At 34.7% G+C, this 60,948-nt stretch overlaps 2 protein-coding genes and 4 pseudogenes across 4 annotated transcripts; 3 read left to right on the top strand and 3 right to left on the bottom strand.

The window, feature by feature from the left end:
• Positions 1–3,012: 3,012 nt before the first annotated feature.
• LOC120164957 (cation/calcium exchanger 2-like) lies at positions 3,013–12,797 on the top strand. The gene is made up of 2 exons (XM_039174577.1): positions 3,013–4,874; positions 12,675–12,797. The coding sequence occupies exon 1, from the start codon at positions 3,177–3,179 to the stop codon at positions 4,857–4,859; it is 1,683 nt and encodes a 560-aa protein (XP_039030508.1). The 5' UTR covers positions 3,013–3,176; the 3' UTR covers positions 4,860–4,874; positions 12,675–12,797.
• Positions 12,798–31,011: 18,214 nt separating this feature from the next.
• On the bottom strand, positions 31,012–34,748 carry LOC120164930 (annotated as a pseudogene).
• Positions 34,749–35,382: 634 nt separating this feature from the next.
• Positions 35,383–40,517, bottom strand: LOC120164901 (annotated as a pseudogene).
• Positions 40,518–46,146: 5,629 nt separating this feature from the next.
• On the bottom strand, positions 46,147–50,620 carry LOC120164913 (annotated as a pseudogene).
• LOC120164928 (dehydrin HIRD11-like) lies at positions 50,393–53,858 on the top strand. Of its 3 annotated transcripts, none has more exons than XM_039174553.1 (3): positions 50,393–50,425; positions 53,318–53,661; positions 53,787–53,858. In XM_039174553.1, the coding sequence occupies exon 2, from the start codon at positions 53,329–53,331 to the stop codon at positions 53,638–53,640; it is 312 nt and encodes a 103-aa protein (XP_039030484.1). In that variant the 5' UTR covers positions 50,393–50,425; positions 53,318–53,328; the 3' UTR covers positions 53,641–53,661; positions 53,787–53,858. The 3 variants fall into 3 exon arrangements, with proteins under 3 accessions (XP_039030484.1, XP_039030482.1, XP_039030483.1); XM_039174551.1 differs by lacking the exon at positions 50,393–50,425 and adding an exon at positions 50,504–50,550 and having other exon boundaries at positions 53,321–53,661; XM_039174552.1 differs by lacking the exon at positions 50,393–50,425 and adding an exon at positions 50,504–50,550 and having other exon boundaries at positions 53,321–53,658; positions 53,778–53,858.
• Positions 53,859–56,199: 2,341 nt separating this feature from the next.
• LOC120164937 lies at positions 56,200–58,047 on the top strand (annotated as a pseudogene).
• The last annotated feature ends 2,901 nt before the right edge of the window (positions 58,048–60,948 follow it).

Consider the following 60,948-nt stretch of genomic DNA (forward strand, 5'->3'; position numbering starts at 1 on the left):
TAATGAAATGAATCAAAATAACAATATGCATAAAATATAGAGAGAAATCTGGAGACAATAGTCACCAAAATATTTATACAAAAAAAATATTAAACCTAAATATACGAATAAAATTAAATCATTCCATAGAGAATGACGACTAACATCATAACTTAATAACCTTCATAAAAATTCACTGTCTGAGACGCTTTACAAAGTGATAAGGGAGTGGTGAGCGAACCAAACAATTTGGTAGGTTGTTTCGCTACACAATTTTGATTACATTGACAAACAACCTTTTTATCAAAAGAGGGGATGTGATTATACGTGACTACCGACAAACTAAACAGAAAATAAATGTCGTGATAATTTTTTTGCAAGAACCCGACGACTACACATGAATGCGAAAAACGTACAAAAACTATAAGGATTGTGTTACAAGAGTAGAGAAAACGCGTGTCGCAAGAATGTATATATAATATTTTTAATTATTCATAGTATAATTATACCGTAGTCCGTAGGTAGGCACAATATGCTGTGGAATATTCTATATTTATGGCCAAAAAAACCCTCTCAACCTACGCATTATTTATAATAATGATTCTTGGCGTCTTCCGCATTTTCTCTCATAAAACAAGCTGGCGGTCGTCCTTGTTTCCCTTTGCTGTTTGATTTATATGATATTTTAGTGGATGAGTATATGACGAATTATCTGTACATAATTTTTATATATTATTAATAAAAATAATAATATATAAATACATATAATTTAAATTTTTATAACGAATCATTATTTCATGTAGTGTTGAATTACGAAATTATATTTAGTTAATATATTAATTGTTAACCATATTTTAATACACGAGTCTAAATAACACATTTATATTTATGAATTAATTGGACTAAATTTTTAAAAAAAGTCAATTGATTTAGTTTTTTTGGGTAACCTAATGTTGAAAAAGTAGATTTTTTTTTTAATTTTTGAGGTACATTTTCAATGGAAAAAGGTGAAGGTTCAAATCATAAAATTATAATTTTATATTATATTTCATAAGATATTTTCAATAATATATTACGTGTTTAAAATGATTGATGATGAATAAGAGATTGGTGTTTAAATTAAATTACTTATGAATTATATCGAGAAAAATAGAAAATTTATATCCCACGTTAGGGATATTACGTAGTTTATCTTTTAAATATTAAACACGTAGTTTATCCTTATAAAAATTACGGATGCAGAAGAAAATTTGTCCGTTTGTCCAAACTTTAAATTTTCTAATATTTTAAGAAAAATATAAAAAAACATTAAAAAGGTTAAACTTAGTTATCAAGATCAATGTTAGGTAATTATTAAAATATCAATGTCAGAATGAAACTCTTGCAAGAATCATGCGTTTGAAATTGGTATCAACGAAAATAATTTTAAATATTGGATTTGGTATATACCGAGCAAATGGGTCGATTGGATAAATATTATTTTATTAATAAATTGATGAAAATTTGTTCTGATTCAATCGTGTGTATCCAATCTTATTTTAAACTGATCCGATTGGATTTGTATCCATCAGGCCAACGAATACGATGCGATGCTTATTATATTTGTTAACGTTCATGATATTTTGTTAGTCAGATTCACATGTAATCTGTCGGGTCATGACATGCCTAAGTAAGTCCCCCCCAATTTATGAAATTCGGTCCCATTTACTCTTTTGCTTATTTTCCACGTTGTGTTGTCATTATCCCAAACTGGGAAATCGGGTTAAAAAATTGAGGGTAAAATACATTCTAGATCAGTCAATTATATACTTGATAATATATGGATTACTTTATTTTTCAACAATTAAAAGTATATCATTCAACTAAAATAATACGATAAATTTATCATTAACAGTTAAAAATGAGATAAAATAATTATACTTTTCCTTAGTTACCGAAAAAAATGAGATAAAATAATGATGTGATATAATATAATGATAATTTTAATTTTTAAAATTTATATATTTGATTAATTTGATCTTAATTTAAAAAATTTAATTGATACTTTGATTCGAATTTCGATTGACTCTTTTAATTAGGTTGATGACATTTTAAATGCAAAAAGTTAAATTTAATTTATTTTTATTAATTTAGAATGATTAAAAATATTATTATATCAATCAAATTAGATGCTTATTTTATTTTAATCACTCAATATTACAATAAAATTTTAATTAAACAATCTATTTGTAACTTTTAAAAAAGGGTAAATTACACTAATCATTAATTAACTTTACTCTCTCTCCTATTCTACTCAATGTACTTTAAATCCGTTCGATTTCTTCTTTGAACTTAATACATTTGATTTTTTTAGTCACTCCGTCGTTTTCTCACTAAAGGCATTAAAATTTAGCTATTATATAAATGCAAAACGATGTTATTTTAGTGAAAATTTTGTTTTTAAAAGCAACGTCATTTTAACGCCGTTAAATATTTAATGACGGGTGACAAAAAAATCAAATGTGTTAAGTTCAGTGAAGAAATTGAACGAATATAAAATATAGTGAGTGAAATAGAAGAGAATTAAATGTCAGTGATGATTAGTGTAATTTACCCTTTAAAAAATGACTCGTTTATTATGAAAAATATAATCGAATAACTTAAAAAAGAATATTTTATTCAAAATTTAAAAGATTATATGATTTTTTTAAATTATTAAAAGTATAGAATATTCTGAAAATAGTTATAATAATATAAAATATCATACGACCGACAACCCTATCAGATAAACAGTATTATTACATTTTCGTTTTTTCTTCTTCTACCAAGTCATCAAACTCCAGCAATTTGTGTGCAAGAGACAACCATAGCCTAAAACCGAGTGCCACTTGTCTCCGATCCATTAATTTTGCCGTATGTCAGAATCAAATTTCGAATTTCCTTTGCTGGTATTGGTGCAACCTTGAACACACACTGAGCTTTTAATTAATGGAATCTTTTTCGATAATTTCCTTAACCCGGTTATCATCCATATCCTATATAGAAACCCACATTTTCTCTTCATTTGCACCTCTCCAAATCCAAACTACTGTTTATCCTTTGCAGAAAAAGGAATCCCAGAAATAATTTCCTCACAAAGGCTTATGTTGGGTTCCTTAATCATGGTTTAGTTCAATATTTTCTCTCTTTTTATCGTGCTTTTGGTTTGAGTTTCTGGTATGGGTACTCGGGTTTTCAAATACCAAAACAAGAGATCCATAGTCATTTTCTTGAACGTTTCATTTCTCTTGGCGGCGTCTGTTTTTCTTTCTATTCGTTTCAGTTCTTCAGAATCTGTTGTTTTAAGAAGCTATGGTTCTAAATTCGACAATAGTCAGCTAGATTGTAAGAGTCTGGGGAATTCAGATGATTATGAAGCCAAGTGTTCTTATCTCAAATCCAGTAATCCGTGTGTTTATCAAGGCTATATTGATTATCTTCACCTTTTTTATTGCAATTTCGGACAATTTCCCTTGTTGGGTCATTTCCTTCTTGTTGTTTGGCTTGTTGTCTTGTTTTATCTTTTGGGAAACACTGCCTCCGAATACTTTTGTTATTCTCTTGAAAGCTTGTCTAGCCTTTTAAAATTGTCCCCTACACTTGCTGGTGTTACACTCTTGTCCCTCGGCAATGGTGCCCCTGATGTCTTTTCTAGCATAGTGTCTTTCATGGACAGTGGAACACAGGATGTTGGAATAAACACAGTTCTCGGTGGTGTTTTCTTTGTGACTTGTGTCGTCGTCGGGATGATCGGAACTTTCGTGCACCGGAAACGAGTTCCGGTTAACAAACCGGCCTTTGTAAGAGATGTTTGTTATCTCCTGTTGGTTCTTGCAACCTTAATTTTGATACTGAGTATTGGAGAAGTCAGTGTATGGGCAGCAATGGCCTTTTCTTCAATGTATATTGTTTATGTTATCCTTGTGTACATCATGTATATTGTTTGGAATTCTGATTCGAGCTGTAACAGCGATTTGAACATACCGATTTTGAATGGAATTGTGAAAGCAGATATCGATAACTTAGAGGCAGGGGAGTTGGAAGATGAGAAAGGAGATGGATTCAGGAGATGTTGTTTGTGTTTAAGAATATCAGATGCTTGTAGTATGTTGCTTTGGATACTTGAGATGCCTCTTTATTTACCTAGGAGATTGACAATCCCAGTTGTTTGTCAAGAAAGATGGTCTAAACCAGTTGTGGTTGGTTCGGTGACCTTGGCACCGATTCTCTTATCAGTACTCTGGGATCTCCAAGACGACAATCTAACCTTCGAAACCGGCTTGGTGGTCTACGTAATCGGGGTCCTGGTCGGAACCGGCTTCGGGGTTCTTGCGTATTTTAAAACCGAAAAATCTAGGCCGCCGAAGACGTGGTTGTTCCTGTGGCTAGCCGGAGGGTTCGTGATGAGCGTGGTTTGGAGTTACATCATTGCTCAAGAATTGGTTGGCTTACTGATTTCAATAGGCTACATACTCGGAATCAGTCAATCGATCCTCGGGTTCACGGTCCTTGCTTGGGGCAACTCACTTGGAGACCTGGTCACCAACTTGTCCATGGCATTGAATGGTGGTCCAGAAGGGGTTCAAGTGGCTATATCAGGCTGCTACGCTGGTCCTATCTTCAACACACTATTTGGATTAGGGATGTCTTTGATTGGGGCAGCCTGGCATGGATACCCTTCACCAGTTCAGATCCCTAAAGACCCTTATCTCCTAGAAACAACGGGATTCCTTGTAGCTGCCTTGGTTTGGGCACTCTTGGTCCTACCGATGAGGGATATGAAGCTTGATGGGGTCCTTGGAGGAGGACTTTTCTTAATCTACTTCACTTCCATGTCTTTAAAGCTCATTCAAACCCTCTAACTTTGTACCAAGTGGGTAATTCTGCGGTGCGGCGCCTAAAAAACGGCTAATATACGGCGTGACCGGTTAAACAAGTGACCGGTTAAAATTTAGACCGGTTATGTTATATTATTTAACCGGAAATATTATAAAGTACAATAACATACTAGGTAGCGCTTATATAATGTAATAGGTAGCGCTTATATTTACCTATTTTATAAGTAAACCGGTATATTTATACCGATAGCATTACAAATTTACCTATTACATTATATTATATTGAAAGTGTTCATACTTTTTAAAAAAATGATCGATACTTTAACAGTGTTTCATGTTTTCCACCTACAATATTAATTTAATAATTTCATTTGCACAAAAAATTATTTGATTGTTTTGATATTTTATAAATAATATTTAGAATTTTTAATTTAATAATATATATCGTAACGTAAAAAATAAATCATTAGACGCCTATAATTACTAAATTAATATCTTAAAACTCACTCAAAAGATAACCTTAAATTAATGTTTTCCACAGTGAAAAAAGTATGGACACTTTTATAAAAAGGATAGACACTTTACAATATAACCACTACCTATTACATTATATAAACGATACCTATTACATTATATAAGGGCTACCTATTACATCATATGTTTACCTATTATATTGAAAGTGTCCATACTTTTTATAAAAAGGATCGATACTTTTTTTAAAAGTTATGTAATTTATATTTCAATTTTTTTAACAGTGTTTCATGTTTTCTACCTACAATATTGATTTAATAATTTCATTTGCACAAAAAATTATTTGATTGTTTTGATATTTTATAAAATATTATTTAGAATTTTTAATTTAATAATAATATATATCGTAACGTAAAAAATAAATCATTAGACGCCCATAATTACTAAATTAATATCTTAAAACTCACTCAAAAGATGTATATACCTAAATATGTAGTTAACAAACATACCTAAATATGTAGTTATTGTACATACCTAAATTTAATGATAATATACTTGTAGTTATTATACATACCTAAATATGTACTGCGAATTTAATGTTGTACCCACCCTTTAACTACCACTACCAATGCACAAGCTAACATTGGTGACCCAAAGTTTACAGCAGTATTCTCAAAATGCATGGCTTCCTGGTGGACAACCAAGGAATTTGATATTCAATGGCGTTCGATTGTTTCAGAATTCAACGTCCAAAAGCATCCATGGGTGATTGAGAAGGGAAATAAACGACACTTATGGGCACAAGCATATCTAACCGGTCATTTCTTTGCCAATATTCGCTCAACACAAAGGTGCGAGTCTATGAATGCTTCACTAGCTATTGCACTGAAACACAAGAAGACATATTTAGATGTTGTTCGTGCAATTGAAGATGGAATTAGTAGAATGCGTATGAACGAGTTGAAAGCGGATTACTTAAGTTTCCATACGAAGCCCTTCCAGATCACAAAACTGGTCGACCTTGAAAGCCATGCCGCTGCGATTTTTACCCGCGAATCTTTTCGTGTGTTCCAAGATGAACTTATACGGGAGACATTGTACCGGATTGAGGAAGAGATTAAGTCCTTATCAGATGAATGTCAACATTATATTTTGTCAAAGTACGCAGAAAAAAATAGGAAATTTGAAATTAGTTTTGATTCTCGTACGAAAACTCTAATTTGCTCCTGCAAAAAATTCGAGACCGTGGACTTCCGTGTCGCCATCAACTTCACATTTTGAAGCAATTGGACTACACATATTGCCCGGGACTTTGATTCAAAGTAGGTGGACTAATGATGCGAAGGCTTCTGCACCCAGCTATGTTGATTTGAATGTGTCTCCAGAAGTGATGCAAATGGCAAGGTTCGCTGCTCTACGTTCAACGTCAAGTAGGTTATGCTACATTGCATCAAAGACAGACGAGTCTTTCAAAACCGCAAGAGATGAGATGAAAAAACTAATAGAAGAATTAGAAAACTCGTTTGGTTTGAATCATTCAGTCAACCAGAGCATTGTAGTAAACAATGTTCGTGACCCTCAACGAAAACAACGCAAGCGAAAAGAAGTGCCGAAGAACAAGGTCGAGAAGAAAATTAGGCGATGTGGGTACTGCAACGGTGAGGGGCATAACAAACTAACATGTCCTCAAGTCAAGCTTAGTTTGAGTACAAGCACACAGCCTACATCAACTGATTTTTTCGAAGACGGAATGGAATGACAACGATCTCCATATAATATATCGTAAGTATCACATGACTCCTATTGTATGTACATATAAATATTTTGAATGAAGGAAGAAAAACCGCGTTACTTCAAATTACCGACACTTTTTTAAATGGTATCGACACGTTTTTATACCGTATATTTATACCGGTTATATTACAAAATTATCTATTACATTATAAATCTGGGTTCCGATGTGTAAATGTCGATACTTTTTTAAATCGTATCGACACATTTTTCTTCCAATATGGACATAAAGTACCGACACAATATTAAAAATTGTCGATATAGGTTGTAGACCTATTCGCGCATAAAACCGGTATATTTATACCGGTTATATTACAAAATTATCTATTACATTATAATTATGGGTTCCGATGTGTAAAATGTCAACACTTTTTTAAATCGTATCGGCACATTTTTCTTCCAATATGGACATAAAGTACCGACACAATATTAAAAAGTGTCGATATAGGTTGTAGACCTATTCGCGCATAAAACCGGTATATTTATACCGCATTCAATCTACGACTTATAACAATTTTACCACAAACGATTCAAATTGTCAGAACGTTAAGTATTGTCAACTACATCATTCAATCTACGACTTTTAACAATTTTACCACAAACGATTTTTTCTATCCACTTACAAAATCACCAGTTGCCCCTGTAGAACCGATCGATTCCATCCACATCATCACATACATGCCGTAATCATATCTGTTACAAAATTTGAAAACCACACATGTCAATTATGATGAATACTGCATAAATTAAGCTTTCTATTTGTGATAACATCTCATACCCATTCAATTGCTTATTCTTCTTATGCTCCACAAATTTGAAATTTTTCAAGGGATACTTTCCTAGAGATCCACATGACTCAACCCAAATGCGTTTCTTATTATAAGAATCTAATATTTTAATCTGCATTAAAATAGAAGAAGTTATGCACCAAAAAAATTATGCATTATAATTTACATAATGTCCTTTCATACATACATACATACCAATCTCTTAGCATCCTTCACTCTCTGTTTAGCTGCTTCAGTTGTAAACATACTATCATATATTGTTACAACATGATCTACCATATCCAACACCAACAGATACCAATGTGAATTATGGTAGTTTATTGTGATCATTATCTGCAACAAATTTCACACCCAATTTGACAAAATTCAACATTCTATATCCGAAAACATCATTTGCAATTGGTATGGTGTCTTACCTTCTCACAGTCGGTGAATTTCACATAGTTATCCAATATGACACCCCAGAAGGTAGAAATACTCTCAACACTTTCTTTGTTGTTGGCTTCCAACGCCTGTTGCTGTAATTACGCAACAAACATTATTAATTTACCGTCTATAACACTACTTTTCAATATTTATTAATTTAACTCACCACTAAGAGGTATGGAAGGTAGCCAATCCTCCGGTGTGACTTTTGAGAATCGTAGCATATGGTCCAGGCGAGCAAATCGATAACCTAACAAAATTAATTACACAATCAGAACATATTCAATAAGTTTTAACATTTTCTACTTTCTACTTACCACACGCCAACCCATTCCGTAGGCTTCAACGTTGCAACGTCGTATACAGTAGCGAATTGATTTCCCATTGAGATTACAGAATATCTGTATGAATCATTAGGATTAATATCTTGTCATGAAATATTTAAATATCACTCACAAAACAATATATTTCACTTACCCCGATTCTAACTCGCTATTCCATAAATAATCACAAATCGATGTCATCAATTCCGGTTGGAATATCCGCTTTTTCAACCTACAATTTTGCATACAAATTTTTGTCACAACAACATAATAAAAATCAAATTAAGTATTCTTTTATTAAACTTACCTTCTGCTTCTTCTTCTGGGGTGCAGGACATTCCGAATCCAAAACTGCTGCTATAACACTCTCCGGTGTATAAATGACATCGACTTCCTTCCTCCTCATTTCTTCCATCTCTTCTTCTCCTCCTCCTCTTTTCTCTTCATATTTTTTCAGTTCATCGTACTTTTTTTCTACATAGCTCTTCATCTCTTTTATTTCACCCTTCAATTGAGCTCCTTCATCCGAGTATTTATCAACCACCCCCTTCACCCCCGTAAGTTCACTCCTCAAATCAACAACCTCCTTCACCACTCCCTCAAATTTTTCTCCCGTCACCATCTTAATATCACCCCTTAACACCCCAACTTCTTTCACCACTTCACCCTCAACACCTCTACTTCTTTCACCACTCCATCTATTTTCCTTCCATTACCCCCTTATGCCTCTCGAGTGTATCTTCGACTCTCTCGAGTTTCTCTACGACTTGATCAAGTTTCTCTTCGACTCTTGATTGTCTTTGCATGATTTCAAATTGGATTTTTTTGATATCAGCCAATTCAGACATCAAATGTCGAAGTTACTCTGTTTTGCTTCACCGTCGTCCCACTCACTTCATCCCCCAATACAACCATCCCTCCTTTCTTCTCCTCTGCCTCCACTGCCTCCTCTACATCCTTGCCAATAACCTTCAAAATTAAATTACAATATTAAGACATTGATTATATCTTAATATTATTTAATTACATTTATTACCATTTCTTGCTTCTTCCCTCTATCCAACTTCAACTTCACCATCACTCTAACCACCTCTTCCTTCCCCCATGCACGGATGCGTGCCACTCCGGTTCTTTCATAAGCCGGCACTGCCTCAGCCCGACCAAAAATCGAACAGTGCAACCTGCATTTATAATAAAATTTATATTTTTATATAAAAACACAAAAAAGTGATTCAACTCATTTACCTCTAAGATTGCTATGCACCCTTTGAGGTATCTCTGGCTGCCCTTTTTAAAGGTGATTATTGATTCAATCAATCTCGAATGGATATATTCAGCCCAATGAATTCACCCTTCAAGCCTTCATCGCAAATGAGCTTCATATATCCTTGTCGTTGACGTATCACCCGTTGGACAAAGAAATATCCCGACAAGGTACAATAGAACTCGGGCCTTCAGCTCATCCCCCCAGTAAGATCCACTTTTGATATCCTCTTCAACTTCAGTATATGTCACCTTATGATTCAAACCATATTTGGAGGTAAGTGCTTTCCAGTTCTTACTCCTACAGACTTCTATAACACTTTTGCCTTTGTTTTGTACCCCAATACGGCTGCAGCAGTCGATACCCCAGAGGGAATGAATAATCACCATACTTAGCCATACATTGACTGACGTCAAATTATGCCATCAAGGATCGACACAATTCCCTCCGAATAGGTCGATCCCTTACTCCGATCAACGATCCAAAACCCATTTCTCCCAGCACATTCAACTGACCCTTCTCCTTAAGGTGTTTAATTAATAAATTCACCCTTTTAATGCTGCATCTTGTCGACACTTCCTACATTTTTTAACATATATAATGTTATAGTTCTTATATATTTTGTATCAACGTATTACAAGTTTAATGAATACCTTATTTTCATGTGCTTTCCTCCGTTCTTTGTATTCTTTACTATCATTCCTTGACTGTGTGATGTAAGGTTCCTTTTCAGCATCACTCATTGAATTCCATTTGGACCTCACATCTTTTTTCACCTAATATTAAACATAAACGTTTCTTAATCAATACATTAACACTAAATACTAATACTACTCAATGTCAATTTCATTTTACATACCGAACCGCTCTGTGTGCCATCTCCCTTCATCCTTTTGCATTCGACCATACTGTTAACATTTAAAATTTGTAATCAATTTAAAGTTTATCGATACTTTAATCCAATTACCATTTCAACAATAATAACAAAAAGACATTGATACTTACTAGAAGTACATATATCCACCCTTTGGTTGCTTTCGAGTCTCGGCCTCAATTTCAAAGTCATCTGCTCCACCAACAATTTTCCAACCCATTGACTCCATTTTTCCTTCATATATCAGTTTACGCAAATCAAATTATTTTGTTACATACACTTTTCAATATACAAATATAGATAACTACTCTTGTGGTAAAACGGTTTTCTTCAAAAGAATTTGAATGGCCACACCAAAATGTGTCGGCACATTTATACAACCTATAATATCATTTTCTACCTATAATATTTAATAAAAGTATCGACATTTATATTTTTCCTTGAATATCTATTTCTACCTGCAATCGGTCCCAAATGCTTCCTTACTCCAAAACCCCAAACAAAACATAAAAAACCCTATCGCGATTACTGTAATAATAAAAAATTAGGGTTTCGACAACATACTTTTCGATTCGACTGCAGCAACAAACAAACAAACTTCGCTTTAGAAACGCCTTCTGAAATGCAGCAACAATTACTCTTCGATTTCAAAAACTCGTCCGTTCTATCTTTTTTCAGAGGATATTTAGCTATGGCCTTTATATTTTCATCGGATATGTTATTTATATTTAATCGATACAAATACAAAAGTGTCGATACTTTTATGTCAGGTGTCGATACTTTCGAAAGGATAATTACCTATTTCTTTGAAAGTGTCGATAGTTTATTACACGTACTTACGAAAGTATCGACACTTTCAATATATCCGGTATCATTTTACCGGTTTTATCATTTTGTTACCGGTTTTATCATATTTTTACCTGTTATATCGTTGTGGATCGATATATTTTTTTAAAGTATCGACACATTATAGGCGCTATAACTGCTTCTCTTTTAAATTCACAAAGTGTCGATCCTTATATAACGTATCGACACTTTTAAATTTACCGGTTTTATCATTTTGTTACCGGTTTTATCATATTTTTACCTGGTATATCGGTTTGGATCAATATATTTTTTAAAAGTATCAACACTTTTTAGGATTTAAAACTACTTTAAAAGTTATGTAATTTATGTTTCAATTTATTTAATAGTGTTTCATGTTTTCCACCTACAATATTAATTTAATAATTTAATTTACACAAAATTTTATTTGATTGTTTGATATTTTATAGAATTATTTAGAATTTAAATTTAACAATATTAACCAAATATATAATAAATTGTTTTCAACAGTGAAATAAGTATGGACACTTTTATAAAAATGATATATACTTTTTTGAAAGTTATGTAATTTATGTTTCAATTTTTTTAATAGTGTTTCATGTTTTCCACCTACAATATTAATTTAATAATTTCATTTACACAAAAAATTATTTGATTGTTTTGATATTTTATAAAATATTATTTAGATTTTAAATTTAACAATATTAACTAAAGATAATAATAAATATATTTTCACAGTGAAATAAGTATGGACACTTTTATAAAAAGGATAGATAATTTACAATATAACAGGTAAAAATATGACAAAACCAGATTCATTATGACAAAACCGGTAAAATTTACTTAATATGTTAAACGTATGGACACTTTTATAAAAAGGATGGATACTTACCGATAACCAAAGTTTACCGGTTACCAAATTTTTTAATAGTTTTTCATATTTTCTACCTAAAACATTATTAGTTGTCAACATAATAGGTACCGCTAAACCGAATTTATTAAATACATTTTAATGTATCCGGTAATGTTGTATATTAATCGTATATTAACCCGCCTTTCCTGAGACAATCCCAGTAGTCCTACCCTTCGTCGATAGCGAAATGTTAGATGCGCGTATATATTTCATACTGATATTTCCAAATTTTTTTAAAGTTTTTTCCTATTCAAATATAAATATTAGAATTTACTATTTAAAAACCATATGTAGTCATTAAATGTGAGGTACCCAACTATTTTACTGGATTCAGATAGAGTGTTAAGGGTATCTTTTTCACACTTTTAATATATCTATAGATTCAGAATTTTATTTTTGTGTTTGATTTGGAGTAATTTTTAATTGGAGAAAGATCATTATCTATCATATGTTTCCCATTGAAATAATGGGACCATTTCTGTAGATATCTATCAATCCCAGTTTAAGTTAAATAATGATTTTTATTCATATGAATCATTTGTTGTAATTTTAACCAAATAACTAATTATTATGATTGCACGAATCAAATTATTTTATTAGTTAAATAGATAGTTGTTATTTTTATAAGTCCCGAGTTCAAACATATTATATGGCAAACGTGTTTGAACTTTCATTAATGAAATGGGTTGGGAGTCTTTCAAACACTTACTTTTTTATACTCTCCCTTAGATTAATTAATATTTTTTTTAAAACAATAACTAACTATTAGAGATATAAATTTATTTTTTCGAATTTTATATTAATTTAATATTTTGTAATTCACAAAAATATTTTAAAAAGTTCTGAAAGTATATAAATATATTTTTAAAAAATTATTTAGCATATTAATAAAAATATTAAATATGATTTTTATGAAATTTAATTAATATAACAAAAATAATTATATATATATATTTTTAATCTGATATTAAAATGTATTTGTTAAAAATAAGTAATAAAGATAATTCTATAAAAATTATATATGGTATACGCTTGTGACAGGTGATGAAGAGAAAATCGCCTCAGTGACAAAAAATGTCTTATAATATACGATTTTAACCAACTTTTTCCGGATTTGCCAAAATGACCAACAAAATCGCAATGCGATCGCTAATTCGCAACGCGATCTCCATTATCGCAAATTCGAGTTGCATTTTCGCAATGCGATAGTTGGAAATCGCGTTGCGATGGTCTACAGTGTCGTTGCGATTTTACCAATTCGCAATGCGAATAAGTAAATCGCAACGCGAATTGGGAAAATCGCAATGCGATACTGACTATCGCAATGCGATACTGACTATCGCAATGCGATACTTACTATCGCAATGCGATAATACAAAATCGCAACAAGATACTGACTTTCGCAACGCGATTCTGACTTTCGCAACGCGATTTACATAGCGCCATTCGTATTAACGCGTAATTTTTTTTTTTCAAATTCCAAACACGAATTTTTTCTTAATAAATCGGAAACTGAACCGTCCATAGTAATCGCAACTCATAACCTCAAACCCAAAATCACAACACTCAGTCCCATCTCCATCTCTCACTCTCTACGACGAAATCCGTCCCCATCTCCGAAGATTTCCGTCCCCATCGCCGGCGAAATCCCTCACAACCATTCACAGTCAAAAATCCCTCACAATCATTCAGAAATGGAAAATCAACCTCCGAGGGTTAGTTTTTTTATTTTTATTTTGAAATTTTTGCATTATTTAGGTTTTTCATATTGAGATTGATGATAAGTTTACTGGTAATTTCAATAATAGATTAACCATTTCACTTAGATTTCTTATTAAATTCATTCGATTGCTGCCAATACTGCTAAACTGTTAGCCTGTGAAGTTAGTATTTGTCTTTGTTTTGTCTTTTGGTTGAAGTAATGCAGAAGAAGAATAGTTTCGAGAATGAAAATCGCAACGCGGAAATAACTATCGCAACGAGAGAATCGCAACGCGAAACCAAAATCGCATTGCGATTTTCATTTCGCGTTGCGATTTTTATTTCGCGTTGCGATTTTCATTTCGCGTTGCGATTCTCTCGTTGCGATAGTCATTTCCGCGTTGCGATTCTCATTATCTCGTTGCGATTTTCATTTCAACCAAAAGACAAAACAGTGTTGCAAATTTTAGTTTCAAGAATAAACTACTATTTATGTTTATTGTTTTGGTATATCTTGACAGTGTAGTTTTTGGTATATCTAACTTGGTATGTTTATTGTTTTTGTAGAAATTTTTTTTCGGCTTCATTGACATTAAGGAATAAAGTTAGCCTAGCCACTACAATTGCTTCGAAGCTTTCACCTGCACAAAGAAAATTGTTTGAAGAAACCTGCTTCGGGCCATGGCTGAGAGTACAGCATCCGGGTGGAGATGCTAATTTGACCCATTTGTGGCTTCAGACCATGACTAGAGATCAACCCGACAGTATACAACGTGGTGAGGAAGAGATATGGTTTCATTTTCCACCGGCGTATACTTGTTTTGGGCGGAAGGAGTTCTGCTTAATCACTGGTCTACGATTCAAACACGATGATGTAGGCCGGTACACTCGTCATATCACCCGCCTATCATGGTTATCCAGGGTTTTTCCTGATGAGTCAATAGAGAAGCCGAACTTACACGTCGACGACATGAAGAAATTGTTTAATAAGAAAGATGGTTTTACTCGGATGAATGACGTCGATGTTGTCCGAGTATGCCTTCTACTACTTTGTATGCCGACTTTTTAGGCAGAGAGGCCAGACAACCTATTCCTCAGGAGCTAATATTATTGGTAGAGGACCTAAATGCATGGAATCTGTTTCCGTGGGGTTCGTATATATGGAAAGCTACCTGGACTAAGTTGTCGTATGCCTTTGATGACCGCAAAAGTTTGCGGGGCGATGGGTTGAAATACACTTTGTCAGGCTTTGTTTGGGCCTTTAAGGTAAGAATTTCTATATAATGTTTTCAAAATTATAATTAATTATTTAACAATTACTAATGTTTGTTATTATATTGTTTGTAGATTTGGATATTCGAGGCCTTTCCCGCCATGAAGACATATGCAATAAAAACTTCAAATGATATTCCCAGGGCTATTTCCTGGAAGAGAAAACGTCTGTTGGATTGGGAAGACTTAATACCATATGCGACAATAAATAATGTAAGTTAACACAAATACTATCATATATAAACAAGTTATTAATAGTAGACGTTTAACTTTGTTTGAGTTTTTATATTTTTAGGAGGCCAACATTCCATTAATTAGACTGACACCCACGGAGGCTGAGCTTGCTACTGATTGGTGGCAAGCTAGTCAGCGTTTTCTTGATGGCATGAATGATGAGCAGCCTCCACTTCCTCCACTTCGAGAGCCATCACCTCACCCAGAGCCATCACCTGATCGACCCGACTATACACCTCTACAACGAGAGCCATCACCTATCCCGTCACATCATCGAGCCTCTTCTCCACCATCACCTCATGATAGGCGACCGGTAAAGATGCCACGACTTCTATCTCCCTGTTCTCCACCTCCACGGGATGAGTCAAGGGAGTTACGTGATGAGGTCAATGCCTTGCGTGTGGAGATCGGTACTCTACTCGATAACGATGGTGCATGGCTGTGGAGGTGTCTACTTTACGTGGGAGGTTGCCGCTCTACGTGATGGTAGTATCGTTGCAAAATGAGGTTCATACTCTACACAACGAGGTAAGTTTAAGATTTTCCATATTTAACTTGATGATAAATTTACTCGTAATTTCACTTAAATTAACCACTTCACTTAAATTGCTTAGTAAATTTATTCGGTTGCTGCCAAAATGCTAAAACTGTTTATTAACACTGTGAAGTTAGTATTTGTCTTTTGTTTTGTCTTTTGGTGAAGTAAATTTATTCAGTTGCTGCCAATTCTGCTAAACTGTGTATCTTTAACACTGGAAGTTAGTATTTGTCTTTGTGTTTGTCTTTTGGTTGAAAGTTTGAAATATATTGTCTTTGTTTTCACTGTTTAAAGATCATGTCTGTTATTTACTGATATTTGTATTTAATATTTAGCGGACCGATAAGGTGGATGCTTTGCGTCGGGTTTTTCTTGCACGACAGAGTTCACGCACAGACGGCGTGCACGTATTAGTCTCCGTATACCCCAATAGTGCGAAGACACCGCAAGAAGAAGCCCGAATCGCCTGTCATCCCTTAAGAGTCCACTCCTGTCGTTAAAGAGGCCCCTATCATTCCTCGAGAGTCCCCTCCCACCATTCAAGAGGCCACTGTCATCGTTGAAGAGGTCCCTCCCACCATTCAAGAGCCCGATTCACATGGCGTCATATGTAGGATTCTTGAGAAACCCTCTAACGTGTCGGACATGATGGATTCAAGTTGGCTCTCGTATGAGTTACGCCAGTACCATACCGGTATCTGAAGTGAGAGAAACAATACCAGACACAATTCTGGATAACACCCTTTGGGCTAAGACCGCAGTTGATTTTATCTACATGAGCGAAGCCAGGGGTGTTTCACTGACATATGCAAGCTCAATGATGATATATATTTGTTGCTTGATCGGTCTTGGTGAGGCGTATTATTAGGGGTCGAAGACAATGGCTATTTCGATGGAGGGGTAAGTCTTATATTTTTTCTTATATTTTAATTTGATTATTTTTTTTGTAAATTTATGTAAGTTACTAATATATGTCTTTTTTGTAAAACACATATCAATGCGTGGGTGTCACGTCTTCTAATAATTAGGAAACTTAAGAAAATAAAAGAAATACACGATATACATTATGTCGACGTCTTTTAACGCCGTTCACTTGAAGAATCAACGAGATGAATCATTTGCGTTGGGCAATGGACAAGCTAAACTTTATCCTGCATGGTGGGAGGTCGATAAGGTTAGTGTTTATTTTAGATTGAGTTTAAAGGTATTCATAAATAAGTGCGCAAATGAATGAATTATTACTTATGATTGCAGGTGTTTATCCCTGTTTTGGAACGTAACCATTGGCTTCTCGTCGAGCTTCAGATCCCATCCCTTAAGGCAATAGTATATGACAGCATGATAAATTACATATCATGGCTGATTTAAGAGATATTATTAAGGGATGGAGCTCTTATTTGGCTAAATTCTTGGATGCGATAAATTATTGGACTCGTTCTGGAAACAATAGCCAAGAAGCTCAATATTAGTTAGCAGAGACGAGACCGCACCACAACAAACGAAAGGACCCATAGGGGATTGTGGTCCTCTCGTATGCTTGGCGTTGACCGTTTGATCACAGGAAGTATAAAGTATCTACCTCCCACCGATATAGATAGAGCTGTAGTAGCTTGTGGTTTCGACATTATATGGCTAGATCGATATATACGAGACTGCCTACCTGCATCCGCGTTATAAAAATGTCCATAAACAATTGGTATGTTTATAGGCTTGTGGTTTGAAAATGTTTGGTTAAGTACCTAGAATTCAATAATTTGATGTTTGTAGGTTTTAGATGTGTAGAAAGTGTTGTTTGAGCAAATGTTTGGTTTATGCAGGTTAATCTCAGAAGTGAGCTGTGTGAAAATGATGTATGGCTGCAAAAGTTGATTCAATAGTATAAGTGTTATTTTCTCTAATAATTATTGCTTATTTTTTGATTGTTTAATTGATTTGTAAAAGGTGATTTGTAAAAGTTGATTTGTTTAATTGATGTTAACATAATTCTTATTTGTACTTGTTAATTGATTGAAATGTAATGGTTGATTTTGTTGATTTCAATCTGCATTATGTTGAAGACAAAAAGTACTATCGCAATGCGAAATGAAAATCGCAACGAGAGAATCGCAACGCGAAATGAAAATCGCAACGAGAGAATCGCAATGCGAAATTAAATTCGCGTTGCGATTTTCATTTCGCATTGCGATTCCCTCGTTGCGATTTTCATTTCGCATTGCGAAATTAGTGTTGCGATTTTCATTTCGCATTGCGATTCTCTCGTTGCGATTTTTATTTCGCATTGCGATAGTAATTTCCGCGTTGCGATAGACATTAAGATGATTGCCTATTAAGTGATAACAACTGAACAGATCATAGCAATTTTCAAACTCAAGTTACTAATACATGCTAACTGAAAATGTTAAAAGTTCACACATAAAATCTACATAATACAACGTTTGCATTTAAAAATCACCTAAGTTAACAGTCCCAAAAGGTGAAGCCAGTTGTGATTGGGATTTTAAAGATGATTGCGATTTTGATTGCCTTTTTCTTGACACCATATGAGCTTTGGATTTTGATGATGACCATATTTTGGTAGAGGAAAAGATGATTGTGATGGCACTGGTGATCCACATGTCAACCTTGTATGACCACTTTCCTTGCACCGACTACATGTCGATCTCTTCTTCTCTTCACCCTTAGACGGTATACGATCGTGACATTTTGGTCGGCCAGGTAGCCTTCTGTCCATGGCTAGTGGCAAAACTGTTTGTAAGTCATCTGGTATGTCCCACTTAGAAGGATGTGGAATAGGGTAGACAATCTCGGCATAAGTCTGTCGATATACTTCTGTAGTGTAGCAATCCATAGCGTATGTGCTTGAATCATCTTGGTTTAGATGAAGAGCAACTTTTATAACATGGCCACACGATAACCAGATGTTGCCATTTCATACAACTACACGTCCTTGCATTTAGATCGACAAGCCCATTTAAGTTATTATCCAGTACTTCAAACAAAGTGTTTGAACATGGTTCAACTCTCCATGACGTTGACTTCACAACACGTTTCGTTATCTTTTTTTCAGTCCATGGTGTAACACGATGTTCTAATGTTCCTGTAAATTTAAATAAATAATACTTAGTAAAATATATGATAAGTTACGAATTCAAAGAAATAATACCTGCATGGTTTCTTTTCTTGTAGTACCACTGTTGAATAGAGGCTCGAAAAAACTCCATTAACATAGTAATGGGTAATTTCCGGGAATGACGACTTAGAGCGTTGATTGATTCTGCACTATTAGACGTCATGAAACCATATCTTGCTCCAAGTTGATGTACTCTTGACATCTTTCAAACCCGACATCTTCTAGTGTTTGAGCACACTGAGGCAAAACACGTCTTAAACAGTTTATATGCTTATTGAAATCCACTTCCCGATAAGCCTTTACAGCCTTCCAATATGTCCATTTGTGCTTTTTTATACCAGCAGACCTTGATTTTAGATTTCTATACAAATGAACACCACAAAGTCCATGAAAAACATCTGGGAAACACCTTCTAACAGCGTTGTCAATTGAGTTTGCCCTATCGGATATGATTGTCAGATTGCTAATAGGACCTATGCAATCCCTAAGATGCCTCATAAACCATGTCCATGAATCAGAGGTTTCATATTTGCCAACCCGTAAGCTATTGGCAATATCCCATTGTTAGCATCCATGGCTACTGCTAATAAGTTTACTCCAAGTATCGACCTTTCAAATGGCTCCGTCAACTATAATAACTGGGCGCATGCAAGTAATAAACGAACGAATCTACAAAATAATATACACAAGAAATATAATCATTTAAATGTGAAATGCATGTAACTAATAGAAATGAGTCAACAGAATTATATTGATTTACTAACCGCAGCACCAATGGCGATAAACAGCACTCAAAGCGTCCATCTCTATTGTTTTGATATGTACCGACCCATGATTTTTCAGCTTTAAATTGTGACAATAAGCCGGCAGTTGGGCAAACGATGCTTCTGGCGACCCCCTCAACAATTCCAAGGCATAATATTTGGCTCTCCAAGCTTGAGAATATGATATACTAATCTTGAACCGAGCATTCATGTCAGTCATAATTTCATGTCCCCGATATACCCTGTCATTCAAAACTTAACTCAGCCAGAAAACCACCCAACACCTTTTTGTTTGCCTGTCTATGGTGAGGAAAAACTTGGGTTCTTGAACAGTATGTTTATCAATAAAAGTCCTAACTTGAAACATTGCGCAATCTTTTATCCTCTTTGCAATCATACGCACGTACAGTTTTTGTCAATCGTACACCTTGTTTCGAAACGATTTTGCTTGATTTGTTAACTTTTAGTTGATAGTCATCTTCCACACATTTCGTATACAAAGCTATCTTCAAGTCTTCCTTTGTATCAAAACAATCATCTTTCTTGATACGAATAACTTTTGTGTAACAATCAACTGCTTTCTTTGCCAACTCTTCTTCCGGTAGCTGAAGTAATTCTGGCATATTCCAGTTATACTCCCGTGGCATTTTCTTTTCTTCGGGGACTTTTTCTTCTTCTTTTTCTTCTTCAGGATTATATGAATTACAGAATGGATGTTCAACATGTTCATTCACAGTCGTAACTTCCTCCTCATTATCATCAACAACATCTTCCTCGGCACAGGTGTTTCATCATCAAAATTCGGTATTGACCAATATCAAAATCATTACACGCAGGGTCTGTTTCTTCTTCTGAAACATCATCAAAATCTGTGTATTGACCAATATCAAAGTCCGGGTATTGACCAAGATCAAATTTCGAATACTGACTAGTACTCACAATTTTTCTCTTGGCTCATCATCGTCTAATTGGTCAATACGAAAACCGGAATTTGGTGCTGAAAGTTGATTTGGATTTGGATTAGAAAAGGTTGTGGGTTTTGAGACCCACTTAGTTGATTACTACCCGCTACTGACCCAACAATACTACTTCTAGGTTCAACAACATACAATGTAACATCATCACTTGAAACATTAATGTAAGAAATGAATCGTTCACATTTCATTGTCGGTTAACAAATAAACTTTACCATTTCTCTGATAAGATAGCCTAAATCCACTTAGGGGCTCTAAATTCAATTCTTTGAAACACGTAACATTAGGGTTTCATAAGTTAACTTCTTTAATGACAGTTTTAGTTGAAGATTCATGGGTAAAGGCATATTTGTAAAACACCATGAACATTCTCCCATGACCCTCCAAAACACAAATCTATCCAAACATGATCAACATTAGATGATTTCATGGTTGTAACTAAACAAACGAGATGCGAAACTAAGACATGTTGGGATGGGGAAGGATGTCGTTGGATATAGGAACGGATGTCGCCGGAGAGAGTGATAGATGGAGATGGAATGAGTTGCGATTTAGGGATTTAGGTTATGAGTTGTTGCTGCTGCGTAGATATACACAAAAAATTTGGCTTGCGAAACTAAAACATGTTGCGAACTTTGAAACTCGCATTGCGATTCTGTATTATCTCGTTGCAAAGTCAGAATCGCGTTGCGAAAGGCAATCATTGCCATTGCAATGCGAAATGCAAATCGCAACGATAGAATCGCAATGCGAAATGAAAAAGGAAACGAGGATTAACATGCATAAACTTTTAACAATTATTGAATTCTAGGTACTTAACCAAACATTTTCAAACCAAAAGGATATATATGTTAACAAAACTTGCATTATGTGTATTTTATGTGTGCACTTTTAACATTTTCAGTTAGGCATGTATTAGTAACTTGAGTTTGAACATTGCTATGATCTGTTCAGTTGTTATCACTTATTAGACATTCATTTGACTATCGCAACGCGAAAATGGCTATCGCAACAAAATGGCTATCGCAACGAGAAAATCGCAATGCGAAATGAAAATCGCATTGCGATTTTCTCGTTGCGATTTTCATTTCGCATTGCGATTTTCTCGTTGCGATAGCCATTTCGCGTTGCGATAGTCTGTTTTGCCTTCAACATAATGCAGATTGAAAATCAACAAATCAACTATTACATTTCAACACAAATTATGTACACATCAATTAAACAAATCAACATTTACAAATCATCTTTTACAAATCAATTAAACAATCAAAAATATAATAATTCTTATTTCTACATCAATTATTGAATCAATGAATCAACAACTTTGTGACCCCGTACATACATTTCACGCAGCTCACTTAAGGATTAACCTGCAGAAACCAAACATTTGCTCAAACAAGACTTCCTACACATCTAAAACCTACAAACAACAAATTATTGAATTCTAGGTACTTAACCAAACATTTTCAAACCAAAAGGAGTATATATGTTAACAAAACTTGCATTTGACTTACCAATTAACAATGGACACTTTCATAACGCGGATGCAGGTAGGCAGCGTCTCGAATATATGCTCTAGCCATATAATGCCGAAACCACAAGCCTACTGCAGCTCTATCTCTATCGGTGGGAGGTAAAAACTCTGTGCTTCCCGTCGTCAAACGCGCCAAGCAAAGGCATACAAGAGGACCACAATCCCCTCTGGCTCCCGGCGATTGCTATGGCGCGGTCTCGTCTCTGACAACTGTGACATTGAACTTCTTTGGCTTCTTGTGTCCAGAATGACTCCAATACTTAATCCCATCCAAGAATTTAGCCAAATGAGAGCTCCATCCCTTGAAAATATCACTCAATCAGACAGTGATATGTAATTGATCATGCTGTCATACACTATTATCTTCAGGGATGGGAGCTGAAGTTGGACGAGAAGCCAGTGACGACGTTCCAAAACAGGGATAAACACCTGCAATCATAAGTAATAATTCATTTATTTTCGCACTTATTTATGAACACCTTTAAAAAATTTAAAAAATAAACACTAACCTTATCGACCTCCCACCATGCAGGATAAAGTTTAGCTTGTCCATTGCCCAACAAAAATGATTCATCTCGTTGATTCTTCAAGTGAACTGCGTGAAAAGCCGTCGGCATTATTGTATATAGCAATTTTTTTTATTTTTCCTAAGCTTCCTTATTAGTAGACGTGACACCCACGCATCGATATGCTGTTTTACAAAAAAATATATATAGTGAATTACATTAATTTTTAAACAAATTAATCAAAATCATATATAAGACAAATATAAGACTTACCTCCCCATCCAAATAGTCACTGTCTTCAACCCCTAATAGCACACCCTACCAAGACCGATCAAGCAACAAAAACATTTAGTCGTTGAGTTTGCTGATGTCAGTGTAACACCCTTGGCTCCGCTCATGTAGATAAAATCAACTGCGGTCTTAGCCCAAAGGGTATTATCCACAATTGTTTCCGGTAGTTGTCTCCTCTCCACTTCAGATACCGGAAGGGTACTAGCCGGTAACTCATACGATAGCCAACTCTCATCCATCATGTCCGGAACCGATGGGGGTTTCTCAATACTTCGATATATTACCCCATGTGAATCGGGCTCTGGAATGGTGGGAGGGTCCTCTTCAACGATGACAATGGCCTCTTGAACGGGGGGGGGAATCTTGAGGGAGAATAGGGCCTCTTGAACGATTAGAGGGGACTCTTGAGGGATGACCGGTGAGTCGGGCTTCTTCTTGCGGAGTCTTCGCACCATTGGGGTGAACGGAGACGTAATAGCACGTCCACGCCGTCTGATGCGTGAACTCCTTCGTGCAAGGAAAACCCGACGTAAAGCATCCACCTTATCGGGCCGCTAAAAAAAATTAATACATAAATCAGTAATAAACAGACATGATATTAAACAAAGACAAATATGTTTCAAACTAGCATTGTATTCACCCAAGTCATTATTATCATAGTTCACAAAATGCTCAGATAACATTCCAGAAGTAAGCACTATATAAACATTTAAAAGACAACATATATAAACATTCCAGAAGAAGAATAGTTTACTTTTGCAACACGAAACTTAAAATCGCAACGCGAAAATGACTATCGCAACGCGAAATGGCTATCGCAATGCGAAATGAAAATCGCAACGACAAAATCGCAACGCGAAATGAAATCGCAACGACAAAATCGCAACGCGAAACACAATCGCATTGCGATTTTCATTTCGTGTTGCGATTTTGTCGTTGCGATTTCATTTCGCGTTGCGATTTTGTCGTTGCGATTTTCATTTCGCATTGCGATAGCCATTTCCGTGTTGCGATAGTCATTTTCGTGTTGCGAAAGTAAATTATTCTTCTTCTGCAAATTGAAACTTGAATGGATTGCATTACTTCAACCAAAAGACAAAAACAAAACCAAAAACAAATACTAACAAAAACAGTTTAGCAGTATTGGCAGCAACCGAATGAATTACGAGTATGAAAAATCTTAAACTTACCTCGTTACGTAGAGTATGAACCTCATTCTGCAACGATGCTACCATCTCACGTAGAGCGGCTACCTCACCGCGTAATATAGACACCTCAACACGCCATGCACCATCGTCTTTGCGTAAAGTACCGACCTCCTCACGCAAGGCATTGACCTCATCACGTAACTCCCCTAACTCATCCCGTTGAGGTGGAGGTGGAGGTGGAGAACAGGGAGATACACGTCGTGGCATCTTTGTCGGTCGCCTATCTTGTGGTGATGGTGGAGAAGAGGCTCGATGATGTGACAGAATAGGTGATGGATGTCGTTGTGGAGATGTATAGCCGGGTCGATCAGATGATGGCTCTGGGTGAGGTGATAGCTCTGGGCGAGGTGATGGCTCCCGAAGTGGAGGCTGCTCATCAATCGTTCCATCAAAAAAATGCTTACTAGCTTGCCACCAATCAGTGGCAAGCTCAGCTTCCGTGGGTGTCAGCCTCTGTAGAGGAGTGTTGGCCTCCTAACAATAAAAAGCTCAAACAAAGTTAAACGTGTACTAGTAATAACTTGTTTATAAACATATGGTAGTATTTATGTTAACTTACATTATTTTATTGTCGTATACCGTAGTAAATCTTCCCATTGCAAGGTCCGTTTCCTCTTCCAGGAAATAGCCCTGGGAATATCATTTGAAGTTTTTATTGCATATGTCTTCATGGCGGGAAAGGCCTCAAATATCCAAATCTACAAAAAATATAATAACAAACATTAGTAATTGTTAAATAATTACTTATAATTTTGGAAACATCATATAAAAATTCTTACCTTAAAGGCCCAAATAAAGCCTGTCAAAGTGTATTTGGAACCATCGCCATGCAAACTTTTTCGATCATCCAAGGCAGACGATAACTTATTCCATGTAGCTTTCCATAAATACGAGCCCCACGGAAACAGGTTCCACGCATTTAGGTATTCTACCAATTTGATTAGATCATTTGGAATAGGTTGTCTGGCCTCTCTGCCTAAAAAGTCGGCATGCAAAAGAATTAGAAGGCATACTCGGACAACGTCGACGTCATCCATCCGAGTAAAACCGTCTTTATTATTCAACAATCTTGTCAGGTCTTCTACGTGTAGACTCGGCCTCTCCAGCTCAGGAAAAACCCGGGATAGCCATGATGGGCGGGTAATGTGTCTAGTGTACCAACCTACATCATCGTGTCCGAAGCGTAGACCGGTGATTAAGCAAAACTCCTCCCGCCCAAAACACGTATACGCCGGTGGAAAATCAAACCATATCTCTTCATCACGACGTTGTATAGTCTCTGGTAGATCGCTAGTCATGGTTTGAAGAAACAGGTGTGTCAACATCGCATCTCCACCGGGATGTTGTACTTTCAGCCATGGCCCGAAGCATGTATCCTCAAACATTTTTCTTTGTGCAGGTGAAAGCTTCGACGCAATTGTTTTGGCCAGGCTGACTTTATTTCTCAAGGTCAATTGAGCCGAATAAAAGTTCTACAAAAACAATAAACATACTAAATTAGATATACCAAAAACTACACTGTGAAGATATACCAAAAACAATAATAAACATAAAGAGTAGTAGTTTATTCTTCAAACTTAAATTGCAACACTGTGAATTTCGTATTTGTCTTTGTTTTTTTGTTGAAGTAATGCAATTCATTCAAGTTTCAATTTGCAGAAGAAGAATAGTTTCTGAAAATAAAAATCGCAACACGAAAATGACTATCGCAACGCGAATTTGACTATCGCAACGAGAGAATCGCAACGCGAAACTAAAATCGCGTTGCGATTTGCATTTCGCGTTGCGATTCTCGGTTGATTTAATAAGCAATCTAAGTTAAATGGTTAATCTATTATTGAAATTACCAGTAAACTTATCATCAATTTTAATATGAAAAACCTAATAATAATGCAAAAATTTCAAAAAGAAAATAATTACAAAAACTAACCCTCGTTGGTTGATTTGGTTGATTTTCCATTTCTGATTGTGAGGGTGGCTCTGAGAGATGGAGATAGACGGATTTCGTCGGAGATGGGGACGAATTTCGTCGGAGATGGGTGAGAGAGTGAGAGATGGAGATGGGACTGAGTTGTGATTTTAGGTTTTAGGTTATGAGTTGCGATTACGGGATATACTGTGGACGGTTCAGTGTTCCAATATATTAATATTCGTGTTTAGAATTTAAAAATAAAATACTTGGCCAGGATACTAATGGCGCTTTGAAAATCGCATTGCGATTATGTATTATCGCGTTGCGAAAGTCAGTATCGCGTTGCGAAAGTCAGTATCGCGTTGCGAAAGTAAGTATCTCGTTGCGATTTTGTATTATCGCATTGCGATAGTCAGTATCGCATTGCGATAGTCAGTATCGCATTGCGATTTTCCCAATTCGCGTTGCGATTTACTTATTCGCATTGCGAATTGGGAAAATCGCAACGACACTGTAGACCATCGCAACGCGATTTTCAACTATCGCATTGCAAAAATGCAACGCGAATTTGCGATAGTGGAGATCGCGTTGCGAATTAGCGATCGCATTGCGATTTTGTTGGTCATTTTGGCAAATCCGGAAAAAGTTGGTTAAAATCGTATATTATATGGGATTTTTGGTCACTGAGGTTATTTTCTCGGTGATGAATAGCCTGACAAGATGGTCCCTTGGCAACCAACTTTTCCGACAAACTCCTTTGATCAAGTTGATGGTTTTATCAGGGATAACAATAAATTTATTTATCATCGAGTTCGTTTAGTTCGTGTACAAATTCATATCCTCATAACATAACATGGATGTCAAAGCTTTGAAAATTAGAAAGGAGAAGGTGAGAGCTGGGTCTGTATGCTCTCTAGCAACCGTTCCAACAAGAATGTAAACTCCACCTGTTTTCTTCTCATCAAATTCCTTAAACCACCCCATGGAGATCCGAAACATTCTTTCTGGAAACCAACCGAAACACCCATTGCAGATTCCCCCAAATTCTATCAAATATCCCAAATAATTAAAGATAAAAATGTTGAATCAATGGTAATTCAAAATTTTTAGCTTTTTGATTAAAAGACTTGATATATATATGTACAACTTATTAGAAGAAAAGAAATATCTGCCTCCTGAACCCTTTTCTATGAACAAAATTTGGTTCAATAAACCATTGTTTTTACGTTGGATATTACAAGGGTATCTAAGCAGGCAGATTTGAGAAGAGAGAAAACTTTTAAATTTTTCTCTCTTCGTCGATCTTCTCAGTAGGTTTTATGTTTTGACATAATGAAATGATTTGGCCTTTTATAGGGTGTTTTTCCAAAAAATCATCGGTGATCGGTATATTTACCGATTTAACACCGGTCAGATTATATTTCTTGATCTAACACCCGTAGCAGTAAAGCGTGTCCCTTGAACCGCGCTATATGCTGATTTGGCGTCACATGGAGTATAACGCGCCCCCTGTACCGCGCTATACGCTGACTGGGTTACACGTGGGGTATAGCGCGCCCCCTGCTCCGCGCTAGAATAAGGACCCTGAAGGTGTATGACTGACTATCCCACCGGCCTGCGAGAACTGGGAAAACCCAGACATCGCTGAGTGTGAAAACTGTACAGGAGGTGTCTGTGCTGCGACCATGGGTGATGAGGCTGAATCCGCCAAATATCCAGCATATGAACCCCAAGTCGGATCTGCAAACATAGACCCATAATAGCCTCCAGGAGGGGTCATCTGTGACGGTGTCAATATATTAGTAAAATATTAAATAAAGTAAAATACTTAAATAAATTATATACATAATAGTAAAAATATTATAAAATATGCTTTAAAAAGAGAGAGTATTTGAGAGAAATTTAGAGAATTTGAGAGAATTTGGTGTGATAAAAGTGATTGAGGATGAAGGTATTTATAGGGAGGATTGGGGTGTGGAACGGGTATTTAGGGGTATAGCGCGCCCCCTACACCGCGCTATACCCCACATGTCAGATACCTAGGTATAGCGCGGATTATGGGGCACGCTATATCCATGTGGCACCAAATCACCGTATAGCGCGGTTCAGGGGGCGCGCTTTACTGCTACAGGTGTTAGATCGGGAAATATAATCTGACCGGTGTTAGATCGGTAAATATACCGATCACCGGTGATTTATTGGAAAAACGCCTCTGCCCGCTGCCCGTACGCTAAACAATCGACCAATACCTTCATGCTCGGAGTGGTGGGAAATAATCACGTGTTGCAGTCTTAATATACGGTTAAAAAAGGTGTTACCAGTTTTGATATTATTTAAATAACAATACCGATAAAAAATACGAAAATATTATTATTTCTACCAGTTTTGTTATTATTGGGTGCTTTACCAGATTTGGTAATATATCTAATAAAAAAAATATTTTAGGTAGCGCTTTACTGGATATATTATCAAGCTCGGTAAAGCGTCCAATAATAACAAAACCGATAGAAATAATAATGTTTTAGGTAATTTTTTACTAGTTTTGTTATTTAAATAATAACAAAACTGGTAACACTTTTTTTAACTGTATATTAAAGGTGTCGTACTATAGAATTTTCCGTCAAAGTGGTTGACTTTTTTCTTGAATTTATTTCATAAATTTATTAAAAAAATCACTACTAAAAAATTTTAAAATTTTATTAACAATAATCTAATCATTTTTAAACAATTTTATTTTTTAAAAAATAAAAATTAAAATTTTCTCCACCGAAACCCAGTTGAAAATTATTTGGTATATAAAAATGTTACCACGTTGTACCATACTTTAATAGATAAAAAAATATACTTTCTCTATCTCATAATATATGTTTTATATCGATTATGTTTATAGTTTTAAAGATATATTTGATTAAAAAATAATAAAATTATTTTTAAAAAAATATTAATAGATTTGACATATTTATTTTGATATGTGTAAAAGAGTGAGATATATAAAGATAAAAAAGGGACAATTATGTAGTACGACACATTAATTTAAGATAAAAAAATGACAAGGAATAGGCGTAACCAAAAAATATTATAAAAACATAACATTTTTTTTGTTGGTAACAACCTAAAATGTTAATATTTTCTATTTTTTCAATAACATTTTCGGTTGTCAACTGAAAATATTATGAAAAATATAATATTTTCGATTGTCAACTGAAAATGTTATAAGAACATAATATTTTCGGTTGACAACCGAAAATATTACGAAGAATGTAACATTTTCAGTTTAATCGATAAATGTTAAGAAAAAACTAACATTTTCAGTTTAATCGATAAATGTTATCATATTTTATAATAATTTTTGTTGCGTCTTTTCTTAATTTTAAATTAAGTCGTCTTTCCTTATACTCTTCTATCAAAATAGAAATATAAGTGTCGTTGTTTGTTATATTTTTTAATAAGATATTTTAAATGAGAAAATTTTTAAAACTAAAGGAGTGGGAACGGAGGAGTATATGTTTTACATGGAGAAGTAAAAATATTAAAAGTAATATAATAAGCATATTTTTAATCGGTTAACGAAATTAAGAACCCTTAAGAGTTTAAATAAAATTTATGTATTTTGTCAGTTTTTCTTTATGACTTACATAATAATTTATCTATGTCGAATTAGATAATAATAAATAAATTCTGAATAAAATATTGTTTTTGATTAAATCTTCATGTGAAAATTGAAAACTCTATAATGATTACTCGAATCAAATGATTTTTTGAATATTTTATGATTAAATTTCAAAAGTTTAATTGATGATGAATTTTAAAATAAAAAACCAATTGAGATATTATTTCACTCGATCACTTACATGGTTATTGTTTAATTTGATATAGACCAATTTTTATATATAAGCCCAATTAAGATTTTTACATTATGCATCAACCAGTTGGTCTATTGGGATGAGACACTAGATCTCTTAAATAAGGTTAGGGGTTCGAATCATGACGTTTGCAAATAGAGCAAACTAGGATGGGAGGACCGTCCTCGCCTCTGCAATACCCGATCTGGATTAGTCGATCGATAGATCCGGATACCAGTGATTAATTAAAAAAAAGATTTTTACATTATGCATGATAATAAATGAGCAAAAATATATTTTTATTTGTAATTATGGAAAATATAATAAAGCAATCCGCTTTCCAGGTTAAAAAAGAGTTGATAAAATGAAACAAATATGGACATTACGCAGAATCACTTTCAACTAATACAAGCTTTTTTGTTACCACATTTAAATGATTAGAATTTATTTTCAGAAAATTCACAACAGGCAATCAATTTAAACCGTGTAAGATGAATCCTAAACCTAAGGGCTAATTTTCCTACATTGGGAGGGATCATACCCAATCATACATCCATAGCCACAAAAAGAATATACGACTACTTGGTTAACAATTCTACTGAGTTCCTACAAGCCAAATAATCTGAAGGGGCTGTAGCGTTCTTCATCTTCATTGTCCGAACTTGATTTACTTCCCACTGATTCATCTGAACTATCATCACATGGAAGGAGTTTTATCCTCTCAGCATGCTCAATCATCCAATCCGTGAACTCTGGAGACGCTACCAACTCCGCCATGGCTTCTCGGGTGGATTCTCGACTGAAATCTTCCCATTCTTGCTTCGTGAATTTCTTCCGGTTGTGTGCCTTGTGAAAGGTTGAATAGTAATCTTGACGATCTATAGCGCCTTTAGCAAGTTGAGTATAAACGGGAGAGTTAGTCCATGCTGGTGCAGTCTTCGAACCATTCCATGTCTTCTGATTGGGACTTAAAAATTCAGCACGACCTTGAATAAGTGGTCTCTGCCTCGACCTGTGCCGCCAAGGACTCTGGTCCTCGAAATACTGTCGTTGCCTGCATAAACAAAAAACATGCTTCAAATAAATCAAAATTGTGAATGAAAACTCAGGCAGTCTTTAGAATATTTGTTATGTGACTTTATTGCAATACACCTAACTTTTAACACTAGATCGCATGGCAAAGACATTTGCTTCTGGCATATATATATATGGATACTAACATGAAATTTTGAAGGGAGCAATGTTTAACTTACTCGTGACCCTTCCTTCTTGTTGAGTGATCAGAGAACAGATAGCCGAGCAAGAAGCCAACGCCACCATTGCCAACAGTGTATCAAGAGTGCTCTGGAGAGAGTAGAAGAGTGCAACACAAGGAAAATGAAACATGGATAATTAATATACCTTGTATCGAAACCATAAATAAAATTGACAATGACTTTTGGCTAAAGGGCTACTTTGAATCTGTAACAGGGTAAACATTCGTAACCCTCCAATTTTAAGGGAACTTGTTTGTCTCTATATAAAGCTAAACCAGCAGATGCTATGCAAATACATTTGCTCATATACCAATCAGGTGAAAATGGCTGGGTCAATATGATATATGGTAGCATAAGTGTTGGATACAGTTTTTCATGTGTTGGAAGGATCGTCGAAGGGTCATACCCTATTCCATAAGCATTTTTCAAAAATATACTCTATTAGTGGTAGAAGCATACCAGAAAATGAAGGTAGTTGAAATGATACGCATGGCCCATTTTACAAACTGGGCAACACCAACATCAACTGTTCCATCTTTTATCACGAATTTTCTTACAATCCAGTACCCCAACGCAGCTCCTGAGAGGACAATTCCGACCAATACAAATATAGCAACCTGTAACAGGGAGAAAAAGAAAACTTGATTAACTTTCAAATAACATCATCTTTCTTAAGGAAAAGGCCAGGGAAGACAGTAACTACAAACAAATCCTTATAGAATAATAATGTTTACTTGAATCATAAACTAATATACTTCTCTTTCAAGGAACAATGAGGAAAGGGAGCCATAATAAATAACATGCAATGAAAAAATCATCTCTAATGAGGGGAAAGGATGGAAAATCAATGAGAAGAAGTTGAGGACTTACCGGATTATGCATCTCTTCGCTCAGCCCCAAATTGACAATAATTGAATTTATGAGCACAGAGAATTGATGTAAAAGAAAAGATCCAGCTCCCAACTGAAATTTTTGATGAAACGGTAAGTTTATTGGCAGCACAGCCAAAATAAAACATTATTTAATCAATAAGTATATGAAAATAAAGACTCACCAATGATCCATATATAGTTATATAGAAAGCACTTTTCCTTCCTGTTGGCAACAATTTCATTCCCTGCTTGGAGAAAACAAAGTGAAAAGCAGAAGCTAAGATGGTATCTCAGGCATTGGATAAATTAAATGTATATTTCTCGAAATCAATAACTTAATTTGTAATATAAACAATAGCATTTGGAATTGGAAAAATAAACAAAAGTAAGAAGGTTTTGTTGAAAAGAGAAAAATTTGTGAACGAAAAGCAAAATACCTGAAACAGAAGGATTATAATGACAAGAAAAACGCCAATAGCCATTGAACTGCTGTAGTAAAAAGGAACCCACTTGCTGATAAATGGTGCCAACAACAACAAAACAAATCCTAAAGCTAGAAACATAAGCCGCCATCGCTGAAAATCTGCAAAAAGGGTAATGAATCAAGGTTAAACCTAAGCAATTATCAACAATCACCATAGAAGGAAATATATTTTCTTTTAAAGATGCAAATAACAGTACCTTCTTTAACAGAAACTGTGACAGAGTCAGACACATCACCAGTAAACTTGACGTCAATATATCTATCATCATAAGGGGACATGACAGTGTGCCATATTCCCTTTTGCAATGCCTTCCAATCACCATCCTCACACTTGCATAATCCCAGTGAAGCATTCCTACAATAGTTTATCAGTCAAGAAAGTTACAACAACACTTTGAAGTGTGCTTAGGCAAGAAGCATGCAGGGAAAACATAAAACCCACACAATAATAAATTGAGAGTCGAAACTTACCTATGAAAACAAATTTGTATTTTGCTGTGTGATCTCTCTGGTATCAAGACAGATGGAGCCAGAGTAACCGAAAAGAACTGGCATAACTCCCAAGCTTCAATCTTGAGAGACCAGAAACTCGAACTCGATCACATGACAGAAAATCTTTGGAACCACGAACAGATGAATGTCTGGAAAGAGGAACTGGCGTGACATCTATTGCTGGACTTTCCAAATCTATACCTGCCCATTTCAAACCCACATTAGTTGAATACACCACCAGAAAAAACCACGGCATGAGTGCAAGAGAGAACAGAAAATCCTGGAGCAAAGTCATCAATATAAATTCTGGTCAAGTTACAGACATATGTCCACCTCCAACCAGGATTTACAAATTGCATAATATACTTTCAAAAAGGCAAGACTAAATGACACATTGATAGAGCTCAGTTTCAAAATTATCATATCATCTCATCATTGAAGTCATGCATTTATTTAACACTAAAAATCATCCAAGAGCTACACAGACTCCATGCAATAAATAGAATCCCCATATGGCACATCATATCTTAATAAATGAAATGAGAGACTATTAATTAAAGCTGCCTCTAGAATTTATTCTGATATTTTTACCAACATTTTTAAATTGAAAACTGACAAAAATAATGATAATAGTTCGTTTATAGCAAAACAACTCTTCTATTTTTCACATTGAAAAAACCGAAATACTAACAGATTATAATCTGAATCCAATAAGAAAAAAAGTAGTATTTCTAAGCATAAATTTTAGGTTCACTTTTCTCAATAAGACTGTAATTTTTCAAAAACCCTAAACCCTAAACCCTTGGCCAATTTAATTTCATGTTTCTGGGGAAACAAACGACTCGGAGCATCGGGAATCAGATAATCAAAATAAAACAGGGAAAATTAGCTCATTAGAAAGAAACTCTAAAGTAAATAAGAAAGAAAAACTCAACTAAGTTCGATAATTTCTTTTTTGTTTTCCCCTTCCTTTTTACCAGAGACCATACAAAAATCCAATACCCTAAACCCAAAAACAAAGTTGAAAGTAAACCCCAACAGGAACGGAGGAAAAGGGGAATGTGAAGAAAGGCATACCTTTGAAGTTGGAGATCACGTGAGAAGCATGTGAGAGGAAGAACAAAGATAGCAAAAACAACAGAACCAAAGAGGAAGAAGAAGAGATGGGCATCTTTGTTTCGCCGGCAGCGTTCCGCCTCTCTCTCTCTCTCTCTCTCTCTCTCTCTCGATGTCCTTCGCTCTGATTTTGAGTGAAAAAAAGGGGGGAAATAATAAGAAAATAAAACTTAAAAGCTAAGCGCGAGTTCTTCAAGCAAAAATATATATATATATATATATATATACACTGCTCTACGAGTCACTTACGCGTCGCGTAAATTTGCATTTTGATTTTGGACAAATTATACGTGTGTTTAAATATTGGTCAAATATTAGTTTTGGTCCTTCTACTATGTTCAAGTTTAACATTAATTCTTATATTTTAACTAGAATAAGTTGAGCAGTTACATTTATAATTTAATCTGTTAGTCCAAATAGTAAATGTCGTTAATTATTATATTTAAAATATTAATACATATTTCTATTAAAAATAACCAACCGATTTGACTCAATCGAATTTTTTTTGTCTCCACTATTTATTGCATAAGTCATCTAGCTATTGTGATATTATGTCATTCGAATTCGAGTGTTAAACACGAGAAAATATTATCGATGGGTGATTCATATAACTCGAGCTACTCAAATTTGATTAGAAAGATCGTACTCTTATATGAAAGACAATTATGTTTAGAAATTTACAACATTGTCAAGTAACTATACATTTACTATCAAATGAGGAAAAGAGGAACAAGTCCCTTCATAGCAGAAAAATAAATTTTTCGAGGCTTTGCTTGGTAGGAAGGATCGACCCGATGTCTAAATTCGAAAACTTTTGTGTTTTATACGTAACCACTGGATTAAATGTTTCGATGACCTTCATCCTCTCTATCCTCTTGTGCCTGCCATATCCTGCATACAAGATTTTATGTGTTCAGTTGTTGCATACATAAGTAAAGGAAGTGTTAAGTAGGGTCATTCGTTTATTCCAAAAGAATTGATCCTACTATATTTAAGTTTCGACGCTTCCTTCACATGCAAGAAGGATGAATGACTGATAGATTTAAACGTGGACATCCATGTCCGACATATACCATGAAAACTGGGAAACTGACAGACTTAAAATCTTGAGTAGATAGGAAAGCAGTGAATCTATGTGGCTCGAACTCTTTTTCCTCAAGTGCTCGTTTTCGACATCCATGTCCGACATATAGTCATATACTCTAGCATGAGTATGGGAATATGACCCTCTCAAGACCCTTCAAATACATGAAACCCCCTAGAAAGGATTAAACATACTTTTTTTGGGTCACTCCCGCCCAAATCCGAGAAGCATAATGTGTTTTTACTCTAAAAATGAGGCGGGAAACAATAGTTGAAGAATAAACAACTAGTGATTATAAATTGTTAAACACGGATCATATATTCCAAATTCACATTGACAAAGTATAAAATCACTGCAACAAATGAGCTCAACAGCTTGATAACAAAAATTCGACATGTAGAAATACCTGAAAGTTATCACTAATGGAAGGCAACATGGAGGTGAGCAGGTTGGGAAGGAGAGTCGTTGGGAGAACTGCTCCGGGAATCTCCCCGACACGCATCCAGAACTTGAGCAGCGAATTGCAAGTTCCACAGAACATCCTCAACAGATGGTCTCTCCGCAGGGTCCATTAACAGACATCGGACACAAATTTCCATCATTGTTTTTAATGACTGATTAGAGCAAGATGTCTGAACTGCTGGATCAGCTATGCTTCTTCTAGTTTCATCATCGGTTGTTACGACTGCTTGTAACTGCTCAGGATAGTACCACAATGAAAAACAGTGAAAAGGAAATAAAAAGGTGTCTTCTTCCTCTTTCTGGTCATGAGTCATACTTGTACGAGCGTGCCATATTTTATTTAAATATTGTGATGAGAAATGGAAGGAAATGGAAATGAAACTTGGAACTCGAAATTATAACATGGATAAGACTATGATTTACCTGATTTTTAAGGAGTTGGACTTCATTACTGGATTTTGATGGCCTCCCCAGAATCATTTCTAGTAAAATCACTCCAAAATCATAGACATCAAACTTATCTTCATAATTCACCCTGTGAAGTAACAAAAATCAAAGGCAACAGTTTAGCTGAACATCATACTTTGGATCATCCTATGTTTCCCGGACTCGGATACGGGTAGGTGTCCCATGTAATATCAATTTTAAAAAGATTTCAAACAAGTAATGCTTTGAATCCATGATATGTATTGAAACTTCTTTTGCAAGTTACGCTACAGATCTTCTTTGCATGAATTTCACCTTTAAATAAATCATATACGGATAAATACAATTACGATACTTGTTTATTAGAATCTGACAGGCTGTTTATGTATTAAAAAGCTATATTACTCGGACTCAAATGTGAATGTCAGATAAGAGTGAGTCCGACATGAATATGTATCTAGGAGACCTTTGGAGGATCATACTGATACCCATGTTTGATATGCATCCCACATGGATACTTTCAAAAATGAGAAATTGGAACATAAGCATCAAAACATCTTAGTTGAACAATGTCTGTCCATTACCGTATAATTTTAGTATCATAAATGATGTCATTACGAACCTTGAACTATTACTCGAATCCTTGGTTAGAGCAGAAGTTCTGTGACCTACCTGCGAGAACAAGTGGTGATAATATTATCCCACACGGTCGATTTCAAGGAAGCAAAAAGTCCATTCAGGGTGAAAATATATGTTACAATTTTTTTGAAGAAAATGAAAACAATGTCCTTTAATGTTCATACCTTTCCTGCACTCTCTGCTAATAAGGGCAGGTTGTAACTGCTAATCTTTGCTACAAGATTCTGGTCCATCAAAACATCGGTTATTTTCAGATTATTCGAGTACACACCAGGCACTATCCCCGTGTGCAAAAATTGGATGCCCTTTACAATCCCTATCGCAGCTGATATGCGTTGTGGCCATGTAAGTGATCGTGCGGCATGTCCTTCTGCCAACCAGAATGCCAGTTATGACAAACCATCCAATGTGAAGAATTAAGGTGATGAAGTAGATATTCAGGTATAAGGTATTTCGGGATGGATGCCAAGAAAACAAAATGGTTCATTTATGTCTCTATATGAAACAGATAGAATTTAATTTTCATTAGCTAATCACTCATTTTATAACCAAGATAAAAATTTCTGTTTCTTTTCGAACTTATGTTGCTCCTACTCTTTGTTTTTTGAAGTATTAGTGTACTGCATGGCTATAGGGACGGCCCTTCTAAAGATCTTCCAAATATTTGGGAAAACAAGGAAAAAAAATAAACATGCCTGTGTTGGACACATACTTGTATCCACATAAATGATCAAAAGGTTAAAAATGAATTCATCTGGTCAAAGAACAAACACTAGAAGTTTTTCTATAGAGGATGATTCATGCATGTCTGGTAACTTTAAGATGCAGAGAACAATGGTCTTTCCAGAAATTTTTGACGAAGAGATTTAGAATTACCAGATATCCAACTCCTAAGAGTGCCATTTGGTATATATTCGAATATGAGAAATATCCGGCTGACACTCGAGTCGTCCAAGTAGCACTCAAAGCAGTGACCAAGAGCACTGGCTAAATGGCGATATCTTAATTTTGAGATCAGCTCTACATGGTGCATAAAGCTTTGAGTGCTATGGCTTTTCTTCATTTTGAGGCATCTGATGGCCACAAAGGTTCCATCTCTCAGACGACCCCTATACATCTGATATCGTAAAAGCAATGAGCTAAAATATTTTAAAAAGGAGTTATGAATAAAAAGGATTATACAAAGGAAATTTTCAGTTATTTTGGATTTAGATAATGGGAAAAAATGTAACCAAAAAATAGAACTTCATGAAGCTCATAGTTGGAGAAAATAATGGGATGTACTGCTTCAAGGAAAATGTATCAAGTGAAAGTTGAGCATATCACGTACCTGCCCTTGAGAACCTTCACCCATGAAAGCAGTTGTGTCGAAGTTGTTCGTAGCATCCTCAAGATCTTCTAGTGAGAAGGTTCGATAAGTTGGAAGTCCGAGTGCTCCCAGCTTCATTGTTTGAGATATGTACCCTTCATGTGGCCACAAATCATATTGTTAGATTGGAATCATGTTGGTAACTACAGAAAGAGAGATCGAGAGAAGTCTTACTTGCATCGGATAGTAACTTTGATGTGTATGCAATTGATGCTTTCTCTGTAATCAGTCTTGTAGTAGGTTTATTGAATGTCTTATTTGCATTCAATCTCCGAACAAATACGAAAATGAGGCCCAGAACTACTATTCCGCCAATGATTCCCCCAGTTATGCCAAATGAAAGAGAGACTTTCAAGAGTTTGGATGTCTTATGCTGAGGTAAGATTCCCACAGCCAAGGCTTCGTTTTGACAGAAGGTAAGTGGATGTTGGTTTTCTTTTCCATTTGTGAGGCAGTTTTGCATATAAAGGAAAACCATGTCTTTAGAATCTGAAAGACAACCGGGCAAGTGTCCAGTCAAAAGATTCGAGGACAAATCCGCAAACTTAAGTTCCGAGTTGCAAGAAGTATTTTCTAACAGCATCCCAGTGAGTTTGTTGTCTGCAATATTCAAGTAAGTAATGGAAGGGAGGGATAACAATGACAGAGGAAATGGCCCAACAAATCTATTGAATGACAGGTCTAGCCATTGAAGTTGGTAAAACGAACTTAGTTCAGGAGGAATGCCTGATCTAAACATGTTCTTTCCCAAAACAAGGCTGACCAACTTGTTGCCTAGCTGAGGAAATCTTGGTCCAAAGGCGTTATCTTCGAGATCAAGCTCTTGAATATTTGTCAAACCGCTAAGATCAGGCAATTCTCCTTGGAAATGATTATGTGAAAGTGCAAGAACTCTAAGGTTTTCCAACATGATAATAGAACTGGGCAAAGATCCATTAAACGAATTATTCCTCAAGCTCAGAACAGTCAAAACTGGAAATGAACCTAGCCAATCAGGCAACTGACCGGAGAACATGTTCTCAAAGTATGAGTGTCTGAAGGCCGGTTACAGACGAAAGCTCATGAGGGATGGTTCCATATAGTAAATTTGAAGTCATATTAAGTATCTCTAAATACGACAAACGGGCAATTTTACCAGGCAACGGCCCCCATAAACCAAGAGAGACCAATGTGAGGACTCTCAAATCAGGAAGCTTAACAAGTGTTGTGACAAAGGAATCAATGGAAAAGCTTCTAGGTAAAGAAGGGGTCCCTTTATTTCCAGTTATATGCAGCTGAGTTATGCTTTCTTCATAGCACACAACGGTTACTTGAGACGTAGGCTCGGCATTGCAAAAGTCAACAGAGCTATTCCAGCTACTTAAAACATCAGGATAATTCAGAAGCAGCCGAAGTCTTAAGAGCGTATGAGTCTGGGAGGATTGTAGTTGCTCTGATTGATTGATTAAGAGTAAAACTACACCGAGAAATACGAATGCCTGATGCTTGAATCCTTTAGCCATCGGAAACATATATAGAACCAACATTAAGGGAAAAGCACTGAAAATTCAAGGGCTAGGAAATGAGCATAACTTGCAGGGATACCATCAATTCAAAATAGTTGTAAAGCTCAGATGGAGGAAGCTCTGCAAACATTACCATAGTCATAACATTGGGAAATAAAATAAACTAAAACAGATACAAAAGAAGAAGAAGTGGGTTTTGAATTTTAGCATAAATTATACTTTACATAGATATATTCAGCAGTGAAACACTTGAAACGAACTCTGTTCCATGCTTGATGTAGTGTTTTAAGAACCATTCATACCTCTTGGGAGAGAAGATTGAACAGAATCCAGCTCAACTGGTGGTGCCTTGTTGAACAGAATCTAGCAAAACCAGCATCTCTTTCTTCTTAAAACTCCTCAAAAGGTAGATGAAGACAAATTTGGCCTAAAATCGATTTTAGGTTGTTTTTCCATTGATTATTGTTTTGTAGCAGAACTCTGCTCCTTTGGACAAATTTGGACCAGAAATTGTTAGCTGGAGAGAGTACTTGAGAGTTTTAAACTATTCTCAAATACCAACCTAAGAATAAATAATTATGACTTCAAAATGAAGAAATTCCAATGCCAAAACCCCCTTGAAAGAAAATGCTCCCCAAAGTAGAACAAAGCTTGTCAACCAAATTCAGCTTATGGAGTTTCACTTGCATTTCACATCTCACCATCTCACCGTTCCAGTTCGTCTATTATTGTTATTATTATTTAGAAACTGTACCCTCAACACTAGAACAAAGAACCAAAAACACCCCCAAAAAAACTTATCAGGTATCAGCCATGCATTCACTTGTTTATCAAAAGCTGTGTCAGTTTCAAGCAAAGACAAGGAAGTAGCACGGGTTCAAACAAACTTTGTAAACAGCCAAATATTTCACACCAAACCTAACCTGTCAATCCCAGGAACAGATATTTCAAATTTTCTTTTTCAAGGAAGAAAATAAAAACACCAACTTTAGAATTTTCACAAACAAGTTTCATACTCTGTCAACAAACCATTCTTTTCTTTTTTACCTCAAAGGGTCTAAAGAGAAATCATTCATACTCAGAATAGCCAGGCAAACAGTTTTGAGTTTAACCAAAGTTTGGAATTTTTTATATAATTATGCCTTAAACAAGACCATGTTGTGTTAAGGAAGACTAGCAGATGTTAATGAAGCGTTTGGGTGTCGCTGTCATGGTCCTGTCGTGTTGAGCCATCGACCCCACTTTTCAATGTTCCTGTCTGTTAACTTTTGGCGCCTTTCTTTTCCTTTTTCATTTCCGTTTGTTTTGTTCTTTCTTATGCTTCGCCATTGCAGCTTGGCGTTGTCGGTAGTAACCTTTATGGTCAGGTCTGAATGAATTACTAATTTAAAATTTTAGATGCCTTTTATTCACATTTTTCTATTGAATAAGATAAATGAAATCCAAAACCATTCGAACAGCACATTTCATTATTATATAATAATATTAGATGTTATTTAAATTTCAAATAAGATCGAAATAAATGAGTTTTCCGATAAATAAATATTATTTATAATTGTACATTTTAGCATCTTTCGAAAAAATAAACATGCCTTGAAATAATGGCAATTTTACCCCAAAAAAAATTACCCTAATAATTAAATATTACCTGTCAGTACATTTTTTCTAAATATTATCGATCTATTACTTTTTTTTTGACAAAGTGTGAATCATAAGTAGCGCCTTCGCATTGATTTGTCCGAGCTAGCGTCATGGTAGAAAAGCATGAATTATAATCCAAGCCTTTGCCAAGTTCTATCCAAACAAACACCACAATGGTAAAGCGTTCCTTTGTTAGGAATCAGACATGTAGCAAAGACGCGTATCATAATTTCCGTATTGCATTTAAATTTCAATCGTTCTACCTTAAATACCGCCCAACCCCCTCGCCCCTCTCCCTATAAATATCCCCTCATCCAACGCTCATAACGCACAAAATATATTTTATTTCTTCTTTTATATATCGTTTTATCAAGTTTTAAGTAAGTATAGTTATCGTTTTTAGAAATTAATTTTTTTATTATATTATAATCATTTAATATTTTATTATTATATTTTATTGTACTAGTTTTTTTATTATTTTTTAAAAATAATAGTTGAAATACACCTAATTAAATAAATAATATACGGATTAAAATATAAATTAATGCTAAAAAATCACAATAATTTAAATATTGTTATTGTATCGATAAAATATCTCGAGATATGATATCGTCTTCCATTTTACAACCGTAAAAAATAATACAAAATAATTAGAACAATAAAATTTGATTAAATAATTAAATATAAAATAAATATAATATAATAAAAAATAATTTTACCTTCTAAAAACTATAACAAAATCTACTTAGCTTGATAAAAGGAAAAATGTGAAAGTAATTTTGGTGTGGTTTGATGTTTGCATTCGATGGTGTTTATAGGGTAGGGATGAGTGACCGAGAGAGTTGGCTCAGGTAATAATGGAGTGCGTAATAATTCGTGAATAATGGAAGGTGTGCCTCGTGATTTGTACCTTCTCTGTTAGTGTCAGATTTCCCAACGAATGTGCGTTCATGATCTGCGCCTTTGCTATGTGATGTTAGTTCGAACAGAACCCAAGAAGACGCACTTCATGATCCGTATTTTTCCACCATGACGCCAGTTCGGATAAAACCCTGCAAAGGCGCGCCTCATGATCTGCGCTTTATCAGAAAGGATGCTAAATAGGTAATGTTTGGAGAAAGGGTGCCTTACAAGTAATATTTAGTTGTTAGGGTGTTATTGGGTAAAATTACCTGAAATAAATGAGTTTTCCGACTAAAGCAATGCAAATGTTTTAGAAAAGACACGTGTTTGCTTCAAGTTGGAGACAAAACAATGTGGGAAAACCTAGGAATAAATTAATAGTAAACCAATTTTAAAATAATATTATTTTTCAATATACTACAAATTTAATTAATAGAATCGTAAAATATTTTAATTTTAAAATAAAAAATAAATACATTAAATTTACTTATGTCACGATGAAATATGATATAAATACGAAGTGTAAATATAAGTATCTAATTTAAGGCTGTAAATGAGACGAGACAGATCGTGAGTTACTCGAGATTGACTCGATTAAGGCTCGATAAATACTCGGATCGAATGGACTCGACTCGAGTTTTTAACGAGTCGAAACGAGCTATTTGATATTCGGCTCGAAAAGCTCGTGAGCAGCTCGAAATATATAATATATTAAGATTTTATTTTTTTAAAATAAATTATTAATAATATTAACATTTATGTATTGATTTTTTTAAAACACAATAATATTTTCATATATTTAAGGTTCAGGTTCGAATTTGAGGCTTCAATCGAGTTAAGTTTAAGATTTTTTTTCATTTTGAACCTTTTCGAGTTGTTCACGAGTTTCAGTTCAGGACTTCGAGTTCGAGTCGAGCTTGAAAATTTTAAGCTCGCGAGTTTTCGAGTCGAGTCGAGTCGAGTTTCATTTCAGAGTTTTCGAGTCGAGTTGAGCTCACAATACTCGAGCTCGACTCGGCTCGTTTACATCCTACTCTCATTACTCTAATCTCCCAGTTATTGTGCTTTATTTACTAATTTCTTAAAAAATACCATTTTATATAAATCATATTATTTTATTTAAATCATATAGTTTTCAGTGAATTAGTGGACGACAAGAAGCCTTTACATGAAGGTTTCTCCTAAATAAACCATTACATAAGAAATAATTTATATCCTACCAAAGTTCACGTTTGATTTCTTTTATAACATTAAACGACTATAGTATTAAAAATACCTTTAAACTTTATAACCATTAATTAATTGCAAACAAGCCTTTATTATTTGTTTATAAACCTAAAAAAATATATTGTTATTATATGTATTATTGAATATTAAATTTTTCAAAATTAAAATTAATCTGAGATGATATATAAACTTCAAAGACTATACTTATTGTTTTATCAATTTAAAAATTATCATGTCAACTTCTATTATCGATTTAATGAAAATGGACGTGAAAAGATAAATTCAACAAACCGAATACCAAAAGAATAAAATATTGATAATTGAGTGACTATTATGTAATTTACCTTAAAGGAATTCCAGGCCCACTTATTACAGGTAAAAGAGAAGAGGCCCACCATAGATTTGGGTGATGGAAAAGTTTGTGGCGACTCCTGGAATCAATAATGTCGTTTGTTTTTTCATTTGCATTTCACTTTCATTCACACTTATTATTACTCCATTATATATGAATCATTATTCTATATAAAGATCATATAAAGTTTATTTATTTTAATTTAAAATTTTAACTCTTTTTAAACCATAAAATTTAGTCTTAAAATTTAAACTTTAAACTTTAAATAAAATAGAGTAAAATACACAAATGGTTCGCTAACTATAGATATTATTTTATCAGGTTCCTCGACTATTAAAAGTTATAAAATGGTCCTTTAATTATGGAATATTACATTTTTAAGTCCTTCAATTATTAAAAGTTACAAAATAATCACCTAACTATTCATTATGTTCCAAACTCATCTTTTTACCGTTAAAAGATTGACGTTTGTTTAAGTTGGACGTAAATATGATGACGAGGATATGATAATTGTTTGAGATTCTGGAATCAAATTTTGTCCTATCACAATTAACATGTTAACGTTTAGCTCATAATTCAGTCAAATTTTTAACAAAAAATGATGAGTTTGGAACATAATGAATAGTCGAGTGACCATTTTGTAACTTTTAACAGTTGAGGAACTCAAAAAAGCAACAATCTATAGTCGGGGGACTATTTTGTAACTTTTAATAATAGAGGGACTTAATAAAACAATATGTTATAATAGGGAGATATTTGTATACTTTATATAATAAAATATATATTATTAAAATGAATAGAATACAACAAATTAAAATTTATATTTTCACAATTTGTGGTGCCTGGAAAAGCAACCATATATAATTCATGGTTTGTCCTCTTATTCCTTAAATATCTATTTGCACTTGTATGTTTCCAAATTTATGCTTTTAACATTTTATATTCAATCTTATATTTTAATATTTTAAATTTATGTTGCCAAAAAGAAAATAAATTCTTTTATCTATCCATGAAAGATTTTAGGATAATTGTTATGTCAAATTATATTAGATGTCTGTTTTAATTTTAATGGTTAATAAATTATTTTTAATATTTTTAATTAAATAATCTACTTATAATTTAAAAAAAAATTACCTATTTATTATCCAGGTTCAATTACGTTTAATACTTAAACTATTAATTTTGGTCCGTTTTAGTATCTAAACTTTTAATTTTTTTCAAAATCAACCTAAAGTTTAATTTTTATTTTATTTTAGTACTCCATTCAAAATTTAATGTTAATTTTGTTAAAAAAATGAAAGTTTAGGTATTAAAACATACTAAAACTAAAGTTTAGGTACTAAACGCGTTAAGTTTTTAATGGTTGGATATTAAAACGAAACAAAAACTAATAGTATCTAAACTTTTGATTTTTTTCAAAATCAACCTAAAGTTTAATTTTTAATTTATTTTAGTACTCCATTCAAAATTTAATGTTAATTTTTTAAAAAAAATGAAAGTTTAGGTATTAAAACATACTAAAACTAATAGTTTGGGTACTAAACCGTTAAGTTTTTAACGACTGAATATTAAAACGAAACAAAAACTAAACGTTAGGGATGATTTTGAAAAATTGAAAATTAAATTACTAAAATGGACTAAAAGTGATAATTTGGATACTAAATGAATAGCTTACCCTATTATCAACTATATACATAATTAAATGACCTAAGATCTTCACTCCTCGTTCAATAAACGCTTATCCAAAATCATATGCCGCCAATCAATCAAATGATGAGAAAAATATTTCAATTTTCATTCTTTTCTATTGATAAAGATTTTAATCTCTACAATTTCAGAACAATTTTTTTTAAATATATACTTTTTTTTTTGGTTTAGATTTCTCTTACATGGATTATCATTTCACCATGGGAAACACCTGAGCCGAATGTAACGTACTTGGATCCCAGATGCGGGAAAAGCAGCTGGTCGTGTAGCTTGAGGAAACTGTTTAGTCCCATCATCAATTTGCAGTCCATCACCGGCTGAATTTTTCTTCTTCCCAAATTTTAACAATTCCTCTTTATATTGAGGAGATGCCGGATGTGCAGGTCCCCCCATGCTACCATCTATGATTTCTGTTCTATCGTTTGCGATTTTCGAGTCTGTAGGTGTCTCGGGGGTAATATATCCGCTCCCTCATTAACCGCTACATGTTCTCGGGATGCCTGCAGAGTAGAAATCTTTACATTCATCTTCACAAACAGTAACTATAATCCAATCAATCAATGTAATGACTAATGAGTCTTACATCTAACACACGGCCCATTCGAAGTTGTTGAGCAGCAGCTTCGAATGCAGCAGCATTCTACATAGAATGATGTCTGATGGTAACAACTGCACCGATATTTTGCTCCACATATGGGTGTTTAGATTTTAACAATCGACGTAACTTGCTGGCTGTTACAGGCATCTGCTTGGCTTTTAGCAGTGAGAGTTTAACACCAACTAAGAACTTGAGTAAAAAATAGTAAAATCTGATGTACCAGGAAAAAAGGCAAGAATTATACTGGAAACTGACAAAAACTTGAATAATTTCCTACCAATTTCAAGAAGTACTTTATTTGGCAAAATGTAACCAGTGCTTTCATCCTTGGCACGGGCAATATAGTCTCGCCATTCGCAAAGGCCTGTGAGCCATCTAAGCGAGACATATAAGCAGAAGAAGGGGATATCAGCAATCTATCTAATTTTGACAGTAGGGTTTGTGCACATCAAATGTGTATCAAAATTGAAACTGAACATTTCTCGTGGTTTATTAATTATCGATGTGTTGTTTTTAAAAGTAAATTGTGAGTTAGATATAAAAAGAACAAAAACTCACGGCAACAGTAGCTAGCTGTGCAGCACTGAAACCAGCCCCCTGCAACCTATATCGAATAGCAGAATAAATGTAAAGATTCAGTTTGAGTTTGCATCAGTGATGAAAATTAGACCGGCTAGTTATTTCTCTGGTCCAGTATGCAACCAATGAAATGGCATGAAACCAGTTCAACCGGAAAATCCAACTTTTGGTGTTTTGTAATTTATTTTTGTGACAACATTGGGTTTATTCATTGGTTTGCGTGACAACTAAACATTCAAGCAACCATGTATTGTGTAGTCTAAGCAGGTAACAAACCCATATATATGGAGATATGAATTCTCCATCAGCAGCTCTTTCTCATACAGTTGCATGCATACATCAGAACTTCGCTTGTAGACCTGCTAGCATGAAATTAGCTAGTAAGATAAGTCCAACTAAATAGCACAAAGCAACGAAGTATGCAAAAGTCATACAACCATGTAAGCGTATTTGAAAAGGTGAACAACAAAGCTCCAAAGTGCGAAGAAAAAGGCAATTTTTAAAGAATTTCAACAAGATAATGTTTTAGGTTATATGTTGAAGCTTGAACAAACTAGAATGTAAAAAGCCAGAGGAATTGGAAAGGAACAGAACCTCTGTTACTCAGAGTGGTGTAAATACTGGATGAAGATGTCTCTGATATGATATCTTCATTTTTTTCTGTTCAAGTTGCTCCATGTATTTGAATGATCCAACACATAGATACGAGGATATAACCTCCAAGAATCCTCCAAATACATGGAAAACTTAAGGGAAGTCTAGGAACAATATCTGTGTCAAATACAGTCTTGGTAGCATTGCTCCGAGAGTCGTATCCCCATAGCCATGTCCATATAAGTGTCAGACATGGGTGTCGGATATGGGTACTTCAAGATAATTGAAGAGTCAGATTAACATAGAACGAAACTCTTACAATGTGCCTAACATTAAGACTATGGGAACCTCTTAGTTTCTTTTCTTCTAGATGGGAGACTTCTATATGAAATGCCATGGTCAACGTAGAAAATGCTATGAATCATGATTTATAGAATCGTACCTCTACCAAAGGAGAATCAAAATGTTCAGGTTCCTTGGGAGTCAACAGCAATTTGGTTCTCATTAAATCATAAATATATAGCAAATAATGAGCGTCTTCTCTAGCATATCTGTCGTAAAAAAAATGATACGAAGAAACAATTAGTTCACATAAAATTGTTCAATGGAGACAACAGGTGAACCTAAAAATGACACGAAGTTGGCCAGGAAAGAATAAAGATATCATACTCCGCAGGAAAAAATAAAGACATGTTACACTTCGCATGAAATTGTTAGATAGAGACAACTTAACAGGTGAACCTAAAATGAACCGAAGTTTGTCATCTAAACTAGACGTTCACAATTAGTAGGTGAGACAATTACATTTATTTTCTCTTGCTAGAAAACAAAGTGATCAACGACAATCAATCATTTACCTTAACGACAGAGCAAATGCAGCGGTTAGACACAACTAATGACAGGGGCAACTGAAGGGTGAAACAGAGAAGACAAAAGATAAGCATCCAAAAAAAATGTTACCTAAACATTTCATCAGGAAGGGGGCGCAACCTCCAATCTGCATTCTGGTACCTGCAAAGAGATGACTAACAAGCGTGAATGGGGTAGACTCAATTGATGGGGGGTTTTATGGGCTGAATATCCGCTATATTTTTATCCACGAAATAGATAATAGAGAGTTTATCCTGTAAAAAAGAGCCAATAAAATATATATATTTTTAAAATATCTCTGAATTTGGCAAGCAAAAAAATACAGGATAAGTAGCCTTTTTTTTGGTCAAAAAGACAGCCAATTTAGAACCTATTGTTGAATGCAATGGGATGTATGTGAACGACAGATATACAACAAGTGCAGAAGTGAATATTTTATCACATCAATAGATTTTGTTACCAAGGTAGCTAGCTATTAAGAACATGATAACATTCTTAAAAGCAATTGCAGCTTTCCCATCATCAAGCTACTATATCCAAAGTTTTATCACCATTTGCACCAATGAAGAAGGTTAACTTATCTAAAAGAATGCCTTCCAACAAACCAATGAACATCACAAACACAATCACCTCAATGGTCCATTTTAACAAGAATAGTTTTCCTTCTTTTTCAACTGTGCAATGTCCCTTAACTTCAGAAATGTTTAAAAAAAGGTACATCAAACAATAAGAAACCAACCATTGGACGAACGAAACGCAACCCATCCTCACTCTTCTGCAACCAGACATGTACAAAAGGCTGATTCGAATTGTTCACAAGAATATTATACTCCTCCTGCGGCTTCCGTATCGTAGGTATATGGAATGGAACTTTCGCTTTCCCTGTCGTCACCGCTGCCAATGCCCCATATTCTGTCAGCAAGAGTTTATGATTCCCGCGTGTCCTGATTAAAATCCTCGACACTCGAGCCTTTTTTTTTATGATAAAATCTAGGTTTAAGTATAAAATATACCTATTACACTAATAGGTGACTACAATATTTTTCGATCTATCCAGGTTTGTAATGTTACAAACGTTATTTATTTAGGTGTTCGATCTATCAATGACGTTAATTTTCGCGTTAAATGACACGTGTCACAATATGATGATTTTAAAATTTTTGTATAAAATTAAAAAAATAAAATTATATATATTTTAAAAATAAAACACAAAAATCGAAATAAACCCAAAACTTTAAAAATCTTCATTTCAACCCTTAAAACCACGCCAGCCACCACCCTTTCCCGTCGACGAAGCTCCACCTGACCTTACCTTCCCCCGGTGATCAAAACCCCTATGAAATCGTGGTTGATCGACGACCGATCAACGACGAATCGATGTTTTATACCCCTCGAACTCTAGGTTGAAAATCACAATCTCGCGCGATTCCTACATCCAATCGACAACAAATATGGTGGCATATGACTAGGAGGATGATAGAGACAACGTCGACTGCGGTGGTCGTGGCCGGAAAGGATGGCAGCAGTGGATTAAGAGTAGGATTTGGGGGCTATTTTATAATTTAAGAGAAATTTAGTTTTTCTATAAATATAAATAATATTTTTAATATTTTAAAAAAATAAATTTTAAATTACCAAATTATGACACATGTCACTTACGGGGAAATTAACATCGTTGATAGCCCGGACCCCTAAATGGATAACGTGTGTAACGTCAGATATCAGAATAGACCGAAAAATACTATAGACACCTATTCATGAAAATAGGTATAATTTAGACACTTATTTTATACTTAAGCCTAAAATCTAAAACTCTCAACAACAACAACAACAATAAAATATGTACTTTATTATTACTATTATCGTTTTTCATAATAAAATTTAAAGTCATAAAGTAATAACAAATAAAGATTCAGTTAAAATAATAAATCGATAAAAAAACAACAACAACAATAAAGGAAGATGCATGGTTCACTTTAGGTAGATATTATAGAAATTTCTAGTCCAAGATCTCATACTTGTTCCCATTAGACATAAGTTGATAAAGAAAAGAAAAGAAAATAAAGAAATAAAGAGAAAGAGACAAAAGAAATACTATTGTTTAATACTTTTCCTTTGTAAACTACATGAATATTTACTTATGGGGTAAGTTTTATTTACATATTTGATGTAAAAAATATTAGACGACCCTTATTCCCTTATATAATGGGGTAAGCGGGAGGTAGGATAGTAGGCTGCTCCCAACGCCAGATTGAGAGCAGTTTTTGTAGGAGACCTCCAAATTATGATATGTCCTCCGTGGGACTCGATCCCACGACCCCAAAGTTAAGAGTCTTGTACTCTACCAACTGAGTTGGATAATATTTCCATATTTGAAGTAAACCTTTTATTAATTGGATTATCTAATTATTTTAATAGTATTAATAAAAGCGAATCTAGGACATGTGAAACGGGATTTTGGAGCTCTAACTGCTAAGTTAAATTCACCACTTAATTAAAGGTTGACAATTAAGGAGAATGCTTAATCACCAAGTCAAGTAATATTTGATTAAGACTGACTACAAAGGGTGACATTACATTTTAAATTAACGAGTAATATTTTATTTATTTATTTTTATTAAAACTAAAATTTATTTTTGATACTTTTTAATATTTCTATGGTGAAATTAAATGAGATATTACACATACCAACAACCCTAAATAATGAACTAAAATTTATTGACTAACTTAAGATTTCTATATCATCTTAAAAAACTATCATATTAGACATTAAAATATTATAGATTATAAATAAAACTTTCTTTTTTATCCATATAAATAAAACTTTAAATTAGTGCATATCGTTCATTATATTAATTAATTTAAAATTAATGTAAAGTATAGTAATGGTCACTGAACTTTTTTAAATTTTCATTTAGGTCCCCCAACTTTTAAAACTTGCAATAAAATCCCCCAATATTTAGTCCGTTTGCAATATGATCCCCCAATATTTAGTCCGTTTGCAATATGGTCCCCAACGTAACTGTTGGGGGACCATATTGAAAACGGACTAAATATTGGGAGACTGTATTGCAAGTTTGAAAAGTTAGAGGAACCTAAATGAAATATTTAGAAAAGTTCAGTGACCATTACTATATTTTACCCTAAAATTAATATAGATAGTAGGATGGTTGGTTCCTATTCGACTTGGGCTTTGCACCAATTTGTTCAAATTCAATTAATTGATCCAACCGAGATAACTGTTTAGTAATTTAAGTATAATTTTTATTTTACTTCATGATTTACCATATAACATGTATTTTGCGACACCGACCTCATAGGTTCAGAAAAAATATAAAATTAATTATATAATCAGGGTGAAGCACACACTTAAAAAAATCATATAATATCAATTATAGTATATAGGCGGTGAAGCGATGATGATTATAATATAATTTTGAATGTAAATGGGCATGCATCGAGTAAGGATATGGGTTTTCTTAATCTCATGACTCATTGGTATGAAGGGAGATATGGTGACTGTAAACACAATGACCTAACTTATTGCCCTTTGCTTCATCTTTATCCCAAAGGGCAAGCATGTAAACTAGATGTATGATCTCATGGAAGAGATATACTTTGATATGAACGTCGTGTTAATAACGACGTGAAAACGAATTACGTTGATATTCATAAATTAAATTAAGTTAAATAAATAAATGTTAAGCGAGACATTAAAAGAATATGTTTGATTTTGAAAAATAAGATAACAAAGAAAGGGGAAAAGATGACGTGAAACATGAATTTTTTAATCACAGGTAAGGATAAGACTGTGTTGAAAGTAAATTAAATATTATAATGACTATATTACAAGTTTTAAAAATTTAATGGCTAAAAATAAAATCACCTTATAATTTTAGTGACTATTTCAGAGTTTACCCACTTCTTGTTTTAAGAAAAAAGTAGAGTTAAGATCCGATCGGAGAAAGAAAGGCTCCAAGCGTAATTAATGCTCCTGCATGAATAAAAGTAAAAGGTCGGTGTGTTTTCATTTTCTTTTATCACCCACGTCGGTGTGTTTTCACAAATCGCATTGCCACTAAAATGGTCACGGCAACAGGATAACAGCCCCTCTAATATATGTCGGCAAGCGATTACTGACTTTACACGTGTCGAGTCGACGAGCGATCAACGTGTATCTTTCTCATAGGGGATAAGTCCAAAGTCACGGTTCAAGGTAAAGCAGGTATGCGTATAAATTCTAAAGTCAAGTGGGCCAATCGAGATGGGAGGATTTTTATTCGCTTAGGTGGGAACAGTAAGATTGAGATATATATAATCAATTTGATATCATAATGACACGTGTCATATCACGTCATTTTCTGTCAAATTAAAAGCCATGTCAGAGATTGCCCTCCTATTCGTTTATGTCGAAATGGCAGCATAACATAAATCAAGATCATACAAACACCAATAATCAAAGCATAATTTACCCATTTAACCGATAATAATACGTGGCAAACGACAAACTCAAAACACGTTCGATACGTAAAAGGGTATTACTGTAATTTGATCTGTAGACGCGGATAATCTTGAATAATGAAGAGATAATTAAAAGATTCTAGAGCCACTGACAAAGTGAACCCCAACTTGGCACCTTATTTTGCCTATAAGTAGAAACCGAAATCTTCAAAAAAATTCTCACTCAAATTCAAAACAATCAAATATCGAAGGAAAAAAAGAAAGAAGACCCAAAAATGTCGGGAATCATGAACAAGATCGGTGAGGCCCTCCACGTGGGAGGTGATCACAAGAAAGAGGAGGAGAAGCACAAGGGAGAGGCTCATCATGATGCCGGCCACGGCCACGGCGAGCACAAGGGAGACGCCGCTCACGGCCACGACAAGGGCGAGCACAAGGAAGGCATAATTGAGAAGATCAAGGACAAGATCCACGGCGATGGAAGTAAGGAACACGGTCACGATGGCGAGAAGGAGAAGAAGAAGAAGAAGGAGAAGAAGAAGCACGAAGATGGCCACGAAAGCAGCAGCAGCAGTGATAGTGATTAGATCCCCACCATCACCGTCACGGTATTCCTCTCCCTTATTTTTTTTTCATTTGAAAAATTAAATTTTTATATTATATGGTTTGGTTTGTTAATCATTTTTTAAGAACTAATCGTCTGATGTAAATTTGTTTATCGTGTGTGTTGCAGGTGCATGGGATGAATGTGAAGGCTTGTCAAGATATTTGTATTTGCTATGCATTTGACTTTGTGGGGGAAAAATAAGTCTTGTTTTATGCTTTATTATTGTATTGGTATTGTGTGATGTATTTTGGCAGCCTTTGAATGAAATATGATAATATGAGAATAAAGTTTTCGTTTCACTAAAGCTCCAAATATTGCAAGTATGGATTGGGCGGTCCATTCATTTTTCATTGACTTTCTCTTACTGTACATGTTCCCGAAAGAGGCGGCCCAACAGCCTACTAAGAGGGTGAAGATATCGTCCGGCCCTAAGCTATCTTATTTAATTTTTATTTCATTTTAATATCTTACCGTTAAAAATTTAACACCTAAATTATCTGATTTGATCTATTTTAATACTTAAATTTTTATTTTTTTTCAAAAAATAACATAAATTTTGAATAGGAATATTAGAATGAAACAAAAAATAAACTTTGAGTATGATTTTAAAAAAACAAAAATTTAAATAATAAAACATATTAAAATTAATAGTTTAGGTATTAAATGTGTAATTTATCCTAATATTTTTTACCATTAAGACTACTAAATAGGTATAATTATATTAATTATAATAATTATAAGAAGTATAATGATAATAATTAGAGTTAGAATAATTCTTTTAAAGCATGCTAATCAATTTGTAGTGTGAGAAAATTATAATTTTACTTTAGAGATTGAAATAAAAGTAAAAATTCTAAGGGGGGCAGGCGTATAATTTCACCTTTTAAAAAGATTTAAATAATAGAAGACACCTAATATATTTACTTAACAATTTTTAATATGAATGGTTAACAATGACTTCTTCGTATATAATATAATAGTCAATTTTTAATTTAATAAGGTGGATTTTAGGGTAATATTTTTATTTTATGAACCATTTCACCTAAAATGTAACGTAATACACACCTGCTCCGTTGTCTAAGTAATTAAATAATGTTGACATAGTTTTATATCAAGTAAGAAATTTCAAACAAGGGAAAAGAAAATTAACTCACCTTAATCCCATTTATCTTCTCTCAATCCAAACAAAACGCTATATTTTAAAATATAATTTTTATTTATTTAATATCACTAAAATATAATTAATTAAAATAATTATAATTTCATTAATTCATAAACTTTGTATACGAATTTTATTCATCGTTAACCCAAATACAAACCCAATATAATGCACTAATAACTCTATTATTTGTCTTAAGTTTGTTGTCGATCGTTGTTGTTTTTTATTTATATTTCCTCCTCTCCATGATTTAATTATATTTTTGTTTTTTATTTTATCAGACTTCGTATAAAAATGATAACGATCTTATGTGTTTTTGTTGTATGTTACTTGTTTACTCTTATAACATGTATTTTCTTTTTTTTCTCAACATTGAATTCGATGTTATCTCTTCAAATTCATATTATATATTCTTTTATTATGATAATTTAGCCGTACTTTGATTCTCATGTAATGTCACCCGTACCACCTGCCCTGTCTAAGTACATCCCTATAATACGGTTAATCCCGCCCTGTCTAAGTACATCCCTATAATACGATTAATCTTATATTATCCTTCAATTTATGGATGTGGTAGAATCTTTATAATTTAAGTATTATGTCAAAAATTATCACCAAAGTGATCAATTTTTTTGAGTTGTCCTCTCGATTTTCATTACTTCACCCGACTAATTTGAATTGACTCATGTCACACATTTGATTTTGGTGGATGAGTCTTTTAACATAGATTTTTTACATACACAAAAACTCAAACTCAAAACATTTTTAAATAATATCAAGTTGTTCGCCATTTAAACCAAACCATTAACCACCGAACTATATCTTTACAAAACATAATTTACTAAAAACTAAAGTATATTTTAATCTAATGCAAAATAAATAATTTTTCAAGGATCTACATGTAAGAATTCTATTGCCTATAAACATTTTATAACCAAAGGAAAATTTTAAGGAGAATAATTCTTCCTTACCACCGAGTTCCTCAATAAATTCAAGATAAATTTTTTAATTTGTATATGTATTGTACGCAATTTATGAATTTTGTGCTTATATTATATTTTGAAAATTTACTCTTTATATATAAATATATAATTTAAAATTTTAATAAATTCAAATTGTATGTGAAAATATGATTAAATTTTAATGGTTTATAATAATAAAATTAAAAAATAAGAACTAAATCTATAATTTATAAATAACATATAAATATTAATAAAATTCGATTTAACAAAATTAATGAGCATAAAATTTAACATTCTCCAACTGTGACTTAGGAGTTATACAACCGGAAGTGCCGAACAGAACCAAGTCTTCCGTTGTTTTTAACACCCCCATTTGTCATTCTCTTATTAAAGCCGGCCATTGTCCACCTTCCCTTTAAGTTCTTCATCGCACCCTATTTCTTCATTTCCTTTCTTCATGCTTCTTTCAGAGTTTTTCTCCATCCTCCTTCAAAACCCACCAACAAGAACATCTTAACTTTTAATTTGAAGCATACAGGAAAGATCAAACAATAGAAAGTGTTCATTCAAAGACATGGATAGGCTCATTAGTTTGGAACCTTCAAACCTTGTTGTGGTTCGTATTGAGCATGGCCAGAAATGTTACGGCGAGCTTACTTTACGCAACGTTATGTACACCATGCCGGTGGCTTTCCGGTTGCAGCCGATGAACAAGGGCCGGTACACCGTCAAGACTCAGTCGGGAATCATAGCACCTCTTGGGACGTTAACGCTGGAAATTGTTTATCACGTTCCTTCGGGTTCGGTTCTCCCGGAATCGTTCCCTTTCACTGACGATTCATTCCTCCTCCACAGCGTGGTGGTTACCCGGCGCGGCGATCAAATACTCAACGTCGGGTTCCGATACGGTTCCGAATGACTGGTTCACCACGATGAAGAAGCAGGTGTTCATCGACAGTGGTATTAAGATCATGTTTGTTGGGTCTCCGGTTTTGGTTCAACTTGTGATGGATGGTTCCATGAATGAACTCCGTGAGGTTTTTGAACGTAGCGACCCAACATGGAAGCCAGCTGATTCAGTTGACTCCCAAGGTCAAAGCTTGCTTCATATCGCCATTGCTCAGAGTAGACCGGATATTGTTCAAATATTACTTGAATTCGAGCCGGATATAGAGTTTCAAAGCCGGTCTGGTTCGACCCCACTTGAGGCTGCTTCCGGTTGCGGAGAAGAACTGATTGTTGAGCTTCTTTTGGCTCACAAGGCTAGCCCAGACCGATCCGAGTCGTCGAGTCGGGGTCCAATTCACTTAGCCACCATCGATGGCTACTTTGAGGTTCTGAGGCTTCTTTTGCTCAAGGGGGCTAACATTGATGCCCTCACAAAAGACGGTAACACCGCGTTGCACCTCGCGGTCAAGAATAGAAGAAGAGATTGCACCCGCTTGCTATTAGCTAACAGTGCCGACACCGGTATTCGGAACACCCGAGACGGCGATACGGCATTACACATCGCGGCCAAATTGGGCGACGAGCAGATGGTGAAGTTGTTACTTCAAAAGGGAGTGAACAAAGATATCCGGAACAAGGCAGGGAAAACTGCGTACGATCTTGCTGCGGGACATGGTCATGTTAGACTGTTCGATGCACTTAAGCTTGGCGACAACTTTTGTTTAGCTGCTCGAAAAGGTGACGTGAGGGCCATCCAGAGGCTGATCGAAAATGGGGCGGCGATCGACGGGAGAGATCAACATGGATGGACCGCGTTACATCAAGCATCGTTCAAAGGACGAACGGACACCGTAAAGATGCTAATCGATAAAGGGATCGATATCAATTCGAGAGACGAAGACGGATACACGGCTTTGCATTGTGCGGTTGAATCAGGCCATGCTGAAGTTGTTGAATTGTTGGTAAAGAAGGGCGCCGATGTGGAATCAAGGACCAACAAAGGTGTTACACCCTTGCAAATTGCGGATTCATTACATTATGCAGGCATCAGCAGGATACTGATCTACGGCGGTGCGACGACAACCAGCGGCATGCCACGAGTCGCCACTGGGCAGGTTCCAGCTCCATTCGAAGACGGGAAAATCGGGGCAGAGGCTGCGCCAATGAAGCGGAGACTGTCAAAGCCGAGAGCCGTGCTAGGTAGCTTCGATAGATCATTGCCATTAGCAGTCATATAGATAACTTGATGATCATTTATCTTAGAGAGCTTAAATTGATTCATTTTGGTGAAGAATTTTCAGAACTCATTACTCAGAAATGTTCAATCCATAACCTGAATTTATACATAAAATCAATGTGAATTTCAAAAGGGAAATCGACTGAAATTGTTGACAAATTGCTTGTAAAATGCTCAGCAGTGGCATCTGAAATTTACGTGCTGATCGGAAAAGGATTTCCTGATGTAAATTCTAGCAATAAAATTGTATTTTTCTATGATCACAAAGGATTAAGGAATAAATGAAAGATTTGTCTTGTATATCTCTCGCCAATGTGCACTAGTATTGAAATTCCACGGGATATCTAACGTTTCATTATGTGACGGACCATTAAATTTGACCGTTAACCCATAAAAATGTCACCTTACACGTTTTTTAAGGTAAATTATATACATAGTCCCCTAAATTTTTAGGGTACTTTTATTTTGATCACCCCCGTTAACCTCCTCCTCCATTATTATTATTTTAAGCCCCATTCACTGTAATATTTTGCTCCGAAATCCTTCAACAATAATCAAAATTACGTTCCTTCAACACTCAAATTTTGTTGTTTTTCTTTTTCTTTTCATCGATTTTAAGTGTACAAAGATAAGTATACTTCAATACTCCGAATGCAAACCCCCTCAAGGATTCTTGGCGTAATCTTGATTTGGGATCGGTGAATCGGTTGCCAGAATCTGATGGAAGTAAAGAAAACCAGAGTCCCCTTTTGGTAAATTCTCCAGTTTCTTTCAAATCCACCGCTTCACTTGTTAAGCCTTGTTCCAAGAAAGTTACCGGAAACCCCAAAGAGCCATTTTCAATGAAATTGAAGGGTGGGGTTTGCAGGGAAGAAGACAAGAAGCGTGATGAGAAAAAGATTGATATGGAGATTGAAGAGATAGAGAAGGAGATGGGTCGTTTGTCATCGAAACTCGACTCGAAAAAGCTAAATACAATGCAAGAAGTGTCGCGATGAGAGGAAGAATAGTGCTTGCCAAATTCATGGAGCCAAAATAGATCACCTTGGAGAAGAAGACTGAAGATCCTCTGTTTTCTAAACCGAAATCGAATAGAAGGGGGTTAGTCTAGGTCTATCGGAGATTTTCCATGCAACAAAATCAAGGCAATTCATGAAGCAGGGATTCATACCTCCTGTACAGCCAATACAGAGTCGCCGCATTGTTCCAAACCTTTAAATCAAATGGGAGCGTCCGTAGGAGCGTACCTGTAATTTAGACTTTATCATATTACAACGAATGGGGCTTAAAAGGATGAGGTTAACGGGTGACCAAAATGTATGTGCTCTAAAAGTTTAGAGACTATTTATATATTTCATCCTAAAAAATAAATTAGGTGACATTTTTAAGGGATTAATGGTCAAACTTAACGATCTGTCACGGTTGGACCTATTTTGATTCACAAAATAAAACGTTAGACATCAAATTAGAAAGAAATAAGCGTAAGATACTAGCGTTTTTCTCGAAAAATCACCGGTGACCGGTATATATACTAATCTAACACCGATCAGACTATATTTCCCGATCTAACACCCGTAGCAGTAAAACGCGCCCCCTGCACCGCGTTATATGTTGATTTGGCGTCACGTGAGGTAAGGTGCGCCCCCTGAAGTGTGCCTTATGCTGACATGGATACACATGTGTAAAGCGCGGGGTAGTTGTGTAATTACACCTAAGGCGCTGGGCAGGGGCCGCGCCTTCCCTGTGAATCTTACACGCGTCAGGAAAGCGCGCCACCTGCGGCGCGCCTTAGGTGTAATTACACAACTATCCCGACTTCAATACCCCAAACCTCCCTATAAATACTTCCATCCTCAATCACTTTCATCACACCAAAATCTCTCAACTTCTCTCAAATACTCTTATAATCTCTTCTAAGGTATATTTTATTATATTTTTAATATTTTGTATTTAATTTATTTAAGTATTTAATTTATTTAATATTTTACTTATTTAATATTTTTGCAATATAAAATGGCAGACGATCTACTTCGCTTAGATGCAAATCATATATCTCGACACTTTGCTGATACGGTAACATTTTAATGTTTTAATTTAATTTAAATTATTAGTAATAATTTGTTGATTTATTTAATGCATGATATTATATTAAGAATTAATTTTTGTAATTATTTAATTTTAGGAGAAGGACCGTGTATTAGATCCTTTTATTAGGAATATTAAGTTAGTGATACCTAGCCGTGTCTTGCCGTATTTAGTAGAGGTTGGATTCGGTTACATAAGTAGATATCAGGGTAACTGTAAGATAGAGCCAGACCTGATTTTTGCTTTAGTAGAGCGGTGGAGGCCGGAGACCCACACATTCCATCTTCCGTGCGGAGAGTGCACGATTACACTTGAGGATGTTTCTATGCACCTGGGGCTTTCGGTGGATGGAGATGTGATATCGGGGATCACGCATGGTTCCTGGACTGCTTTGTGTCGGGATAATCTAGACGTGTCCCGAAAAATTTTAACGATGGTCGGATACCGTTAAATTGGTTAGATGCCAATTTTCGTGATTTGAGCGAGGACGCGTATGAGGATGAAGTTAAAATGTATTCACGAGCATGCATACTGCAGCTGATAGGAGGGTTGTTGATGCCGGACAAATCGCGCAACCAAGTTCACTGCATGTGATTGCGACACCTTGGCGACTTTCATATGGTCGGATCACTCAGTTGGGGCTCGATAGTTTTGGCTTTCTGTACAGAGAGATGTGTCGAGCCACTGACTACAGCGTAATGCTATCGGCGGATGTCTCCTGCTGTTGGGCATGGTATCGATTGCCCTTTTTATGTCCTGCTGTCAAGAACCCATTCGTATTCCACTATTATTGAGGTAATTGTAAAATTGATTTCGTATATTAATTATTTTATACAACGTATAATAATTTGTTTCCTCGAATAGTGGTCAACTGATAGGGAAAATCATCAGGAGCTA

This window comes from Hibiscus syriacus, unplaced genomic scaffold (genome assembly GCF_006381635.1).
Source record: "Hibiscus syriacus cultivar Baekdansim isolate YM2019G1 unplaced genomic scaffold, ASM638163v2 tig00111558_pilon, whole genome shotgun sequence".
Taxonomy (NCBI): domain Eukaryota; kingdom Viridiplantae; phylum Streptophyta; class Magnoliopsida; order Malvales; family Malvaceae; genus Hibiscus; species Hibiscus syriacus.

Excerpts from the sequence above, each read along its gene's own strand:
- LOC120164957 (XM_039174577.1), top strand. The coding sequence starts at position 3,177 with ATGGGTACTCGGGTTTTCAAATACCAAAACAAGAGATCCATAGTCATT.
- LOC120164928 (XM_039174553.1), top strand. The coding sequence starts at position 53,329 with ATGTCGGGAATCATGAACAAGATCGGTGAGGCCCTCCACGTGGGAGGT.